The sequence below is a fragment of the Ranitomeya variabilis genome, chromosome 1, assembly GCF_051348905.1.
Source record: "Ranitomeya variabilis isolate aRanVar5 chromosome 1, aRanVar5.hap1, whole genome shotgun sequence".
NCBI classification, from domain to species: domain Eukaryota; kingdom Metazoa; phylum Chordata; class Amphibia; order Anura; family Dendrobatidae; genus Ranitomeya; species Ranitomeya variabilis.
In genome coordinates, this window is record NC_135232.1 from 576,804,983 (window position 1) to 576,877,071 (window position 72,089).

The 72,089-nt window shown below is 44.4% G+C and overlaps 1 protein-coding gene across 1 annotated transcript; it reads right to left on the minus strand.

Moving 5' to 3' along the window:
* Positions 1-22,479: 22,479 nt before the first annotated feature.
* LOC143797646 (olfactory receptor 1G1-like) lies at positions 22,480-56,726 on the minus strand. The gene is made up of 8 exons (XM_077281082.1): positions 55,794-56,726; positions 34,941-35,036; positions 34,384-34,476; positions 34,118-34,283; positions 33,940-34,010; positions 24,850-24,913; positions 22,645-22,796; positions 22,480-22,587 (listed from the first exon to the last, which is right to left on the minus strand). The coding sequence occupies exons 1-8, from the start codon at positions 56,724-56,726 to the stop codon at positions 22,480-22,482; spliced, it is 1,683 nt and encodes a 560-aa protein (XP_077137197.1).
* Positions 56,727-72,089: the final 15,363 nt, after the last annotated feature.

Here is a 72,089-nt window from a genome sequence, read left to right on the forward strand (position 1 = left end):
GTTATCAAGATGCAATGGCAATAGTAACAAAGTTTGGAAGACCTGACATTTTTGTGACAATGACCTGTAATCCTAAATGGCCAGAAATTACCGAAAATCTAGAACCCTGGCAAAAAGTTGAACACAGGCCGGACTTAGTCGCACGCGTATTTCGACTGAAACTCATCAGCCTTTTGAAAGACATCAAAAATGGGCTTTTTGTAACAGTCGTAGCAATGGTACACGTCATAGAGTTTCAGAAACGAGGTCTCCCACATGCGCATATACTAATTATCTTAGACACGGATTCCAAGATTCGTACGGAGGAAGAAATCGACAATATAGTGTGGGCTGAAATTCCTAACCAAGAAAAGTATCCTGAACTGTATAATATTGTAGTCTCTCATATGGTTCATGGCCCATGCGGTGTAGCAAATCCAAAAAGTCCATGCATGGAAAACGGAAAGTGTACAAAAGGGTTTCCAAAGGAGTTGAAACAGCACACTGTTAAAGACTTGGATGGCTACCCATCCTACCGGCAACAACACATTGATAACATTGTTTGCAACAAAAAAAGTATAAATAACTCATGGATAGTTCCATACAACCCGTACTTATCAAAATGCTACAACTGTCACATAAACATAGAAATCTGTGCTTCTATAAAAAGTGTAAAATATCTCTTCAAGTACATCAACAAGATGCATGACAAAGCTAACATTGAAATACAACAGAAAACAGTCAATCACGATGAATCATCAACTTTTGTTGACTCAAGATATGTCAGTGCTCCAGAAGCTGCTTGGAGGATATTTGCATTTCCAATGCATTCACAGTCCCATGCCATTATACGTTTAGCTATTCATTTACCAAATCAACAGCAGCTTTATTTCTTTGAAGATGCTGAAGTCAAAGATGTCTCAAATACTTTAAGCACGACATCAACATTAATGGAATCGTTTTTGCTGAACCAACGTGACGAAAACACAAGGCACTATTTGTACCGAGAGATTCCAGAGCATTACATTTGGAATAAAACTTGGAATCCAAGACAACGAGGAGTTAGCAGAATAATTGGACGCATGTATACTGTTAGTGTCAAGGATCAAGAAAGACATTGCCTTCGGCTGTTACTACTACATATCAAAGGAGCTAAAACTTATGACGATTTGAAAACAGTTAACGGAGTATTGCACAATACATTTAAAGCTGCAGCTTTGGCTTTAGGACTTCTATTGGATGATACTGTGTGGAAACTTACTTTAGAAGACGCAGTTACCCTACATATGCCTAAGCAACTTTGTGAATTGTTTGCCTACATCTGTGTATTTGGACCGCCTACAAATCCAGCTCAACTTTGGACAAATTTTAACCCCTTCATGACCCAGCCTATTTTGGCCTTAATGACCTTGCCGTTTTTTGCAATTCTGACCAGTGTCCCTTTATGAGGTAATAACTCAGGAACGCTTCAACGGATCCTAGCGATTCTGAGATTGTTTTTTCGTGACATATTGGGCTTCATGTTAGTGGTAAATTTAGGTCGATAATTTCTGAGTTTATTTGTGAAAAAAACGGAAATTTGGCGAAAATTTTGAAAATTTCGCAATTTTCACATTTTTAATTTTTATTCTGTTAAACCAGAGAGTTATGTGACACAAAATAGTTAATAAATAACATTTCCCACATGTCTACTTTACATCAGCACAATTTTGGAAACAAATTTTTTTTTTGCTAGGAAGTTATAAGGGTTAAAATTTGACCAGTGATTTCTCATTTTTACAACAAAATTTACAAAACCATTTTTTTAGGGAGCACCTCACATTTGAAGTCAGTTTGAGGGTTCTATATGGCTGAAAATACCCCAAAGTGACACCATTCTAAAAACTGCACCCCTCAAGGTGCTCAAAACCACATTCAAGAAGTTTATTAACCCTTCAGGTGTTTCACAGCAGCAGAAGCAACATGGAAGGAAAAAATGAACATTTAACTTTTTAGTCACAAAAATGATCTTTTAGCAACAATTTTTTTATTTTCCCAAGGGTAAAAGGAAAAACTGGACCACGAACGATGTTGTCCAATTTGTCCTGAGTACGCTGATACCTCATATGTGGGGGTAAACCACTGTTTGGGCATACGGCAGGGCTTGGAAGGAAAGGAGCGCCATTTGACTTTTTGAATGAAAAATTGGCTCCAATCTTTAGCGGACACCATGTCGCGTTTGGAGAGCCCCCGTGTGCCTAAACATTGGAGCTCCCCCACAAGTGACCCCATTTTGGAAACTAGACCCCCCAAGGAACTTATCTAGAAGCATAGTGAGCACTTTAAACCCCCAGGTGCTTCACAAATTGATCCGTAAAAATTAAACAGTACTTTTTTTTCACAAAAAAATTATTTTAGCCTCAATTTTTTCATTTTCACATGGGCAACAGGATAAAATGGATCCTAAAATTTGTTGGACAATTTCTCCTGAGTACACTGATACCTCACATGTGGGGGTAAACCACTGTTTGGGCACATGGTAAGGCTCGGAAGGGAAGGAGCGCCATTTGACTTTTTGAATGAAAAATGATCTCCATCGCTAGCAGAGACCATGTCACGTTTGGAGAGCCCCCGTGTGCCTAAACATTGGAGCGCTCCCACAAGTGACCTCATTTTGGAAAGTAGACCCCCCAAGGAACTTATCTAGAAGCACAGTGAGCACTTTAAACTCTCAGGTGCTTCACAAATTGATCCGTAAAAATTAAAAAGTACTTTTTTTTCACACAAAATTTCTTTTAGCCTCAATTTTTTCATTTTCACATGGGCAACAGGATAAAATGGATCCTAAAATTTGTTGGGCAATTTCTGCTGAGTATGTTGATACCTCATATGTGGGGGTAAACCACTGTTTGGGTGCACGGCAAGGCTCGGAAGGGGAGGCGTGCCATTTGACTTTTTGAATGGAAAATTAGCTCCAATCGTTAGCGAACACCATGTCGCGTTTGGAGAGCCCCTGTGTGCCTAAACATTGGAGCTCCCCTACACGTGACCCCATTTTGGAAACTAGACCCCCCAAGGAACTTATCTAGATGCATAGTGAGCACTTATAACCCCCAGGTGCTTCACAGAAGTTTATAACGCAGAGCCGTGAAAATAAAAAATAATTTTTCTTTCCTCAAAAATGAGTTTTAGCCCAGGATTTTTTAATTTTCCAAGGGTAATAGGAGAAATTGGACCCCAAATGTTGTTGTCCAGTTTGTCCTGAGTACGATGATACCCCATATGTGGGGGTAAACCACTGTTTGGGCACACGGCAGGGCTCGGAAGGGAAGGCACGCCATTTGGCTTTTTGAATGGAAAATTAGCTCCAATCATTAGCGGACACCATGTCACGTTTGGAGAGCCCCTGTGTGCCTAAACATTGGAGCTCCCTAACAAGTGACCCCATTTTGGAAACTAGACCTCCCAGGGAACTAATCTAGATGTGTGGTGAGCACTTTGAACCCCCAAGTGCTTCGCAGAAGTTTATAACGCAGAGCCGTGAAAATAATAAATGTGTTTCCTTTCCTCAAAAATATTTTTTTAGCCCAGAATTTTTTATTTTTGCAAGGGTAACAGGAGAAATTGGACCCCAAAAGTTGTTGTCCAGTTTCTCCTGAGTACGTTGATACCCCATATGTGGGGGTAAACCACTGTTTGGGCACATGCCGGGGCTCGGAAGGGAAGTAGTGACGTTTTGGAATGCAGACTTTGATGGAATGCTCTGCGGGCGTCACGTTGCATTTGCAGAGCCCCTGATGTGCCTAAACAGTAGGAACTCCCCACAAGTGACTCCATTTTGGAAACTAGACCCCCCAAGGAACTTATCTAGATGTGTGGTGAGCACTTTGAACCCCCAAGTGCTTCACAGAAGTTTATAACGCAGAGCCGTGAAAATAATAAATGTGTTTCCTTTCCTCAAAAATATTTTTTTAGCCCAGAATTTTTTATTTTTGCAAGGGTAACAGGAGAAATTGGACCCCAAAAGTTGTTGTCCAGTTTCTCCTGAGTACGCTGATACCCCATATGTGGGGGTAAACCACTGTTTGGGCACATGCCGGGGCTCGGAAGGGAAGTAGTGACGTTTTGGAATGCAGACTTTGATGGAATGGTCTGCTGGCGTCACGTTGCATTTGCAGAGCCCCTGATGTGCCTAAACAGTAGAAACACCCCACAAGTGACCCCATTTTGGAAACTAGACCCCCCAAGGAACTTATCTAGATGTGTGATGAGCACATTCAACCCCTAAGTGCTTCACAGAAGTTTACAACGCAGAGCCGTGAAAATAAAAAATCATTTTTCTTTCCTCAAAAAAGATGTTTTAGCAAGCAATTTTTTATTTTCACAAGGGTAACAGGAGAAATTGGGCCCCAATGTTTGTTGCCCAGTTTGTTGTGAGTACAGTGATACCCCATATGTGGGGGTAAACCACTGTTTGGGCGCACGTCAGGGCTCGGAAGGGAAGTAGTGACATTTGAAATGCAGACTTTGATGGAATGGTCTGCGGGCGTCACGTTGCATTTGCAGAGCCCCTGATGTGCCTAAACAGTAGAAACACCCCACAAGTGACCCCATTTTGGAAACTAGACCCCCCAAGGAACTTATCTAGATGTGTGATGAGCACGTTCAACCTCCAAGTGCTTCACAGAAGTTTACAACGCAGAGCCGTGAAAATAAAAAATAATTCTTCTTTCCTCAAAAATTATGTCTTAGCAAGTAATTTTTTATTTTTGCAAGGGTAACAGGAGAAATTGGACCCCAACAGTTGTTGCCCAGTTTGTCCTGAGTACGCTGGTACCCCAAATGTGGGGGTAAACCACTGTTTGGGCACACGTCGGGGCTTGGAAGGGAGGGAGCACCATTTGACTTTTTGAATGCAAGATTGGCTGGAATCAATGGTGGCGCCATGTTGCGTTTGGAGACCCCTGATGTGCCCTAACAGTGGAAACCCCTCATTTCTAACTTCAACACTAACCCCAACACACCCCTAATCCTAATCCCAACTGTAGCCATAACCCTAATCCCAACCCTAACCCCAACACACCCCTAACCACAACCCTAACCCCAACACACCCGTAACCCTAATTCCAACCCTAGCCCTAATTCCAACCCTAACCCTAAGGGTATGTGCCCACGTAGCGGATTCGTGTGAGATTTTTCCGCACGACTTTTGAAAAATCTGCAAGTAAAAGGCACTGCGTTTTACCTGCGGATTTACAGCAGATTTCCAGTGTTTTTTTGTGCGGATTTCACCTGCGGATTCCTATTGAGGAACAGGTGTAAAACGCTGCGGAATCCGCACAAAGAATTGACATGCTGTGGAAAATACAACGCAGCGTTTCTGCACGGAATTTTCCGCACCATGGGCACAGCGGATTTGGTTTTCCATAGGTGTACACGGTACTGTAAACCTGATGGAAAACTGCTACGAATTCGCAGCGGCCAATCCGCTGCGGATCCGCGGCCAATCCGCTGCGGATCCGCGGCCGATCCGCCGCGGATCCGCGGCCGATCCACCGCGGATCCGCGGCCGATCCGCCGCCGATCCGCGGCCGATCCGCCGCCGATCCGCTGCGGATCCGCGGCCGATCCGCTGCGGATCCGCCGCCGATCCGCTGCGGATCCGCGGCCGATCCGCTGCGGATCCGCTGCCAAATCCGCACATGCCATAACCCTAACCCTACCCGTAACCCTAACCCTAGTTCTAACCCTAACCCTAGTTCTAACCCTAACCCTAGTTCTAACCCTAACCACAGTGGGAAAAAAAAAAAATATTTTCTTTATTTTATTATTGTCCCTATCTATGGGGGTGATAAAGGGGGGGGTTTATTTATTTGTTTTTTATTTTGATCGCTGTGGTAGAACCTACCACAGCGATCAAAATGTACCTGTAAGGAATCTGCCGGCCGGCGGGCGTACTGAGCATGCGCCCGCCATTTTGGAAGATGGCGGCGCCCAGCGAGGAGACGGCCGGACACCGGGAGGATCGGTAAGTATGAAGGGGTGGTGGGGGGGTGGATCTGAGCACAGGGGGGGTGATCGGAGGACGGGGGGAGCGGACAGCTGGACGGGGGAGCGGGCAGGAGCACGGGGCAGCGGAGCACAGGACGGAGGGGACCGGACCCCATAACGGAGCGGTGGGGGGGCGATCGGTGGGGTGGGGGGTGGTCACTTCAGGTTTTCCAGCCATGGCCGATGATATTGCAGCATCGGCCATGGCTGGATTGTAATATTTCACCTGTTTTTTAGGTGAAATATTACAAATCGCTCTGATTGGCAGTTTCACTTTCAACAGCCAATCAGAGCGATCGTAGCCACGGGGGGGTGAAGCCACCCCCCCTGGGCTGAAGTACCACTCCCCCTGTCCCTGCAGATCGGGTGAAATTGGAGTTAACCCTTTCACCCGATCTGCAGGGACGCGATCATTCCATGACGCCACATAGGCGTCATGGGTCGGATTGGCACGGGTTTTCATGACGCCTATGTGGCGTCATGGGTCGGGAAGGGGTTAAAGAACATCTAATCGAGGACTACTGCTTACGTCTTCACAACAGAAGTGGAAGTTGTCAAAATTGCGAATCTTATGCCATGCAAGATGTCCAAAATATCTTACTACTACATGGAAAAACATTTTCAGACTTTAATTTGCCCCAGCCTGCCTTTCAAGTTCCATAAGTTCCAGAGTATGACGAAGCTTACGAATTATAGTTGGCAACAGAGAAGACAAACTCCTTAAATGAACAACAACGGATTGCATATGACACTATTGTGAGCGCTATAGAAAACCAAGCAGATGCAAGGCCAAAATGTTTCTTTATTGATGGTCCAGGAGGGAGCGGTAAAACATACCTCTATGAAGTTATAATGCATCACGTTAGAGGGTTGGGAAAAGTCGTATTGCCGTCGGCTACAACAGGGATTGCAGCAAACCTTTTACGAGGAGGTCGCACTATCCATTCACTCTTTGGGATACCAGTTCCAGTCAATGAAATCTCTATTTCCAGAATAAAACAAGACACATTTGCAGGAAGACTGTTAAAAAAATGCACATGTTTTCATACTTGACGAGTGCACCATGGCACCGAAATATGCTTTGAGCTTAATTGACAGACTTCTGCATGAAGTAATGACTACAAATGTTGCTGAAAAAAATAAAATTCCGTTTGGAGGTAAAGTTTTTGTCATTGGCGGAGATTTTAGGCAATGCCTTCCAGTCATACCAAATGGAACAAGAACAGATTTTATCGAGTCCAGCTTAAAAATGGCTGACCTTTGGAAACAGTTCAATAAACTCCAACTAATTAACAATATGCGATCTTCGGACCCAGAGTATAGCAACTGGCTTCTTAAACTTGGCAACGGTGAACTTAGCAATACAACCTTGGAGAAGATATTATTGAAATACCAGAAGACATGTTGTGCACTGACTGCATCATAACTGATGTTTTTGGACAATGCATTAAAATTGATGTGAAAGACCAAAGCAGTGTTGAGAGGGCCTCTTCTCATGCAATTCTCTGTCCCAAGAATGATGACGTGGCTCTGCTAAATTCCCAGGTGATGGATAGAATGCCTGGTGAGTATAAGTTGTATAAAAGTGATGATTCAGTGGATGTAGACAATGAAGATGAATGAGAGCATTATCCAGTTGAATTTTTAAATAGTCTTACGCCATCAGGAATGCCATCCCACAGACTTCAACTGAAAGTTGGAACAATCATAATGTTGCTGAGGAATCTAAATACGAAAAATGGTCTATGTAATGGAACTCGCCTTATTGTTACTGGACTCCATTCTCACGTCATTCAAGCAAGAGTGATCACTGAATCAGCAAAAGGAGACGAAGTGTTAATTCCACGCATTGATTTATGTCCTTCAGACACGGGTCTTCCATTTAGGCTTCGGCGTCGACAGTTTCCAATAAAACCAGCTTTTGCCATGACAATAAACAAGTCACAAGTTCAAACTCTACACCGTGTTGGCATATATCTACCGCAGCCCGTTTTTGGTCATGGACAACTCTACGTTGCATTTTCAAGAGTTTAAATGAGATCCAACGTCAAGGTGCAAGTTCTTCCTACCCCTTTACAAGGAAAGTTGCTTATAGGTAGTCAAAAGGTATTCACAAGAAATGTGGTGTACAAAAACATTTTGGCTTGATATTGTTAATAAATATATTATAGTGTCAATGTCCTTCTTTTGTCCGATGATTTATTTAAATACAGTTACAGTTCATGTAATGTGGTTTATATATTTTGATGATCTGTTTCATAATTTCATTCAATTGTATTAAGTTCTATGACTAATAAAATGTAATGATAATAAATATATTTTACCCATTATTGCATTATTCTTCAATCTTCATAAATAAACTACATACATATTCTAGAATACTACGCTATATACTACGTGGCCAGCCGCGAACAATCAGCAACAGGCGACAGGGATATGGTGCCCACACTGCTAAATACTGCGTGGGCTGTGTGAATGTACTGCAGGGGCTGCTATATACTACATGGGCAGTGTTATATACTACGTGTGCTGTGTGATATACTGCGGGGGCTGTGCTATATACTACATGGGCAGTGTTATATACTTAGTATATAGAAGGCATGTAGTATATAGCAGACAAATAGTACATGGCCTGTGCTATATACTATGTGGCTGCTATATACATACATACATATTCTAGAATACCAGATGCATTAATACAGGCAACGCACTATATATAACACAGCCCACTTACTATATAACACAGCCCATGCAGTATATAGCAGCCACGCAGTATATAACACAGGCCACGCAGTATATAACACAGGGCACATAGTATATAGCACAGCCCATGCAGTATATAACTGCGCCGCCCTCTGCCTGAACAGTCAGTGCGGAGAGACGGGACGCTGAGGAGCAGCGAAGAGAGGTGAGTATGTGATATTTTGTTTTTATTGCCTCAGCAACAGCATTACATGTGGCACAATGCTATATGGAGCGTCTATGGGGCCATAAAGAACTGCATGGAGCATTACATGGGGCATCTATGGGGCCATAACTGCATGGAGCATTATATGGGCCATCTATGGGGCCATAACTGCATGGAGCATTATATGGGCCATCTATGGGGCCATAACTGCATGGAGCATTATATAGAGCATCTATGGGGCCATAACTGCATGGAGCAATATATGGGGCATTATATGGGGCATCTATGGGGCCATAAAGAAGTGCATGGAGCATTATATGGGGCATCTATGGGGGAATAACTGCATGGAACATTATATGGGGCATCTATGGGGCCATAACTGCATGAAGCATTATACTACGTGACTGGGCAAAATACTACGTGACTGGGCAATATACTACGTGGACATGCAATGTACTGCGTGGGCTGCGCAATGTACTAAGTGGGCTGCGCAATGTACTGCGTGGCTGCGCAATGTACTGTGTGGGCTGCGCAATGTACTACGTGGGCTGCGCAATGTACTGCGTGGCTGTGCAATATACTGCGTGGGCAGTGCAATATACTACGTATACATATTCTAGAATACCCGATGCGTTAGAATCGGGCCACCATCTAGTCTACAATAAAGTACCACCACTTTTCCGGCAGCGGGTGGGGGTAGGGAGTTCCGTATTATGAGTTATATCTCCTGCAGCACCACGTTTGTGGTGTATTACGCCACCTGTACTTGCAATTTAATTTATGTAGGCCTCACCTCCCGTGAACTCCGTGTCAGGGTTCGGGAACACGTCAGGGACATCGTATCTGCAAAAGAAGCAATAGATGACTCAGAGCTCAAGACTATCCCAAGACACTTTAAGGCAAAACATAATTGTAATCCAGATGTCCTTAAAGTGCGTGGTATTGATAAGGTCCATGCTGGGATTCGGGGTGGTGACCTTAAAAAGTCACTAGCCAAGATAGAATGTCAGTGGATTGTCAGGCTAGGGACTATGACCCCGGGTGGCCTGAATGAAAAGTTGTCCTTTGTTCCATTTTTATGATCTGTCTCTCTATTTTACTTATATTAGGTTTTATTATTATGTTTTATTCACATTGGTTGTTTTTCCTTCTTGCCTTTAGAGTGGTCTCGTGCACATAGTGCTCTGTGTCTTTGCTCACAAGCAATATTCTACATTTGGCGCTGGGACATAGGTGACCGTACTGGCACCCTAAGAGTGCGTTATTTAACAAGTGGAGCAGAAGTGAAGACATTTCTGACAAGCAAATGGATGTGATGCCTGATCTTTATAATTGAAAAAAACTGAATCGGCTGCCTGGGTTGCCAGGACTCCTAAATGTGCTCCTCTTTTAATTTAGCTCGTACAATATGTATATGCACTCTTGTTGTCCTTGGTATTATGCGCGGTAGTCAGATGTTTTTCTTTTTCCCCCCCCTTTTCAGTTGCACGGGACTTACTTTTATCTTGCCATTAGCTGTTTCCCTTTTCCAAAATGGCTATTGCGGTGGTGCGCACGCGCAATGGGCCCCGTCACAAGCCGCGCCTCCCAAGGCATCTTCTCACAGCGACGTCCAGTCTTATTGACGTCACGGGGGATTTCCCCTTACTGGACGCTGCTGAGATGGCCGGAAGGAGGGCGGTGGTGGCGGGATACCATTCCCCGTGCGCCGAAAAGCGCCGCCAATAGGAAGTAATGTTGGTCACACTATTGTTCTATATAAACCTTGTGCACTTAGTACCCACACAGCCCCCCGAGGAAGCACATCACGCGAAACGCGCGTCGGGGCTTCTCACTGGAACCTGACTGCAGGCCTGCACACACATGGGTAAGCCCTAATCGCCACTTGCGGTATGCTCTCTTTGGCACTTTTTTGTACTAAGCACTTTATGGATGTTTGTGCAATATATCTCTTACTTATGTGGGGTTAGGAGTGGGCATATTCCAACAGGGCATTTGGTCACTGACCCTTTTTTGCCCCCTCCCCCCTCCTTTACTTATGTTCATATGTAGTGCCAGTTCTGTGGCTTTTTGATTGCTTATATAGTTATTTGGCTATGTACCCCCCATGATATACATATGGGTGTGCTTTCATGCAGTCACTTTCCAGTTTAGTCGTTCACCTCATCCCCATCCCGCTACATTTGGTGTTTTTATGCTGTATTTTCAAATAAAGTTTATATTTTGTGATAAAATTACTATCATGTAGTCTTTTTGCACATGTTCATGGTTTTTGTCAACAAGTATACACTTGGGAGTCTGGTGCCCCCGAGTCTCTCCCCCCATTGGGGTGTTATGGGCACCCCAGGTGTAAGGGAGCGTGGTATTCATAGTGGTATCCACAAGTTCGGTTTTTGTTATAAATAAAGTAGTATCATCATAACTACAAAAGGACCATTTTGCGGATTTGGACCAGAAAATATAAATGACTGCCCTTCGTGTTTCTCTAGTAAATTTTATGCTAGAGGTGTTGCTTATGAACTACATGTATTTCCCTACAGAAAACCTTGTGGTTATGTATGCTTTTACAAATTAATGGAAAATAACATCATACATTTAAATATATAGCAAAGATCTACTGTATTTTGAGCCCAAAATAGTTATAAATATTTGCACTGCAGCAAAAAAAAGTGGAAGAGGTACATAACAATGGAAAGAGTAATGAAGCAAAGAGGTTAGCCAAAATAATATGAGGAGGACTTTTAGATGAAGAGATTGATTGGGAGGTAGACTCAGGGCTAGTTTAAAAGTGAAAAGACGATAACTCCTCTTTTGAAAGTGAAGAGTCGATAACTCCTCTTTTAGGCTAAGTACACATTTGCGTATCTGTCCGCAGCGTATCATCTGCATGCACAAATGCATGCCAAAACCCATTCAAATGCATGGTTATGCTGCGTTTTTTATCCGCATCAGCTTACGCATGATGCCAAAAAAAGCTGCGTGTGCATGTGTTTGTGTGCGTTTGTATCATCGTTGCTACTGGCAACACCCCATCATTGAAGTTTCAAGAAAGCTGTGGAGCGTACCACTCATTGTACAGCGAGCTGCGTGAAAACCCAGAGAAGCTTTTCAACTACACGAGGATGTCGGAACAGAGCTTTGATGACTTACTGCAACATGTCCAAGGATTCATCACCAGGCAGGACACACAACTACGTCAAGCAATTCCTGCTGAGGAACGTCTGTTAGTGACCATGAGGTGCGTAATTTAGAAAAATAAACACGTCACTTGTATTATAGTTATAACAGCTATGTACTGATTTTTTTTCCATTTTCTGTTAGACAGATTCCTGGCTACCGGAGAGACCTTATCATCTCTACATTTTCAATTCCGGATTGAAGTCTCCACCCTTTCTGGGATTGTTGGAGACACCTGTCGTGCTTTATCTGATGCTCTGCGTGCTGAATTCCTCCCACAACTGAACTCTGTGAAAAATGCTGCAAAATTCCATGAAATTTGTAATTTTCCAAACTGTTTGGGTGCTGTGGATGGCAAACACATTCGGATTATGAAATCTGCTGGAAGTGGATCTGAGTATTTCAATTACAAAAAAATATTTTCGATTGTTCTCATGGTTATTGCAGATGCTGAGTGTCGATTTATCATCATTGACATTAGCTCATTTGGATAAGGAAATGACTCACAGACTTTCAAAAACTCTGACATGGGCGAACGTTTGTATGGTAATAATTTAAAATTTCCACTGCCATAACCTCTTCCAAACACTGAAGGATGCCATAACCTCTTCCAAACACTGAAGGACTGCCAATGCCGTTTGTTGTGGTTGAGGATGAGGCATTTCAAATGTGTGCCAACCTCATAAAACCATACTCAAGTCGAGACTTGAATCACACCAAAAGGATTTTTAACTACCGACTGACAAGGGCACGAAGAACTGTGGAGTGTACTTTTGGCTTGCTGGCATCTAAATGGCGCATTTTGGGAACACCAATCAATCTAAAAACTGAAAAAATTGATGATGTGGTCGAAATGTATGTTTTTATGCACAATTACATCCTGGCAAAAGAGCAACAACAATTAGAACTTGACAAACCTGTTGCTAACACTTTGCAGGATTACCGTGATCACTCTCTGAGGACTACAGTGGAAATTGCACAGATGAGGGATAAGTTTGATGCTTACTTTGTTCCTGATATTGGACATCTTGCATGGCAAGATGATATGGTTTAAAACACTTTAAGTAAATGTAACTGTAATGTTTGCTGACTTTACTACTAATAAAACATCTATAGTTAAACACTAGTGATGAGCGAGCACTAAAATGCTCAGGTGCTCGTTGCTCAGGTCGAGCAGATTTGAATACTCGGGTACTCGACCCGAGCAACGAGCCCAATGTAAGTCTATGGGAGACACGAGTATTTTTACCACGATCCCCCCTGGGGGTCCTTTTAACATCTAAAAAAGTATGAAAATGATGGAAACACTGCTCCAGTGACATGGGGACATCATGGGGATTGCCCCTGAAAGCAATCCTGACTCTTAGTTCACAGCTGTAAACAAATTTTTCCGAGATTCATGCCATTTTTCTCGGTGCCACAAAAAACACATAAAATGAAACTTTAACAGATTTTGCTGGGAAATATGTTAAGGTACATCCTTAACAAAAGGGAGGGGCGAACACAAGTTAATAGATTTGAAGCCAGAATGTGTCGAACGAGATATGTTTGTCCCTAGCAACAGCTCAGAGACGGGGCTATAAATAAAAATATAATATAAAAGTATTTGAATTATTGTCTATTGTAGAGGTATATGCGGCGCGCCCCCACACCGCCGCAGGGCCGAGGGGTACCCGGAGCCGGGCCTCTAGTTCTCAGTCTCGGGGTTGTCACGGTGGCTAGACCCGGTCCGTGGCCCTGTCCGTCAGTGGGGGACGTCCGGTGTAATAGGTGGTAGTAATGGTAGCGATGTAGCGGTGCGGTTGTGGGGTGTAAGTCGCGGTAAATAACGAGGACACCAGGTTGCAGTCTCTTTACCTCTTTACTGGAGATCTCTGAGTCCTCAGTCCAGAACACGGTTCACCAGGCTACGCAAGTCCGGCCGGTCCAATGGCACCTCCAGAGTTCTCCTCTCAGGTGGAAATCTGTGCCTTCCTTCTAGCGCTATGTGTTGTAGTCCTTCCCTGCTGTGCTCACGGAAAGTAACCCCACAACGGTTGTGTCTGTTTCTTAAGTTCCCTCACAACTCGATTTGATGTTCCTCTGTAATCCACCCCTTCCCTGTATTCAGGTTGGAATGGCACCCGTTTGTCAGGTAGGCCTGGAGTTCTTCCGGGACCCTAGAGTCGCCCCTCTCCCGCAATTGCCCCCCAAGACTTCATAGGTGATATGTGGTAGACAGCCCGCCTGAGACCGACTGTCCTGCCGCTGTTTGGAGTATGGCTTGAAGCTGTATTCTAATCCACTCCCTCGGCGTTCCGGCCACCGGTATTGCGCCTCAGCAGGGTGCTGCCTCTTTCAACAAAACCCCTGCTGGTATTCTCCTTCTGCTTGATCTCGTTTCTCACTCAGCACAATCTATCTCGCTTCTAGTCCTTTCTTGAGTCCCGCCGCTTCCAGGAGCCTGCGCGGACCCGTTACGTTCTTTCAATGCCAAGCCTCTGCCAGGATCCCACCCCTGGCAGAGACCCTACAGTCTCTCCCTTCACAACACCCCCTGCCACAGGGTGTTGCTCCGTTCAATCCCGTCAGCGTTCTCTCTAACTTCCTGCCTGACCCCCAGTTTACCCACTATGGTGGGGAGTGGCCTAATGAATAGCACCCTTAGCTCCCCCCGGAGGCCCAGCTGTGAAACATATTGGTGTCTGTGATACCTGATTGGAGGAACTCCTTCGGTGCCATCGAACGTACCATGGCTCCCCTTAGCGGCGAAGCCACAGCACTGCAACGACCAGGACTCTGGGGCGCTGCATATACACTACCTTGTTTGAGGACTGTCCAGAGATAGGGAAAATGGAAAATATAAGAATAAATGGGAATAATAGCCATACATCTCTTTTTTTATTACATTTCCCCCTGTGAAAGTGACATTTGTTTTGGTTTCCAATTAGTAAGGGGCATCATAAAAACACCCTTGCACAAAAAAAATTGTGACTTTCGCATCACGGAATCTGTTCACCCTGGTGTTCTACTTTTTGTGGATGATCAAGATGAGGATAAAGAGAAGGATAACAACAAACAGACCAAATCTGGAAGTGTATACCCATGCGTGGTTGTAAACACAAATCTCACGGCAAGGTATACATAAAGAATGAATCAATCCAAGAAATATATCACAAAAAACAAAATTTCACAGTCAAACCTGCTATGTATACCAATTGTTAGGGGTCGAGTTCCCTCCTCTGCACATGGGGAATCTCGGTCCATCTCCGCTGCGGTCTCCTATTCTTCTCCTGCCGCAGTGGAGCCTGCTCAGCAGAGACATCGGTCCCAGCGTCTCGCTCAGTCTGACTCTGTGCTAAGAGTTACTGCTGCCTTTCCTGCTTCTGCCATTGAAGTCGGTACTGGTCAGCGGCGAGCAGACGCTTCTGGGTCTTAGGGTACTGTCACACAGTCACACTTTGGACGCTACGACGGCACGATCCGTGATGTCGCAGCGTCGTATGAGTATCGCTCCAGCGTCGCAGACTGCGGTCACACGTTGCAATCACGGCGCTGGAGCGATGCCGAAGTCCCCGGGTAACCAGGGTAAACATCGGGTTACTAAGCGCAGGGCCGCGCTTAGTAACCCGATGTTTACCCTGGTTACCAGCGTAAACGTAAAAAAAAACAAACCGTACATACTCACATTCCGGTGTCTGTCCCCCGGCGTTCTGCTTCTCTCCACTGTGTAAGCAGCAGAGCCGGAAAGCACAGCGGTGACGTCAGACGTCACCGCTGTGCTCGCTTTCCGGCTGGCAGGCGCTCACAGTGCAGAGAAGCTGAGACGCCGGAGGACAGACACCGGAATGTGAGTATGTACTGTTTGTTTTTTTTTACTTTTACGCTGGTAACCACGGTAAACATCGGGTTACTAAGCGCGGCCCTGCGCTTAGTTACTCGATGTTTACCCTGGTTACAAGCGAACACATCGCTGGATCGCTGTCACACACAACGATCCAGCGATGTCAGCGGGTGATCAAGCAACGAAAGAAAGTTCCATACGATCTGCTACGACTTACGATTCTCAGCAGGATCCCTGATCGCTGCTGCGTGTCAGACACAGCGATATCGTATGGATATCGCTGGAACGTCACGGATCGTACGGTCGTAGCGATCAAAGTGTGACTGTGTGACAGTACCCTAAGTCCTGCTTTGCTCGTTCTGAGCATGCCCAGAGTAAGATCTCTCAGTGGAGATCGAGGGTCGCATGATCTGATACCGCAGCTAAGGTCAATGGCTCCTTCAGGAAGGTCCTGTAGGTGCTCACGCTCTGGTGTAGCTTCTCATTGGTGCTTCTAAGAAGGTCCTGTACGTGCTGCAGCTATTTAAGGTTTGCATGACCGCACGGCCATGCGCTAGTATTGTTCTTTGTTAAGTGCTTTGCGCCAGTGTGGTCACGAGAGTATGTGTTCAGGGACCCGGCTGAAATAAGCCCCTAGAATGCTGGCACCTCCGGCGAGGAGTTTGTGTTTGAATGTGTTCAGGGACCCGGCTGAAATAAGCACCTATAATGCTGACACCTCCGGCGAGGAGTTTTGTGTGCATGCGGGACCACTGACTGCTCTCTGTGTGGGCAGTTAGCCTGTGCCTCTGTGAAGCCTAACAGGGCACAGTGCTTTTCTTTCACGACTACTCGGTGAAGTAACTGAGTTAGTCCATACCGCTATATCGTGCCGCCATTGCTAGCAGCAGGTACTCCTGCGCGGTGGACCCCGGGCTGCGAACGCACCAATATCAATAAAAACATCTCTATTTATTCGGAGCGTTCCGCTAGCCGTAACACCTGGTCCCTTTTTATCTGCCAGATCCGTTTTTTTCTCATAGAGTTGTATTAGCGCCGGATTGCCCCTGATGGCCACACGTTTCATCCGTTTTTTGCAGGATCCGTCAAAAAAGCTGTTTCCGCCGGATGGAAAACACATACAGAGGAACGGTTTTTCTGTCCGGCGAAAAAACGCACAGCGACAGATCCAGCAAAAAACAGATGAAACAGATTTGAAATGATGAATCCGGCCTCCAAATCCGTTTTTTCATGCATGTTTCCATTCAAATCATGAACATTTTCCGTTTATTTATTTCCAAAAAATGCATCAAAACCGTTCAAAAAACGGAATGAAAACTGCATCAAAAACAGCATCAAAAACAGCATCTAAAACCGCATCAAAAACCGCACCAAAAACTGCATCAAAAACAGCACCAAAAACTGCACCAAAAACCAGCACCAAAAACTGCACCAAAAACTACATGTCGTGTTTTGGCGAACCGTCGGCACGAAAAAAACGTTCAAGTGAACATTTTTTTGTCCGTCTCGTCCGCCATTTTCTACCGCGTATGCGCAGCAGAAACTCCGCCCCCTCCTCCCGGACTTCAGAGTGGGCAGCAGATGCGTTGAAAAACTGGCAAAAATTTCACAACGTGCGTCGGTACGTCGGCCCGACGCATAGCGACGGACCCGTACCGACGCAAGTGTGAAAGAGGCCTTTATGAGCGTTGAATTAAAAAAAACAACAACAAAAATGAATAAAACGGCGTGGGCTCCCGCGCAATTTTCTACGCCAGAGGGGGAAAGCCGACGGCCGGGGGCCAATATTTGTAGCCTGCTATGAATATCAGCCCACAGCTGTCTGAGTAGCCTTTACTGGCTATTAAAATAGGGGGACCCCCCAAAAAAAATGACGTGGGGTCCCCCTATATTTTATAGCCAGAAAGGCTACGCAGACAGCTGCGGGCTGATATTCATAGCCTAGAGAGGGGCCATGAATATTGGCCCCCCGGCTACAAATACCAGTCCGCAGCCGCCCCGGAAATGGCGCCTCTGTAAGAGGCGCCAATTCCGGCACTTAGCCCCTCTCTTCCCACTTCCGTGTAGCGGTGAGATATGGGGTAATAAGGGGTTAATGTCACCTTGCTATTGTAAGGTGACATTAAGCCGGGTTAATAACGGAGAGGCGTCAATAAGACGCCTATCCGTTATTAATCCAATAGTAAGAAAGGGTTAATAAAACACGCACACATTAGGAAAAAGTATTTTAATATTCTTCATTTCACCATACTTACCATACTTAAGCGCCTGCAAAAAACGTAAAATAATAAACCGCATACTATCTGCCGCCGTAGTCCAATTAATAACGAGTGTCCCATGACGATCTCCCCTATAGAACAATGACATCGGGTGATGTCACTGCTCTATAGGACCCTCAGTGACACACTGACAGGAGACAATGGCTCCTGCAGTGCATCACTGAGGTTACCTGAGTTCAAAGTCTCACTTTTTGGCAATTGCTGCCTGGGAAAATTTCTCACACAGCAATGCTGTGGCGGAGGAATACCTACCTCCTGTCATTGTGTTCCTGGGGCCCCTGGAGAGCGGTTGCAACAGCTGTTGTTGCCGTTCTCCATGGGAGATCGTTGTGGGACACTCGTGGATTTCTGCGGACAGGGAGTATATTGGTTGTTTGGTTTTTTTCATATTTTTTACAGATGTATGCCTGTATGTATGTCATGTATGTAATGTATGAATGTACTATATGTAGTATGTATGTAGCATGTATGTAGTATGTATGTATGTAGTATGTATTTAGTATGTATGTAGTATGTATTTAGTATGTATATATGTAGTATGTATGTATGTAGTATGTATGCAGTATGTATGTATGTATTATGTATGTATGTAGTATGCAGTATGTATGTATGTAGTATGTATGTAGTATGTATGTATGTAGTATGTATGTAGTATGTATGTAGCATGTATGTAGCATGTATGTATGTAGCATGTATGTAGCATGTATGTAGCATGTTTGTAGTATGCATGTATGTATGTCGTATGTATGTATGTAGTATGTATGCAGTATGTATGCAGTATGTATGTAGTATGTATGTATGTAGCATGTATGTAGCATGTGTGTATGTAGCATGTATGTTGCATGTATGTAGCATGTATGCACTATGTATGTAGTATGTATGTAGTATGTATGTATGTAGCATGTATGTAGTATGTATGTAGCATGTATGTAGCATGTATGTAGTATGTATGTAGTATGTATGCAGCATGTATGTAGCATGTATGTAGCATTTATGTATGTGTGGAGTATTTTTTTTTTTCATTCAACACATTAGCCGGATGATGGGACTACTACTGTCCCATCATTGGCTATTGTGTCAATCACTGTCAGTGTAGCAGGCATCGTTCGATGGGACTTGTAGTCCCCCCACACCGCACAGAGACCCCCCATGCCGCATAGAGCCCGGGCAGCCCACATACAGCCCCGGCACGCCGCATACAGCCCCGGCACGCCGCATACAGCCCCGGAAAGCACGTACAGATCCCTGGCAGGCCCGCACAGACCCCGCCCGCACTCACAGACACTCATTGTCTGCCCACGCACCGCCCACGCACCGCCCACACTCTTCCCCCCTCCGGCACAGCATATAGAAGGACAGAAAGGGCTTATTTACATTCCGATATTTGTGTCCCATTGACTTGCATTGGTATCGGGTATCGGTATCGGCGATATCCGATATTTTTTTGGATATCAGCCGATCCAATCCGATACCAATACTTTTGAATATCGGAAGGTATCGCTCAACACTATTTATGAGTCATTCAGCAGGCATGTATAAAAGGGTACACCATGAAGGTAAAGTGCAAGTGCAGAATCACTGTAAGCCAGGATGGCAAAAACCGGTGAATGCTCAAAAAAATTGCTGCTGATACTAGATAATAAGGTGATGATGGCCACCAACACAATTACCTGTGGATGATGTGAGGACCGTCTCCTGGATGCGCCTGACCCCGATGCGCTTTTCGGCGTCAGCCTTCATCAGGGTCGAGGTCGGGCGCATTCAGGAGGCGGTCCTCACATCATCCACAGGTAATTGTGTTGGTGGCCATCATCACCTTATTATCTAGTATCAGCAGTGATTTTTTTGAGTGTTCACCAGTTTTTGCCATCCTGGCTTACAGTGATTCTGCACTTGCACTTTACCTTTATGGTGTACCCTTTTATACATGCCTGCTGAATGACTCATTAATAGCTATCACTATATGCACTTTATTTTCAGAGCATTTATCCATTTATGTTATTCCAACCTACAGCATTTCTGCACTTGCACCTTACCTTTAAGGCATACCCTTATACACACACTTGCTACAACATTCCTGTGGAATTTATTATTATTTATTTATTTCCTGGTGCCATGTATGTACTTGCTTATTTATTTATTTATTTATTTATTTATATTTGTGATCTATCTATTATCATGTAGTCACCTCAAAATATTGTATGAATCTGTTTCCGTCTCCTGGTGTAGTGCCCTTCTTTTTTGGTATCCTTCCCCCCCACTAGATGGTGTGTCCTATTCTTAATAAATATGATTATTAAATATGACACATTTGGGCATGAGTTCGGTCTGTTTTGTTCTTCTTTTTTCCATGTGTGGTTGTGAATAGGTGCATGAGAATACACATCTACACATCCCCCAAAAAAGAGAACATATTAGAGGTTATGTTTCGCTGTTTTCACTTGGTGGTATAAAGAAGTCTTTCCCAATCCAGCCCTTGTTCATTTTTATAAGAGTCAGCATTTTCAGTTGACAGGCGGATGCGCTTATTGGTTTTAATTCCACCAGGGGCACTAAAAACCTGCTCTGACAGAACACTAGCAGGGCAGTCCAGGACCTCAAAGGCGCAGAGAGCCAGTTCATGCCACGTGTCCAACTTGGAAATCAATAATTAAAAGGCACAGAGGAATCCCGGAGGACGTTTGTACGATCTGTAAGGTACTCCCTCAGGATTTTCCCAAACATTGCACTTCTTGTGACAGCCTCTGTGCCGGGACGATGGAAGGGTCTGAGAAAACTGTCCAAGAACTTTGCCATTGTTCCCCTGCCTGAGCTGGATTGTACTTCTGTCTCCCTTGCTTGGAGTCCCTGAATGTACAACAAACTCTGATGTCTGCTGCCAGTGTTCTCACATGGGAATTTTCTAAGTAATTCCGCTACAAGGGCCCTCTGGTACTGCAGCATTTTAGTACACCTCTCGGCCCCAGGCAGAAGAGATTGAAAGTTCTCCTTGTAGTGTGGGTCTAGAAGTGTCACCAACCAGTAATGAGTGTCACCAAAAATTTTTATAATGCGAGAGTCACGTGAAATGCAGCGCAACATAAAGTCAGCCATGCATGCCAGGCTGCTAACAGGTAAGTTTTCCATGTCCTCACTAACAGGGCTACTGACCATGCTGTCATCCTCATCCTCATTCTCCTCCTCCCTGTCCTCAGGCCATCCCTGCTGAACAGATGGTATGAAAGCTGTGCTTGTAGTACCGTCTATAGTGCATGAAAGTAGCTCCTGTTCTTCCTCCTCCTCCTCCTCATTGCCTACCAATCCACGATGAGAAGACATGAGACTGGGCTGAGTGTAATCCCCCTGTAGGGTTCCTTGCTCCATGTCATCGTGCTCTGCCTGCAATACTGTGAGGGTGATCCCTTAAAGTGACATCTATATGATTGCTTGTAACTGACCAAATATAAGCTGAGTGCTAGCTTAGAGGCAAAGAATGTATCAGATACACAGAGACAGATACACACTCCTCTCTCAGCAAAGGCTTACACACAAGTGCTTTATTCTCTGAACAAAGGAAGATACTAGGAGCATGAAATGGGGGGTTGCACAACTTCTGAATAGTTAGTGTCACTCTGATTGGTTCATTCCAACTTCATTTTCAACTTCACTTCCATATATGGTATTCAGTCCAATGTCCAGTGTCTAATGTCCAGTGATTTCTTCACATTCCATAAGTTACTTCCAGTGTGCTGCTTATCAGGAAATAGACTCCATCTTGCTATACCATATCTGAACTGACTTATTTAAGGTTTAATGATTGATTTCATTAGCCATTTTCTTCTTCACAGTCCCTCCTAAATTAATTATTAACCTGATATCATGATATAATATGACCCAACAGGTGGTCGGTCAATCAAAAGCGCAACACACACACAGGGATGGTAAATGGGGAAAGGAAGGCCTTATGGATAGGGAAATGGGGAATGGTTACCACCTGAATTTAACCTGAACCTGTCCCTGCACTGCCTTAACGCCCTAAGTGGGTCCTTCCCCCCACCGCCGCCAGGAACCTCATCCCTCACTGTCACCTAACATTGCCCTGACTAGTGCAATGGCTGGCAAGGGACGCTAGCCTCACCACTGCAGATAAAACACACAGGGAACAGTGACAAACAAAAAGGACAAAGGAAAAACAGAGTACATGAATTGTGACATCTGAGCTGTCCATTAAACAGGCAAAATTGAGCTTTTACCCCCCCAGTGCAATCTGTATTCATGTAGAAGTCAAATGTATTTGTTCCTGACTAATAAATCAAATTGGTCTTTAGGGGTTTTATAGTAGAATCATGGCCATCACCATCTTCTTGGAAAGCCAGCGTAGGGGTCAGGCTGTCCACGCTCTTATTGACCATCTGTTTAACACAAGGAAATATACAATAATAAACCACAGACATGAAAATAAGGATTACCATAATAATTTTACCAATCTGTGCTAACCATTTCTGCCATCCCGTCATCCACCCAAACCAAGTATCCCAAGGATCATGAACTGAATTTTTCTTAAGTTCCTCAGATAAGGATTCAAGCTTTTTTATGGCTAAGGTGACCTTTCCATTCGGACCTGTGTTATCGAGGATAAAGGTACAACAAGTTTCTCCAATCATTTTACATACCCCTCCTTTCTCTGCTAGTAACATATTCCTAATTCTAGGAATTTAGGACCTGAGAATTACGTCACGGCTTGTGATTGGTCGCATGAGCGGTCACATGGGCGGCCGCGACCAATCACAAGCCGCGACATCATCTAAGGCCCTGAACGCGCTCATTCTTAAGAAGGAAGGCTGCCGGAAAGAAGCAGGGCGCGTCCGAGGGTGAGTATATACCTAATAGGAATATACTCACCCTCGGCTTCTTTCCGGCAGCCTTCCTTCCTAAGAATGAGCGCGTTCAGGGCCTTAGATGACCTCACGGCTTGTGATTGGTCGCGGCTGCCCATGTGACCGCCACGCGACCAATCACAAGCCGTGACGTAATTCTCAGGTCCTAAATTCCTAGAATTAGGAATTTAGGACCTGAGAATTACGTCACGGCTTGTGATTGGTCGCGTGGCGGTCACATGGCCGGCTGCGACCAATCACAAGCCGTGACGTCATCTAAGGCCTTGAATGCGCTCATTTTAAGCAAAGAAGGTTGCCGGTTACCAGCGGTAAGGTCCAGGCTGCGTCGGAGAGGTGAGTATATCAATATTTTTTATTTTAATTCTTTATTTTACACATTAATATGGATCTCAGGGCCTGAAGGAGAGTTTCCTCTCCTTCAGACCCTGGGAACCATAGTATCCCATTGCACTGCATTGGGTTTCGTGTTTCGGCCGACCCCGACCCCGACTTTTTTATAGGATCGGCCGATTTCACTCGACCCGACTTTTGAGAAAGTCGGGTTTCGTGAAACCCGACCCGATCCTATAAAAATAAAAGTCGCTCAACCCTACTAAGGAGTAATTATGACAAAAACCCTTACTAAAATTCCCAAAAAACAGAAAAGGCAATCTCCTTGTACTTGCATACAGGTGTAATTCCCAGGATAGATAGTAATACATCGACCGAAGGATGAAGTTTTATCCAATGCAGGATATTTATCCCTCCATCTCCCACATTGTATATAATTAGTTATAATTAGTGGAGGTTTTGGTAAAGAGGGCAAGAACAGACTCCTCCAATTCAGGGATTAATAGGGGAACAGATCCCAAATGGGGCTTGGCTGCTGCACACACCTAACAGTTGGTCCTATTTTGTTGTTGTTGTTGTACAGTGTACCTCATCCACTCAACCCAGGCATTAACATCTGTATACCCAGTCTCTATAGCAAGTGTATCCTCATAAGTGGGGTTCTGAATTGCAGCCATGCCCCTAAAAACACAAACATGTTGAAGAAGTGGAATCCATGGTATTCCAGATTTGTCACTTTCAATCTGCACATGTGCCCATTCCTGAGACTCCAACATACAGTATCTTTAAATTGGAAATTGCCTGTTGGGGTCTTTCCCCCCTGACTATAATATGCCCCCAAAGTATACTCTCCTACATCATTGGGTGATGGATCCTCAATACTGAATATCAAAGGATGACATTTTGTCCTGCATTGGTCACTAGAGTCGGACTTGAGTAGCGTCATCCGCGTAAGCAAGGACTTCCCTTTATTACTCTTTTGTTTGAAGGCAGGGGTCGGTTTATATCCCCACTCTTTATCAGTTGTATCCCATCCTACAGATATCCAAGAACCACAGTTTTTATTTCTTCTTTCCCAATTACCACAAATAAAGAATACAAACTGTTGTCTTTCCCGAGAGTCGTGATGCTCCTGGCTCCCCACACCCACTTCCCTGTATTATGTCGCAGGCATCAAACCCATATGTAGCCACCACTGTACTCGAGGAATTGTTCCAGAAAGTAATAATTCCCTTTTCTTTAGTTATAGCTACCTGTTACCCATTTCCTATACATAACAGCATTAGGTAGATGATGGCAAGGTTATGTATTACTCGGGTGGTTAGTCCAATCTTTTCAATGTTAGGCATGAAACCATGGTGGTCTCCCTTAGAGTTTCACTGAGGTAGGCGTTGTCAGGAGAACTTGGTATGGCCCCTCAAAATGTGGATCTAGGCTTCTTCTCACGTGTCTTCATATGACCACCATTCACCTGAATACAGCTGATGCACGTATGCACTTTCATTAGGATCTGGAATGGATGAGAATACATGTTTATGCACCACATTAAGTCTTTTTCAGCAAGGCCAGGACATAGGCTGTAGTACTTATGGGAAGTATAGACCATTCTTTGGCGCACTACCGAACAGGACTTCAGAAGGAGATAAACCTGTCTTTCTATTTGGAGTAGGTCTAACTGAAGAGAGTGCAAAAGACAAGCACTCTGCCCAATTCTTTCATGTGTCTGTCATGGCCTTCTGAATTTTTAAGTTTAAGTGTCATTTTAGCATTAATTAGCACATTACACTACATTTACACATACTAGGACATTTTTCATACACTCCTACCTGGGTAGCTGTATGTAGTCAGTCTGCAGTCTCTGAAACGGGTAGAGAGGCCTGGGTGTCACTTTCTTAGGGACTTTTACTGTTTTACCTGGGTTGTGCTGTGCATAGATGAGGCATGACTGCATGAGTTTTGTGGTTGCATAACCGGAAGCAGGAGCGATCCAGAAGGCATTTACCATGATACACGTGACATTTTGAGATGTGACTGGGGCCATATGTTGCTTGCGCCATGATTGGGAGCAGGGACCTTGGTATACACAATTCATCCTTATTTTCCCATACTCCTTCTGAGTTCAGCTCACCTCCCATTCTTCCACAGTGTTCCTTTACTGTTTGGGCAGCTGAAGGGATTTCAGGACATCTAGGCTCAGTGTGGCTGGAATACGCTGACTCCTCGTCACCGTCCACTGCTGCCTAGGCCTCCTTGCTGCTACTTTGGCAGCCTCGTCCGCCCTTATGTTGCCCTCTATCTCCACGGAGTTACTGTTTGTGTGTGATTTTACCTTGACGAAGCCAACCTGGACTGGTAACATCAATGCCTCCATTAATTGTTTCACCAGCTCTGCATTGTTAATGGGCTTACCGACTGATGTAAGGAATGCTCTGCTTCTCCAGATAGGGCCATAATTATGGGATATTCAAATCTGTGTAACTGTTAGCGACTTTACCTGCAGCAGCTCTACACGCCTCAGTGAGTGCCTTCAACTCTGCCTCCTGCACCGACATGTGAGAAGCGAGTGGTTCAGCTCGGATTACCTTATGTGAGGATACTACTGCATATCCAGTGTAGAATCGCCCATCCTGGTGGTATCTGAGCCATCTACAAGAAAAACTCAAAATCTGAGTTAGGATCAGGTTTATCATGGACAAGTGTAAAACCCACGGTCTCCTGACTCATCTATGCAGTCGTGTTCGTGCACAACGTCAGAGTACTCTTCCTGGACCGACATGTGGGGGGGCAGCAGTTCCACATTTATGGTTTCATGGACCAACAGCATATTCGGTGTAGAGCTGGCCATCTATGCCATACTGCAATCCATCCACAAAGAGCTCATGGTTTGGGTTATCCAGTGGGACATCGGCACCATGACTGAAACCCCCATGTGGGACATTACCTGTACACAGTCATGGTCCTGTTGTAGTTCAACTAGCAGGTCAGGCAGGTTCCACTACCACCCACTTCCCTCCTTTTCCCACCCAGAGGCAGCAAGATGGCTGAAATCAGTAGTGCGCCATGAATGCTAATGTTATCAGACACAAGGAGGCACAGTAAAACCTGAGATGACAAGCAGTGCTGAGAGAGAAGGAGGGGGGCTCAGGCTACCATAGCAGCACAGATTTATGACCCTGACTCCCCCCTAAGAGACTGAAGAGGGGAGAAGGAGGGGGCTATCCCCCTGCGCAGCCTCTGTGTGCATACTTTACACACATAGGAAAGATATATATCAATCACTGAGGACTCTCAATTCTAAATATTTTTCTACTTTACACATTAAATTCTTTGCTCTTGCCTGGTCTACGTAAGAGGGGCTCTGGACCAGGTTATTTCGCTATCAGAGCTGGGAATATGACTTTAATACTCTGAGTGGGACATTATTAGTGGCTCTATAATCACAGACTTTAAACCTTTAACTTTGCCAGAGCCGGGTATAATATTTTCTCCTGATTCAGTAGAATCCAGTTGGATATCATGAAGAATGACTGTCATGGAGGCAAATCTGTTCTTCTAAATCTCACCAGCAACGGCAGAAAGCATTACTATTTTTTCATTATCCTCTGTAACAAATGACATGGGAAATATTCCAGGGTATTTCATTCTACTCATTATGGCCAGCATTTCACTAGGATCCCAGGGACGCCATACACCCTCCTGGGACTGTACCATAACTGGCCCCCTAGTCTGGGTTGTAAGGTCTGGTTGCTATAACCCAGATAAGCACTGCAAGAGAATAGCTGGGGTTGAGGTGGGCTGAGTATTTGTCCTAATGAGTCTCAGATGGCAGCAAAAGACAGACATATTAGTAACTGCTGCATCCATTTGGATTTTATCAGGAAAGGAACTAGAGGGAAGGGCCTGAAGGGGGCGCTAGTGCCATCCAGTGCAGGCATAATATTCATTGAGGGCAAGGACAAGACTTATGGGGGCGTAGCATTTGGAACACTGGCCAAGAGGCACACTATGCACATGAATTGTGAGGGGCATAACAAAGGATACAATCCCAGCTTAGAAATAGAAGGTTTAATAGTTCCTATGTGTCAACAGGGGGCACCACATACAGGACAAGACTCCACCTAAACTAAATTCTAGCTCCTACATACACAACATGTCCATCCTCTAGGGACAATGTAAGGGGTGGATACAAACTGGGAGCAGCATGGCCTTCAGCACCATCTTTGTTTCATACTTTCATATACTAAAACGTATCACTTTTTTTTTCTGCATATCACCTCTAATTACACAGGTTTTTCCATCATATCTCAGCCTGATCTAACAAGCCAGCATCATTTAAAGATTCTTTTTTACTTCAATACATTTCCAAAAAACTCTCATTAAGTCAGTCACCCAACTTCCCTTAGACAGATTTTCTGTTGTTCTGCACCATGCTAAAGTTACTTGCAGCAATTCCTCATCTTCTGACTTCTTTTCTTTAATAACTCCCTGCCATTCTAACGACTGTTATCTGCCTTTCTCGGGGAATCCGCATACTTTCATCAAAGTCTCATATTCTGTATATACTTCTTCCCCTCTCTGGCAAACACTATCATACAGCAGTCTTATCTGCCATCATCACATTTCCTCCCTCTCTTACAGAACTGCAAAACTTCGTCACTTTCTGCTGGCTTTAGACATACAAAAAGACTGAGTGTTATCCAGTCACCAGAAATCCCAGCCGAAATCTATGAACAGCGCAGAGCATGAGACATGTCTGCTGTCTTCTTACGTGGTTAAACCGCTGTGTGTCCCCTCGGAAAAGCATCGAGTTGTCTGGAACCACACAGAATTTGCGCTCACCAGCACCAACACTAATCTCTCCATTCCTCACGTACTGTCACAGACAGGATGGCTAATCCCAGAAGAGGGACAACACTCTCAGACACACATAACCAGACGGACGGACAAACACAAAAACTGACCGTCTTCTGTAACTGGGATTTCTATCTCAAACCCTGTGCACAATGCTACGGTTCAAAGAGGTTTCTACTGTTTTTTGCACTACGTGGTTCGACCACCCGTGATTCTATCACACCATGCCCTGCACCCGAGACTCTACAAGCAACTTTGTGCTCACCGTACCATAGACAACCTACTCTCCCCCAGCTTGCTACACACAGGCAGAGACTCAGATAACCCAGTACAGGTCTGGTATTCAAGGCAAGACATGCAGCAGGTTACAAGCAGTCAATCACGGTTTGTGTTCCTCACAGCCAGTAGCTGTGGGTTCTTTTAGGGCCACAAGGTGTACGTATCCCATACCCTACCATATCAGGGCAACACAAACACTCGGCAAACACGAGTACCGAACTACCCAGGATGGTTTAAGAAACACTGGCAAGTACTACAGATTCATAAAGGAATCAGCAGGCTTACTGTGTTTTTATGGAGGTGATCAGTCTCCTAGTCGGTAGACTCTGGACATTTTTCCTCGATCCATTCCGGGTGTCAATGTCTGGATAGCGTACATCCTCAGTAGCCCCCACGTTGCGGCACCAAAAATGTGAGGGTGATCCCTTAAACTGAGATCTATATGATTGCTTGTACCTGACCAAATATAGGCTAGTGCTAGCTTAGAGACAAAGAATGTATCAGATACATAGAGACAGATACACACTCCTCTCTCAGCAAAGGCTTACACACAACTGCTTTACTCTCTGAACAAAGGAAGATACTAGACGCATGATATGGGGGGTTGCACAACTTTTGAATAGTTAGTGTCACTCTGATTGGTTCATTCCAACTTCATTTCCAACTTCACTTCCATATATGCTATTCAGTCCAATGTCCAGTGTCCAATGTCCAGTGACTTCTTCACATTCCATAAGTTCCTTCCAGTGTGCTGCTGATCAGGAAATAGACTCCATCTTGCTACACCATATCTGAACTGACTTATATAAAGTTTAATAATTGATTTCATTAGCCATTTTCTCCTTCACAATGCATTCTCTTTAATTGTGAGCAGAGAGGTTTTCAGAATGCAGAGAAGTGTGATGGTGACGCTAATTTTGGCTTCATCACAGCACACCATGTTGTTGCAGTCCTCAAAGTTTTGGAGGATGGTACATATGTCTGACATCCATGTCTACTCGAGAGGTCTTATGTGTGGAGTCTGACCTGAATATCGATGGCCTTGTTGATGTTGGTAGTTATCAACTGCCCTCTTCTGCTCACAAATCCTTTCCAACATATGCAGTGTAGAGTTCCAATGCATGGGGACATCACACACCAGTCGGTGAGCCAGAAGCTGCAAATGCTGCTGATACACAGCAAGGGCGGCTGAAGTGGTAGGTGAATTTCTAAAATGGGCAAACAGACGGCGTACTTTCACTAGCAGATCCAGCAGCTCCGGTAGCTTTTCAGAAAATGTTGAACCACGAGGTTAAGCACATGGGCCAAGCGAGGTACGTTTGTGAGCTCACCTTGCCTCATAGTCACCACCAGGTTCTGGCCATTGTCACACACGGCCATGCCTGGCTGTAGGTTCAGCGGTGTCATCCAAATATCTGACTGCTCTTTAAGTGCTGTCCACAACTCTTCAGTATTGTGCGGTTTGTCACCTATGCAGATTAGCTTCAGCACAGCCTGTTGCCACTTCGCTGAGGCACTGCTGCACTGTGGGGGCAACCCTGATTGACGTAGGGCCCGCAATCCTCAGCGTGGGGAGGATGTGTTCCATCCCAAGGTTCAACTGGGTCCCGGCTTCCTTTATGTTAACCAAGTGTGCCATCAGTGAGATGAACCGTCCCTGCCCACAAGCACTTGTCAACTTATCCGTGGTTAGGTGGACTTTCCCTGTAACAGCATTGTTGAGGGCACTGGTAATGTTGTCGGACACATGCTGGTGTAATGCCCGTATGGCACACCAGGAGAAATAGTGGCAACTGGGGACCGAGTACCTTGGGACTTCCGCCGTCATCAGGTTGCGGAAAGCTTCCGTCTCAACTAGCCTTAAAAGAGAAATGTTAGAATTTAGGACTGTGGCATGTGGGGCATTGGCTGGATATTTCTGCTTGCATTCCAATGACTGGGGTATAGACAACTGAAGGCTGTGCTGGGACAAGGACATGGACGGGCTTGATGATTATGCTGCTTGACTGTGGGCAACAACAGGTGCAGGGCTAGAGGCATTTTCACATGCACGGTGGACTGGGGAAGCAGCAGCGGTGTCACCTGCAGTGTTCCTAGAGCCTGGGGTTCAGCCCACAAAGTCAGGTGCTTTGCTGCCATGTGCCTGATCATGCTGGTGGTGGTCAGGCTGGTAGTTTTTCTACTGCTGCTGATGCGGGCTTGGCAGATGCTGCCAATGGCCTGTTTGGGGTTATCGACAGAGTCTTTAAAAAATAACCAGACTCTGGGAGATTTAACAGTTGGAATGGCAACTTCCCTTATGTTGGTGTTATGGGAACGGATACACGTCTTCTGTCTGTGGCCACCACACTGCTTCTTCCTGCCTGTTGGGGTGATATGCCTCCTTCCCCATGTGTGCTGCTGTCCTCGCTCTGCATGTCCTCCTGCCAGGTTGGGTCAGTCACTATGTCATCCACCACCTCATCTTCCACATCAGCACCCTGCTCCTCCTCCTGACTTTCTGGCAATTGTGTCTCATCATCGTCCACCTCTTGTGACACTTTCCCACAATCGCCTTCGTGTGACTATGGCTGGTCAAAGCTTTGGGCATCGCTACATGCAATCTCATCTGTCCCACTTCAAGTTGACTGGCCGAGAGTCCGGAATCTTGAAAGGGAAAACTGATCAGCTCTTCGTAGTGTCCAAGTGTGGGATCAGTTGTCTCAGGGCACTAGGCATGGTGGTAGGAAGGAGGATTAGGGTGAGTAACATCCAGGCCGCACTCACGGTTACTCAGACTTGACCGTGTGGAAGACGTGGTGGTGGTGGTGGTGGTGGCTAAGTGTTTGGAAGCATTATCCGGTATCCAACCAAAAATCGTTTCACACTGCTCTGGCTTCAATAGTGGTGTGCTATGGTGCTATGGTCCCCTAGAAACTGGGACAGGAAGGTCGAGTGAGAAGATGTGGGTCTTTGTTGTGGCCCACTTTCAGTTGGCCCTGGCCTTGTCCTCTACATGCACCATCAGCATCACGTCCACTTCCATGTCCCTTGCCCCTTGCCTTGCCCATTTTAAATGGACTACTGCAGTATTTCAAAAGCTCAACACAAATGTATTTATTTGGAGCTAAATTATATCTGACCAGTATGCCCGCAAAGCTACGATTTTTCAAACACAGAAACACCAGGCCTCAGCCTGACATAACAGACTGTATTACATTTTTTTGGCCTTTTTGGTGAATTAAAACTAAAAGCAAAGAGTGGCATAAGGCTAGCACACAGAACTATGCTACGTATGCCTGCGGAAATATGATTTTCAAAAACAGATACACCAGGACTCAGCCTGACATAACAGATTGTATTAATGTGTTTTTTGGTGAATTTAACAAAAATAAAGAACAAGGCTAGCACACAGAACTATGCTACGTATACCTGTGGAAATACGATTTTTCAAACACAGAAACAACAGCCCTCAGCCTGACATAACAGACTTTTTTTTTTTTTTGCTTTTGGGTGAATTAAAAAAAAAAAAGAGTGGCACAAGGCTAGCACACAGAACTATACTACATATGCCAGCGGAAATACGAGTTTTCAAAGCCTGACATAACAGACTGTATTAAATTTTGTTTTTGCTTTTGGATGAATAAAAAAAAAAAAAAGAAAACTGCAGCTTGGAATATAGTAAATAAGCGGCAGTTATGGAGCTTTGGGAAGGATGTAGTGGGACCAATTGGCTCCTGGATGGGATTGGACATATTGGTAGTAGATGAGACATTAGGAGTTGATTCATGGGAATTGATTGACAAATTGGAATTGAGAGAACCAAGGGAAGATAGTGATAGATTTGACAACATAGACACTTTGGGAGGTGAGGGTGGATGTGGTGGGTCCACCTTTGGCCGACATTTTTGGCTATGTGTCGTCTTTTTCCTGTGCAGCGCAGAGGCACTAATCATAGTCTGTTTTTTGTAGGTACCTCTGCGTTTCTTGGTTGACTAAGTGGGAGTGGTGGCCTCTGTAGCAGTGTGCTGGCATGGTGTTGGACTGGGCAGCATGGTGGATTGTGCATGCTCCAGGGGTGCTGCACTCTGGAGCGTGGTAGATGCTGCATGCTGTAGGGTTGCTGCACTCTGGAGCGTGGTGGATGCTGCTTGCTGCAGGGGTGCTGCACTCTGGAGCGTGGTGGATGTTGCTTGCTGCAGGGGTGCTGCACTCTGGAGCATGGTTTTTGCTGCTTGCTGAAGGGGTGCTGCACTCTGGAGCGTGGTGGATGCTGCTTGCTGCAGGGTTGCTGCACTCTGGAGCGTGGTGGATGTTGCTTGCTGCAGGGGTGCTGCACTCTGGAGCATGGTGGCTGCTGCTTGCTGAAGGGGTGCTGCACTCTGGAGCATGGTGGATGCTGCTTGCTGCAGCGTTGCTGCACTCTGGAGCGTGGTGGATGTTGCTTGCTGCAGGGTTGCTGCACTCTGGAGCGTGGTGGATGTTGCTTGCTGCAGGGGTGCTGCACTCTGGAGCATGGTTGTTGCTGCTTGCTGAAGGGGTGCTGCACTCTGGAACATGGTGGCTGCTGCATGCTGCAGGGGTGCTGCACTATGGAGCATGGTGTAGCTGTGACCTGGGGGAACAGCCGTACAGTCCAGCAGTGGTGGTGGAGGATAGTTCGGTGCTCGTGTCTTCACCTACTGATGCTGTGTTTGGCCTTGTTGCTGTGTCTGAAAAGAAATGGATGCCTGCTGGTAAAATCCGGCCTGTGGATGGTAGCTTAGGGACTGCTGCAATGCCTGGTTGTAATCAGCCTGGCAGGCCTGCATGACGTTCAGCTGAAGTTTAGGCGTAAGGTTTTCCGACACGCCTCACTCTACTGCAGAAAACAAATGTTGCGTCGGTCTCTGAAGGTCAGCTTCCAGGCGGTCAAGGAGTCTGTGGACATCCTGGAAAAGTGTGTTCACCTGAATGAACCCACTGTCCAGTCTATATCCAATCACCTTCATCCCATCTTGGAAGATCGAGCTTAAGTGAATAAACTCAGGCATGACTGACCTCTCCCAGGCCCTCTGCCGCTGACGAGATGTCCCAACAAAACCAGTGGCAGAGGGCTGGGAGAGGGGAAAACTTGATGGACCAGCTGCCTGTTCCCCAGCCTGTGAAGCCTGCCTGGTTGCTCCATCACTGGTGGATGATTGGGACAGGTCGTTGGCTGGTCAATGAGGGGCCGCTCCAACAGAGAAAGATTCAGGTTGCATTGTGCTTCACCAGGTTCTGTGTGGAAAAGAAAAGGAAAACATTTTTTTTTTAAAGTTTATAGATTATGTAATAGTAAGACCACAGAAAAGATATATACATTCACTGAGCAACCGCAGGCCTCACAAAAGACAGCATACAATTGTATTTTTATTTGGAGAGCTTTGGAGCAGCACCACTTCTAACCCAAATCTCCTCTCTTATATCCTTTTTGAAGAGATCCTTCATCGAACGCCAACGGACTTTTACTCTATTCACTGTGAAAGGGGAAGAAAAAAAAATAATTGTAAAAAAAGACACCAACATTTAGAGCAAAACTGACATGTCTGACCACATTGCAATACTTATGAAAATCCTTTCTGACTTGTGGCCTTGCATTGTCCCAAACATCCATCAGTGATCTGGCCACTTCCTCGGAATGAGTCGGAATGATTACGATCATGGGGGTCCCACAACGCTACTCGCTCTTGCACCAGTGTAATGAGTATGTCATTATCATTGACAGGTTGGCCTTCTTCACCTTGTCGAACCTATAGATCAAATAAAATAATAAAACAAAAATAATAAATCATATAGTTTTAAATATGAAAAAAAAAAAATTTAAAGTCTGATACTGAAAAGAATACTTACACCCCGTCTTTCTTCCTTAGGAATTGGAACCCGACAACCCTGGGAAGATTCATTTCCACTTGGCTGCTCCTGCCCTTCCACACTGGAAGGTTCCTGTAAAGAAAATACATGATTTACTACATGTGTAGTATTGTCAGTCAATACATACCAATCAGTAAATCAAATGTGATTATATAATCAGTATCATATCCATTCTTGGAAGCAGAGACTTCACTGGAGGACATGTTGGAACCGCATGCAGCAGTCAAGTGAAACACCACAGAAAAGAACAGATAAGAAAAATTGACCTTGTTAAAAGAGCCAAAGCAAACAAAAAAATGTTGAATGCCAATTCGTACATTACAGGCAGCAGTCCAACAGCACAGCAGGCAGCACAGAACCGTGACAGCATCACAGCACCAGGACAGCAGCACAGCACCACAACACCAGGACAGCACCACAACACCAGAAAAGCAGAACAACTCAGGGACAGCAGCACCGCACATTCTACAAGGAAAAATAAAGAGTGTGAGACTGGGCAGAGCAACATAATAATTGAAAAGTACACACATTCATACTTGCACAGGGCCACAGGAGCAATGCATGACAGGTAATCTAGGACAGGCAGGAGCAATCCAGGCAAGGAAGAGTCCAGTACAGGAACACGTCACAATCTAGAAGGAATAGAAAGTAAAACATAAGCACAGAGTACAGACTGCAGTGAGAGAGACAGACATTTTAAAAACTTTTATACTTTCCTCCAGAGTCTTGAGAGTAATGGACTTCCAGTGTCCAGAACCCCTTTTATAGCTGGGATTTTGCAGGTGGTGAAATAATTTCTTGGACGTGATTAGTCTGAGGTGAGCATATTTTCCTGTGCTAGCATTACTGAAATTTTTTTCAGCAGGGAAATATTATGTTCCACCTATACTGTGTCAATTGTGCTTAAGAATAAAAAAAATCCAGAGTTGGTTGGTTAGACATAGTATTGCTATATTGCTCTTGCACTGTAACAAATCTATCTGAGGTAGGCAAATTTTCCTGTACTAGTATTCCAGCAAATGTATTTCAGCAGAAAAATATTATATGTCATTTATACTGTGCCAATTGTACTTAAAAATAAAAAAATAGAGTGGGTTTGTTAGAAATACCATCATTTTATATGTCTTGCACTGTAACAAGTCCATCTGAGGCAGGCAAATTTTCCTGCGCTAGTATTCCTGACAATTTTTTTTAAGGAGGGAAATATTATATGCCCTTTATACTGTGCCAATTGTGCATCAAAATAAAAAAGACAGACTTGGTTGATTGGAAATAGTATCGCTATATTTCTCGTGCATTATAAAAAGTTCATCTGAGGTGGGAAAATGTTTGTGTGCTAGTATTCCTGCACATTTATTTCAGCAGAGAAATATAATGCGGAGTTTACACTGCACCATGTTTGCATCAAAATTAAAAGGACAAACTTGGTTGGTTAGAAATAGCTTCTCTATATTGCCCCTGCACTATAACAAGTGCATCTGAGATGAGCAAATGAACAAATTTTCTTCTCCACTCTTTAAGCCAGACCAGTGGAAAAGTGTTGCTGGAAGGATATCAGATAAGGCTTGCAGTCACTTTGCCAGCATCACCCTGGCTTCCACACGGTCAAGTCTCAGTAGCAGTGCTTCTGAACCACAAAATCCTCACCACGATCCGTCTTCCTCCCACCATGCTGAGTGCCCAGAGTTAAGTGATCCCACACATGGACTGACACTCCTAAAAGCTGTTTGCATTTAAATTGATAGATTCTGGTCTCTTGACATTCCCGTTTCAAGTGGGACATAAGGAGGTCGCATGAAGTGATGCCCAAATATTTGAGAAGCCATGCTCACTAGAAGGTGGCAGTGGGAAAATGCAAATACTGTCTCAAGAGGTGGATGATGATGTGAAACACTTGCCAACAAGTGATGTTTTTACACCAGCAAGTCAGGAGGAGGACCAGGGTCCAGAAGTGGAAGACGAGGTGCAGACGATGAAGTCACTGAACCAACCTGGGAAGGTGACATGCAGAGTGAAAACAGCAGCACACAGGGGGACCGATCCACAGCATCTCAACAGTCAAGAAGAGGCAGTGGTCTGGCCAGAGACGCAAGGCAGGCAACTGTTTTCCAGAGCACCAACACAGGTGAAGTTGCCAAATCAAGTGTTAGGTGTTCCCGAGCCTAAAGCTTTTTTAAAATCAATCCAGTTAACCCAAAAAAGGCCATTTGCAACATGTCCCATGCCAGCATTAGCAGGGCTGCACAACTACCAGCCTTACCATCACCAGCATGCTCAAGCACATGACAGCATGGGCCAAATGTCAGGGTCCAGAAACAGATTTTGCAGGAGACACCACTGCCTCAATGTTACAAATGTTGGCAAGGCTTTGTGAACAGCAGAGGGCAGTAGCTGTGGAGTGCCCCCATGGGGCTGTGGGGTACTCGGTACCGGGTCCTTCAGTTCACAGGGGGATGTCACGGTGGCTGACCCGGTCCATGGCACTGGGACGTCCGTGTAAAAGGGAAAGGTCTTTAAAGGGATAAAGTTTGTGTTCGTGATGCCTCCTGTGGTATTCGGTCAGGGGGACCGACACTGCTTTAAGGGGTCCGCTGGGGTGATGTTATGGCAGCTAGATGGTATACCTTCCCACAGGTGAAGTATATCCCCAGGGCTTCCCGGTGTGTAGATGGTGGATGGTGAGAGGCGCAGAGAAGAACGAGGACACAAGGTTGAAGTCTCTTTACCTTTACTGAAGACTTCAGCATCCATAGTCCAGGGCACCAGATCAACGGGCAGGCAGAGTCCGGCCGGTTTGGAGGCAAGTCTGGAGTCCCCTTGTCCAAGTGAAAATCAGTAGCCTTCCCTTGCACTGCAGTGTTGTAGTTCCTTACTGCCTAATGCTTCACATAAAGTCCTCACAGATGTAATGTCTTTCTCTCTGTCCCCAATATAGGATAGGACAAACCCGTATGACTGGTGGCTTGAGGCTATTTATTGGGACTCTAGCATGCCCCAGCCTGCATGGGTTGCCACCCTGCCTCCTGGGTGTAGGGCAGACCGTTATCTTGCAATTAGCTGTCCTGCCGGTCTCTGGAGCAAAACATAAAGGTCCTTACTCCCTCGGTGTTCCAGCTACCGGGCTTCTGCACCTCAGAAGGAGGCAGCGTGTGTAGGGCTGGTCCCCTTCTGGTATCCTCTGCTTTGCTGCAACTCCCTTCACACTCGCTGCAAGATAGTATAGTATAGGAAAGCAATACTACTGCGACGACCAGGACCCTGGGGCGCCGCAGTTGAATACCAGCTGCAACAGTAGGGATAGTGTATTACAGGCATCTAGTCAGGGATTATTGCCTTATCTATATATATAATTGTCTAAGGGTTTTTCTGTCTGTCTGTCTGTCTGTCCTGGAAATCCCGCGTTTCTGATTGGTCGAGGCCGCCAGGCCTCGACCAATCAGCGACGGGCACAGCATGGCGACGATGATGTCATAAAGGTTGCCTCGACCAATCAGCGACGGGCACTGTTAGGATGACCTGGTGGTTAGGAGCACTAGGAATGACCTGATGAGCAAACTAGAATACAGGACAAGCTCTGGGAAGTGGGAGCTCTGCTGTCCGCAACCCCTAATCCTATCACAACAACTAGAAATAGCCGTGGAGCGTACCTGACTCTGCCTAGACGCCTCTTCACAGCCTAAGAGCTAACTACCCCTAAAGATAGAAAATAAGTCCTAACTTGCCTCAGAGAAATTCCCCAAAGAAATAGGCAGCCCCCCACACGTATTGACTGTGAGTTAAGATGGAAGTCACAAACACAGGAATGAAATAGGTTTCAGCAAAGGAGGCCAGACTTAACTAAACAGACTTGAGGATAGAAAAGGTATCTTTGCGGTCAGCATAAAAAACTACCAAAAAACCACGCAGAGTGTGCAAAAGAGACCCCACACCGACTCACGGCGTGGAGGTGCCACTCTGCATCCCAGAGCTTCCAGCTAGCCAGGCAGAATCATGATAGCAAGCTGGACAAAAAAACAGTGGTAAACAAATAAGCTAGCAGGGACTTAGCTTTTGCTGGAGTAGACAGGTCATCTGAAAGATCCAAGAGCAAACTGAACCAGTACTAGGACATTGACAGCTGGCATCCAGTAACGATCTAAATGGAGTTAAATAGAGCAGCCAGCCTAGGACTAAAGAAGGTCAGCTGAGGAAGGAACCTCAGAACCAGCAGCTCCACTCACAGCCACCAGAGGGAGTCCATGGACAGAACTCGCCGAAGTACCATTCATAACCACCGGAGGGAGTTCGAGAACAGAATTCACAACAGGGCACAGTCTGCCGCGAATTCGCCTTGACCAATCAGCGACGGGCACAGTATCGACGTAGATGTCATAATGGTTGCCATGGTGATGATGATGTCATAAAGGTATATATATAATTGTCTAAGGGTCCTTCTGTCTGTATGTCTGTCCTGGAAATCCCGCATCTCTGATGCCAATCTCTGTGCCAATCAGCGATGGGCACAGCATGGCGACGATGATGTCATAAAGGTTGCCTCGACTAATCAGCGATGGGCACAATCTGGCGCGAATTCGCCTCGACCAATCAGCGATGGGCACAGTATCGACGTAGATGTCATAATGGTTGCCATGGCGACGATGATGTCATAAAGGTTGCCTCGACCAATCAGCGACGGGCACAGTCTGCCGCGAATTCTGGAATCATCATTGTCCATATACTACGGGGACACGCATATTCTAGAATACCCGATGCATTAGAATTGGGCCACAATCTAGTAAATTATATAATCCTTGTTGCTGCTATTTTACATATACTCATTCACAGATTCATGTTTTTTACCATGATCTTTACTCAGAAAATCGTGAAAGCTGACAGTGTTGATTGTGTTCCTGCAGAGCATGAATAAAATGTTGCGATAGTATTCAGCTCCCTGGAACTTTTCAACCTTTTGCCACATATCATGCTTCAAACATAAAGATACCAAATGTAAATTTTTGGTAAAGAGTCAACAACAAGTGGAACACAATTGTGAAATTGAATGAAATGTATTGGTTATTTTAAATTTTTGTGGAAATTCAAAAACTGAAAAGTGGGGCGTGCAATATTATTCGGCCCCTTTAACTTAATACTTTGTTGCACCACCTTTTGCTGCGATTACAGCTGCAAGTTGCTTGGGGTATTACTCTACCAGTTTTGTACATCGAGAGACTGAAATTCTTGCCAATCCTCCTTGGTAAATAGCTCGAGCTCAGTGAGGTTTGATGGAGATCGTTTGTGAACAGCAGTTTCCAGCTCTTTCCACAGATTCTCGATTGGATTGAGGTCTAGACTTTGACTTGGCCATTCTAACACCTGGATACGCTTATTTGTGAACCATTCCATTGTTGATTTTGCTTTATGTTTGGGATCATTGTCTTGTTGGAAGACAAATCTCCGTCCCAGTCTCAGGTCTTTTGCAGACTCCAACAGGTTTTCTTCAATAATGGTCCTGTATTTGGCTCCATCCATCTTCCCATCAATTTTAACCATCTTCCCTGTCCCTGCTGAAGAAAAGCAGGCCCAAAACATTATGCTGCAACCACCATGTTTTACAGTGGGTATGGTGTGTTCAGGGTGATGAGCTGTGTTGCCTTTACGCCAAACATATCTTTTGGCATTGTTGCCAAAAAGATAGATTTTGGTTTCATCTGACCAGAGCATCTTCTCCCACATGTTTGGTGTGTCTCCCAGGTGGCTTGTTGCAAACTTTAAATTACACTTTTTATGGATATCTTTGAGAAATTGCTTTCTTCTTGCATAAAGGCCAGATTTGTGCAGTGTACAACTGATTGTTGTCCTATGGACAGACTGTCGCACCTCAGCTGTAGATCTCTGCATTTCATCCAGAGTGACCATGGACCTCTTGGCTGCATCTCTGATCAGTCTTCTCCTTGAGATGAAAGTTTAGAGAGACAGCCGGGTCTTGGTAGATTTGCAGTGGTATGATTCTCCATCCATTTCAATATGATCACTTGCACAGTGCTCCTTGGGTTGTTTAAAGTTTTGGAAATCATTTTGTATCCAAATCCAGCTTTAAACTTCTCCACAACAGTATCACGGACCTTCCTGTTGTGTTCCTTGGTCTTCATGATGCTCTCTGTGCTTCAAACGGAACCCTGAGACTATCACAGAGCAAGTGCATTTATACGGAGACCTGATTACACACAGGTGGATTATATTTATCATCATTAGGTATTTAGGACAACACTGGATCATTCAGAGATCCACAATGAACTTCTGGAGTGAGTGTGCTGCACTGAAAGTAAAGGGGCCGAATAATATTGCATGCCCCACTTTTTAGTTTCTGAATTTCCACAGACATTTAAAATAACCAATAAATTTCATTCAACCTCACAATTGTGGTCCACTTGTTGATTCTTCACCAAAAATTTACATTTGTTATCTTTATGTTTGAAGCATGATATGAGGGAAAAGGTTGAAAAGTTCCAGGGAGCCGAATGCTTTCCCAAGGCACTGTAGATGCCATTACTACCCCCTTTTGGAGAATAGGAACCAGTTTGCACTTATCTCCTCCCTCAGGGAAGCAATGGGACAAGGCATCTGCCTTAACATTTTTGCTCCCTGGCCTAAAAGTAACAAAAAAAGTTAAATCTGGTAAAAAATAATGCCCATCTTGCATGTCATTGTGTAAGACGTTTTGCCTATTCCAAGTACACCAGATTCTTATGATCTGTGATAACTATCACTGGGTGAACCGCTCCCTCCAAGAAATGATGTCCTCATCAAATGCCCATTTGATAGCTAAGAGTTCCCCATTACCAATACCATAATTTCTCTCAGCTGGTGAGGTGACAGTTTCTTGAAATATAAGCACACGGTTGCCATTTACCAGGAGACACACCTTGTGATAGTACTGCCCCCACTCCCACCTCAGACGCATCGAACTCCATATACTCATTCACAGATTCATGTTTTTTACCATGATCTTTACTCAGAAAATCGTGAAAGCTGACAGTGTTGATTGTGTTCCTGCAGAGCATGAATAAAATGTTGCGATAGTATTCAGCTCCCTGGAACTTTTCAACCTTTTGCCACATATCATGCTTCAAACATAAAGATACCAAATGTAAATTTTTGGTAAAGAGTCAACAACAAGTGGAACACAATTGTGAAATTGAATGAAATGTATTGGTTATTTTAAATTTTTGTGGAAATTCAAAAACTGAAAAGTGGGGCGTGCAATATTATTCGGCCCCTTTAACTTAATACTTTGTTGCACCACCTTTTGCTGCGATTACAGCTGCAAGTTGCTTGGGGTATTACTCTACCAGTTTTGTACATCGAGAGACTGAAATTCTTGCCAATCCTCCTTGGTAAATAGCTCGAGCTCAGTGAGGTTTGATGGAGATCGTTTGTGAACAGCAGTTTCCAGCTCTTTCCACAGATTCTCGATTGGATTGAGGTCTAGACTTTGACTTGGCCATTCTAACACCTGGATACGCTTATTTGTGAACCATTCCATTGTTGATTTTGCTTTATGTTTGGGATCATTGTCTTGTTGGAAGACAAATCTCCGTCCCAGTCTCAGGTCTTTTGCAGACTCCAACAGGTTTTCTTCAATAATGGTCCTGTATTTGGCTCCATCCATCTTCCCATCAATTTTAACCATCTTCCCTGTCCCTGCTGAAGAAAAGCAGGCCCAAAACATTATGCTGCAACCACCATGTTTTACAGTGGGTATGGTGTGTTCAGGGTGATGAGCTGTGTTGCCTTTACGCCAAACATATCTTTTGGCATTGTTGCCAAAAAGATAGATTTTGGTTTCATCTGACCAGAGCATCTTCTCCCACATGTTTGGTGTGTCTCCCAGGTGGCTTGTTGCAAACTTTAAATTACACTTTTTATGGATATCTTTGAGAAATTGCTTTCTTCTTGCATAAAGGCCAGATTTGTGCAGTGTACAACTGATTGTTGTCCTATGGACAGACTGTCGCACCTCAGCTGTAGATCTCTGCATTTCATCCAGAGTGACCATGGACCTCTTGGCTGCATCTCTGATCAGTCTTCTCCTTGAGATGAAAGTTTAGAGAGACAGCCGGGTCTTGGTAGATTTGCAGTGGTATGATTCTCCATCCATTTCAATATGATCACTTGCACAGTGCTCCTTGGGTTGTTTAAAGTTTTGGAAATCATTTTGTATCCAAATCCAGCTTTAAACTTCTCCACAACAGTATCACGGACCTTCCTGTTGTGTTCCTTGGTCTTCATGATGCTCTCTGTGCTTCAAACGGAACCCTGAGACTATCACAGAGCAAGTGCATTTATACGGAGACCTGATTACACACAGGTGGATTATATTTATCATCATTAGGTATTTAGGACAACACTGGATCATTCAGAGATCCACAATGAACTTCTGGAGTGAGTGTGCTGCACTGAAAGTAAAGGGGCCGAATAATATTGCATGCCCCACTTTTTAGTTTCTGAATTTCCACAGACATTTAAAATAACCAATAAATTTCATTCAACCTCACAATTGTGGTCCACTTGTTGATTCTTCACCAAAAATTTACATTTGTTATCTTTATGTTTGAAGCATGATATGAGGGAAAAGGTTGAAAAGTTCCAGGGAGCCGAATGCTTTCCCAAGGCACTGTAGATGCCATTACTACCCCCTTTTGGAGAATAGGAACCAGTTTGCACTTATCTCCTCCCTCAGGGAAGCAATGGGACAAGGCATCTGCCTTAACATTTTTGCTCCCTGGCCTAAAAGTAACAAAAAAAGTTAAATCTGGTAAAAAATAATGCCCATCTTGCATGTCATTGTGTAAGACGTTTTGCCTATTCCAAGTACACCAGATTCTTATGATCTGTGATAACTATCACTGGGTGAACCGCTCCCTCCAAGAAATGATGTCCTCATCAAATGCCCATTTGATAGCTAAGAGTTCCCCATTACCAATACCATAATTTCTCTCAGCTGGTGAGGTGACAGTTTCTTGAAATATAAGCACACGGTTGCCATTTACCAGGAGACACACCTTGTGATAGTACTGCCCCCACTCCCACCTCAGACGCATCGAACTCCACAATGAAAGGCTGAGAGACATCAGGCTGGACAAGAATCGGTGCAGAAGCAAAACACCTTTTCAGTGTGTCAAATGCCTCCATGGCAGGACTGGAATGCTTGGAAAAGCCCATCCCCTTTTTGGTCATATCTATGAGAGGTTTGGATACTACGAAAAAGTTCTTTATGAATTTACGGCAGCCTTCAAATGCCTTCTAATCCTCTGGAAGATCCCACTCTAATACCACCCGGACTTTCACTGGATCTATGCGAAAACCGGTGGCAGACAATACATATCCAAGGAAAGGATCTCCTCAACTGAGAACATACACTTCTTAGGTTTGACATATAATTTATAGTCACAAAGTATATGTAAAACCTGCCTAACATGTCCCAGGGGTGTCTCCATGTCAGGTAATAGATGAGAATATCGTCCAGAGAGATACCCACGAACCTGCTGACTGGGTAACTATACAGTTAGGTCCATATATATTTGGACAGAGACAACATTTTTCTTATTTTGGTTATAGACATTACCACAATGAATTTTAAACAAAACAATTCAGATGCAGATGAAGTTCAGACTTTCAGCTTTCATTTGAGGGTATCCACATTAAAATTGGATGAAGGGTTTAGGAGTTTCAGCTCCTTAACATGTGCCACCCTGTTTTTAAAGGGACCAAAAGTAATTGGACAATTGACTCCAAGGCTATTTCATGGACAGGTATGGGTAATCCCTTCGTTATGTCATTCTCAATTAAGCAGATAAAAGGTCTGGAGTTGATTTGAAGTGTGGTGCTTGCATTTGGAAGGTTTTGCTGTGAAGTAAACATGCGGTCAAAGGAGCTCTCCTTGCAGGTGAAACAAGCCATCCTTAAGCTGCGAAAACAGAAAAAACCCATCCGAGAAATTGCTACAATATTAGGAGTGGCAAAATATACAGTTTGGTACATCCTGAGAAAGAAAGAAAGCACTGGTGAACTCATCAATGCAAAAAGACCTGGGCGCCCACGGAAGACAACAGTGGTGGATGATCGCAGAATAATCTCCATGGTGAAGAGAAACCCCTTGACAACAGCCAACCAAGTGACCAACACTCTCCAGGAGGTAGGCGTATCAATATCCAAATCTACCATAAAGAGAAGACTGCATGACAGTAAATACAGAGGGTTCACTCCATGGTGCAAGCCACTCATAAGCATCAAGAATAAAAAGGCTAGACTGGAATTTGCTAAAAAACATCTAAAAAAGCCAGCACAGTTCTGGAAGAACATTTTTTGGACAGATGAAACCAAGATCAACCTCTACCAGAATGATGGAAAGAGAAAAGTATGGCGAAGGCGTGGTACAGCTCATGATCCAAAGCATATCACATCATCTGAAAAACACGGCGGAGGCAGTGTGATGGCGTGGGCATGCATGGCTGCCAGTGGCACTGGGTCACTAGTGTTTATTGATGATGTGACACAGGACAAAAGCAGCCGAATGAATTCTGAGGTATTCAGAGCCATACTGTGTGCTCAGATCCAGCCAAATGCAGCCAAACTGGTTGGTTGTCGTTTCATACTACAGATGGACAATGACCCAAAACATAAAGCCAAAGAAACCCAGGAGTTTATTAAAGCAAAGAAGTGGAATATTCCTGAATGGCCAAGTCAGTCACCTGATCTCAACCCAATTGAGCATGCATTTCACTTGTTAAAGACTAAACTTCAGACAGAAATGCCCACAAACAAACAGCAACTGAAAACCACTGCAGTGAAGGCCTGGCAGAGCATCAAAAAGGAGGAAACACAGAGTCTGGTGATGTCCATGAGTTCAAGACTTCAGGCAGTCATTGCCAACAAAGCTTGAAGCGGTGGATACCGCGTCCGAGAGGTGGATACACGCACTCTGGCGGCTCCTTTATCAGCCCCTATAAATATATACAGTGCCTACAAGTAGTATTCAACCCCCTGCAGATTTAGCAGGTTTAATAAGATGCAAATAAGTTAGAGCCTTCAAACTTCAAACAAGAGCAGGATTTATTAACAGATGCATAAATCTTAAAAACCAAAAAGTTTTGTTGCTCAGTTAAATTTTTATAAATCTTAAACATAAAAGTGTGGGTCAATTATTATTCAACCCCTAGGTTTAATATTTTGTGGAATAACCTTTGTTTGCAATTACAGCTAATAATCGTCTTTTATAAGACCTGATCAGGCCGGCACAGGTCTCTGGAGTTATCTTGGCCCACTCCTCCATGCAGATCTTCTCCAAGTTATCTAGGTTCTTTGGGTGTCTCATGTGGACTTTAATCTTGAGCTCCTTCCACAAGTTTTCAATTGGGTTAAGGTCAGGAGACTGACTAGGCCACTGCAACACCTTGATTTTTTGCCTCTTGAACCAGGCCTTGGTTTTCTTGGCTGTGTGCTTTGGGTCGTTGTCTTGTTGGAAGATGAAATGACGACCCATCTTAAGATCCTTGATGGAGGAGCGGAGGTTCTTGGCCAAAATCTCCAGGTAGGCCGTGCTATCCATCTTCCCATGGATGCGGACCAGATGGCCAGGCCCCTTGGCTGAGAAACAGCCCCACAGCATGATGCTGCCACCACCATGCTTGACTGTAGGGATGGTATTCTTGGGGTTGTATGCAGTGCCATCCAGTCTCCAAACGTCACGTGTGTGGTTGGCACCAAAGATCTCGATCTTGGTCTCATCAGACCAGAGAACCTTGAACCAGTCAGTCTCAGAGTCCTCCAAGTGATCATGAGCAAACTGTAGACGAGCCTTGACATGACGCTTTGAAAGTAAAGGTACCTTACGGGCTCATCTGGAACGGAGACCATTGCGGTGGAGTACGTTACTTATGGTATTGACTGAAACCAATGTCCCCACTGCCATGAGATCTTCCCGGAGCTCCTTCCTTGTTGTCCTTGGGTTAGCCTTGACTCTTCGGACAAGCCTGGCCTCGGCACGGGAGGAAACTTTCAAAGGCTGTCCAGGCCGTGGAAGGCTAACAGTAGTTCCATAAGCCTTCCACTTCTGGATGATGCTCCCAACAGTGGAGACAGGTAGGCCCAACTCCTTGGAAAGGGTTTTGTACCCCTTGCCAGCCTTGTGACCCTCCACGATCTTGTCTCTGATGGCCTTGGAATGCTCCTTTGTCTTTCCCATGTTGACCATGTTTGAGTGCTGTTCACAAGTTTGGGGAGGGTCTTAAATAGTCAGAAAAGGCTGGAAAAAGAGATAATTAATCCAAACATGTGAAGCTCATTGTTCTTTGTACCTGAACTACTTCTTAATACTTTAGGGGAACCAAACAGAATTCTGGGGGGTTGAGGGGTTGAATAATAAATGACCCTCTGAAAAGACTTTTCACAATTTAAAAAAAAAAATAAACAAATAAATAACATTCTTTTTTGCTGCAGTGCATTTCACACTTCCAGGCTGATCTACAGTCCAAATGTCACAATGCCAAGTTAATTCCAAATGTGTAAACCTGCTAAATCTGCAGGGGGTTGAATACTACTTGTAGGCACTGTATATCCAGGCGGCTTCCCTTCCCCAGGTATGACCTTTTAAGCTCTGACACAATATATGCAAATAGCACTATATGCACTCACAAGCAACTGGTGCATTCTCCTCTAGTGCCTATGTAAGAAACTGTCTAACACTGGGTCTACTATACCTATGACGCATATAAGCTCTGAAGCATCTTGCCTCATATATTGAATCACCTCTACAATCGTTAGTAGCAGTCATTGACTGCATCATGCATGATCTGCATTCTAAATAAGGACACGTCTGACACACTATAAGGCACAGCACGTGACTGATGAAAGCTCGATAAGAGCTGAAACGTTTCCAGTGCTACCTTAGTACCAATAAATCTATCAGATTTAAGTTGAGTGCGAGACTTTTTTAAATTTACTATATATTCCTTAATGGCCTGCCTCTCTGGACCTGAGATGTTATAGATTCTGCTCTTGGGAAGCTTGGCACCAGGAACCAGATTGATGGCACAATCATAAGGATGATGGGGAGGAAATTCTTGGCTCCCCTGCTCAGAAAACACATCCCCAAAGTCTGATAGGCAATTGGGCACGAACTGGGTATCCACTCCAGCCAACTGGGTACTCAGTGTCCTTGACAGTAAGTACTTCACTTAGCCATCTCTTGTGTCTGCCAACCGATCACTGGATTGTACAGAGCTAGCCAAGGAACTCACAGTAAAACAGGTGAGGACAAGCCCTCAGCGCGTAACAGTTTATCACCTCAGAGTTTATGGCCCCCATGTGCAAAGTGCCCCTGCTTTAGGGGAGCGGAGTCTATAGCAATATTTGGTATAAGTTTGGACAATGTATGTGGGACTAGGCCTTGGCCCGGGTGAACTTTGCGTCAACCAAATTAAACCCCACCCCACTGTCCAAGAAGGCAGAAATGTCCACCTTATTTCCACCCATGAGTAATGTAGCAGGTAAAAAAAAAGTGACTCTTACCCACAGAGGAAACAAGGACACCCAGGTTGCCAACCTTCCCGCAACCCAGGCCAACTAGTTTTCCGGCGGTAGTTTATATTGAAGTCGGGAAGGATATGTGCTCACAAAATGACCCTTTTTGCCACAACAGAAACACACACCTCCCCTACAGCGGACAACCATCAATTTGCCAGGTTAAGGTGATGCAACCACCTACATGGGTTCCACAGTTGTCTCAGTACAGATCACCCTCAACCCTGGACCTTCCCCCCCAGAGGTGACTCCCTATGTCTCTGGCGATCCGGGTTGATCACCATTTTCACCAGAGACATGGCTGCCTCAAGGGAGTCAGGAGTCTCATAGAGAGCTAAAACATCTCACAGTCACAGAACTGACTACGGAGGGCCGGGTCATTCCACCTAGTGTACGTGGCCCGCTTCCAAAATTTGGAGCAATATTCCTCTGCCAGGTGGTCTCCTTGCTGGAGTTGATGTAGAGGGGACGCAGCCAGGGTGAAGCGATCAGGGTCATCATACACCAGGCCCAGAACCTGAAAAAATCCCTCTACCACCAGAAGTGATTGTGAGTCAGAGGGTAGAGAAAAAGCCCATGCTTGAGGGTCCCCCTGGAGGAACGAGATTACTATCCCCACTCGTTGCTCCTCTGTACCAGAGGATACTGGACGCAACCTGAGATAAAGTTGGCAGGCCTCACGGAACACCACAAACTTGTCATATCCCCCAGAGAACCTGTCCAGCAACGTGACCCTGGGCTCCACAAATGTTTGCCTGGAGATTCCAACACCAGATGTATTAGGGTGCTGTGAAACCACCGTGTGCAAATCTGCCACTTCCGGGCCTCCTTCCTTGCCATATTTCCTAGAACATCCCTACATCTGTCCCCTTCCCCCACCTGGGGAAAAGATACGCTACCATGTACTGCAGTACATCAACCCAAAAGACAGGGTGACAAAGACAAGGAACAACTGAAAACTTCACATACACAAAATATTCACTTACATATAACAGGTATTCACCAGGGTGTGTAGGGAGGGGGGAGAAAGGAAAACATGGAAGGATAAGCGATTTCCAAGCATAGAAAACCAGCCAACAGTCGCTAATAAATTTATCCAGCACTTCTTCACAAAACCAACTCCCATTCCAAGATCAAGCAACAAATTGCTAACACTGACGATGACTAGGTAAACGAGCTCAGATTTTATAGGGAAAAGGAGTGGCTAACTGAGCACAGCTGAATGTAGGAGTTTTCCCATATGGTCGATTAACCCCTGTTCTACTGGAAAAAAATAAACATGTTTAACACAATGGAGAAGTGCTTCTTCTCAACGTAGTAGGAGTGACTAGATGCGGCTGTCTTCTGGCTCCACTCCGTTGCGGTAACCCCGTGACAGTAATTGCTCTCAGTGTCTAGCACTGGGTTCCCGTGAGGAAGTTCACAGGAGTTCGTAGCTGAACCTCAGTGATCTCACATACAGCACCGCTGCGTGAGAACTTTCTCACACAGTGAGCGGTGCCATAAGTGGAGCTCAACACTAGGCACAGCAGGAGGGATTACGTCCTTGCTAGTGTGTGCTGACTGGCAAGGATAGTGATAGCATCACTGATGTGACTGCTTTACAAATCATCCAGATCATTGTGGGACAGTATGGATTATTTTCACATCAGACCAGTGAGGGATATGGTTGTTTATTATTTTTCTTTTTTTACAGGGGACATAGGCATAGGTGGATGAGGCATAAGGCATGAGGCTTATTATTTTGTGTTTTTACAGGTATCAAGTGCTTCAATGGAATAGGCATATGGTGAGCATAACTTTGCTCTTTTATTTTTATTTCAAATAAAGGAGTCAGTGTCTTTCTTTGAAACAAAAATTTTAATCTGCCATTTTTTCTACAATCTAACTATGGAGTTAGTAATGGGGGTGTCTTATAAACACCTCTCTTTCCTACCCTGTGGGCTTGATGTCAGCGGCGATGAAACAGCTAACATCAACCCCACAACCATTTCCCCACTTGCCACTGCACCAGGGCGAGTGGGAAGAGCCAAACAAAGAAACAAAATTAGCGCATCAAATAGACGTGCCTTTTCTTTGGTGATTGCGGGCGGCTATTTTTTTCCATGGCTACTTACCAGCCTGAGAATTTGAGCCCCAGCACCATAGCTGCCTGCCTTAGCTTGTCTGTTTGTCAAAAATGGGGGAAACTCACGCTGTTTTTCTAATTATTTATTTAAATAATTGAAATAAACGGCATGGGGACCCCTCAGCTGTTGATAACCAGCCATGTTAAAGCTGACAGCTGAGTGCTGCAGCCCGTAGCTGTCAGTTTTGTCTGTCCTGGTTATCAAAAATAGAAGAGACCCCAAGTCTTTTTTTTATTTATTTATTAATTTATAGCACAGGCTCGGCCTGATGAATACTCTAATCAGGACGGCGTGGGGACCCCTCAGCTCTTGATAACCAGCCATGTTAAAGCTGACAGCTGAGTGCTGCAGCCCATAGCTGTCAGTTTTGTCTGTCCTGGTTATCAAAAATAGAAGAGACCCCAAGTCTTTTTTTTAATTTATTTATTAATATATAGCACAGGCTCAGCCTGATGAATACTCTCATGAGCATTGCCTCCTCTCGAGGTTTTCAATGACAGCAGACGTAGGCTAATGGGAGTAATAATCTGTCATCACCTGATGCCTGTGACTGCTGACTCACACTGGAAATCTCTGACTAGCAGTAATGATCTTACCGCCAATCAGAGATTGTGTTTGTGTGTCTTGCATATGACAGCGTGGCAAATAACAGATGTTCGGGGCCCCCATTCATGAATGGGGTTCATGTACCATTCTGATACCAAACCAAACTTTTTTACATGTTCGACCGAACACGCCGGACCTGAACATTCACGGGTTCGCCCATCACTAGTGCCTGAAATTCTGAATTATATTGCTGATTCACACTGTTGATTTCATTTCTACATATTCCATATGTTAGTTATTGGGAGGTGGAATAAATAGGAGCATAATGTTTACAGCATGCAGTTGTGATGTGGTGGGCTTTGACCATGTAAGGTTTCCCATGTCTGTGGCTGGTGGTCAGATCTAGGCTGAGCGCTTGATAATTATTTTGTTTAAAGGATGGTATGCTACACCAGGACATCTCTGTATGAAATTAGGTTTAACAAGGACATGAGTAATGGAATAGCATCAAAATCTAATATTCTCTGAGTTAGTGTTGGATGTCTGAGTGAAAGTCAGAGGTTAAGTTGCGTGTCATTTAGACCTATATTGTACTACAACTTTTAAACACTTTTCTTGGCTCCAGGCCGGGTTTTTGTTCCTTTTCCCTGTGGGCAACACACTTTGCAGTGCTTCTTTTTGGGTTTTACAAATTGCTCAGTGAACTCCAGTGAAATCATCACAAAAGCTTTTTTCATATCAACTCAGACTTGTATGTCTGACTTTTAAGTAGTTTTTTGTTCAAAGATCTTTATCCTGCTTACCAGCCCTAAGGGTACCGTCACACAGTACCATTTTAATCGCTACGACGGCACGATCTGTGACGTCGCAGCGTCGTATGATTATCGCTCCAGCGTCGTAGACTGCGGTCACACTTTGCAATCACGGCGCTGGAGCGATGCCGAAGTCCCCGGGTAACCAGGGTAAACATCGGGTTACTAAGCGCAGGGCCGCGCTTAGTAACCCGATGTTTACCCTGGTTACCAGCGTAAACGTAAAAAAAACAAACAGTACATACTTACATTCCGGTGTCTGTCCCCCAGCGTTCTGCTTCTCTGAACTGTTTAAGCGCCATAGCCGGAAAGCAGAGCGGTGATGTCAGACGTCACCGCTGTGCTCGCTTTCCGGCCGGCAGGCGCTCACAGTGCAGAGAAGCTGAGACGCCGGAGGACAGACACCGGAATGTGAGTATGTACTGTTTGTTTTTTTTACGTTTACGCTGATAACCAGGGTAAACATCGGGTTACTAAGTGCGGCCCTGCACTTAGTTACCCGATGTTTACCCTGGTTACAAGCGAACACATCGCTGGATCGGTGTCACACACAACGATCCAGCGATGTCAGCGGGTGATCAAGCGACGAAAGAAAGTTCCAAACGATCTGCTACGACGTACGATTCTCAGCAGGATCCCTGATCGCTGCTGCGTGTCAGACACTGCGATATCGTAACGATATCGCTAGAACGTCACGAATCGTACCGTCGTAGCGATGAAAATGGTACTGTGTGATGGTACCCTAACTCCTAGTTCCATCAACTAGTAATCATCTCAGCAAACTCTTGTTTGTTTTTACAATCTCTATTTTCTTCCTGGTTCACACCTGTAACTAACCCTTTGTCAGCTGTTAGTGCAGCGCCCCAGAGTCCTGGTCGTTGCAGTACTGTGGCTCCGCCACTATGGGGAGCTGCGGTGCGTCTGATGGCACTGAAGGAGTTCATCTGATCAGGTATCACAGACACCAATACATTTCACAGCTGGGCCTCCGGGGGGAGCTAAGGGTGCTATTCATTAGGCCACTCCCCACCATAGTGGGTAAACTGGGGGTCAGGCAGGAAGTTAGATCAGAAAGCTGACTGGATTGGACGAAGCAACACCTGGTGGCAGAGGGTGTTGTGGAGGAAGAGACAGTAGGGTCTCTGTCAGGGGTGGGATCCTGACAGAGGCTTGGCATTGAAAAGAACGTAACGGGTCCGCGCCAGCTCCGGGAAGCGGCGGGACCCAAGAAAGGATTAGAAGCGAGATAGATTGTGCTGAGTGAGAAACGGGATCACGCAAAGGAGAAATACCAGTAGGAGTCGTGCTGTAAGACCGAAGCAACATCCTACTGAGGCGCACTACCGGTGGCCGGAACGCCGAGGGAGTAGAATAACATTCAGCTTCAAGCAATACTCCAAACAGCGGCAGGGCAGTCAGTCTCAGGCGGGCTGTCTAACTCAAATCACCTATGAAGTCTTGGGAGGCAATTGCGGGAGAGGGGCGTCTCTAGGGTCCCGGAAGAACTCCAGGCCTACCCGACACACGGGTGCTGTTCCTACCCGAACCTCAGGGAGGGACGGAGGATTAGCAGAACATCATCTAGTCGAGTTGTGAGGGAACATCAGAAACAGACACAACAGTTGTGGGGTACTTTCCGTAAGCACAGCAGGGAAGGACTACAACACATAGCGCTAGGGGGAAGGCACAGATTTCCTCCTGTGAAGAGAACTCTGGAAGTGTCATTGGACCAGCCGGACTTGCGTAGCCTGGTGAGCCGTATTCTGGATTGAGGACTCAGAGATCTTCAGTAAAGAGGTAAAGAGACTGCAACCTGGTGTCCTCGTTATTTACCGCGACCTGCACCTCACAACTGCACCGTTACAACACCACTATCCACACCGATCATTCACTGTGCGCCCCACGGCAGGGTCACGGACCGGGGCCTAGCCGCCGTGACAACCCCAGAAGCAGAGACTCAGAGGCCCGGTACCGGGTACCCCTCGGCCCTGCGGCAGTGGGGGCGCTATATTATCTTCTCCACAAACAATTATGAACATTCTCAACCCTTGTCTGTGGCTTTAAATATCAAAGACAACACTTATACATTAAGTAAAGAACGATCTGAGATCTGTTTTTTTCCCATGCAATGTTTTTTTCTTTTAGGTCACCTAGTTGGTGACTTTTTTGAAAATGGTAGTGTATGATACATATTTATATATTGGCTTGATCAATCAAACCCCAAAAAGAGGAAGCAATTAACAATCTCATAGCATCAATGTGGCAATAAGACTACATTTAGTTAAAGTCCCGTATGCCTTATTGCTTGAGACATCTAAATAAGCTGTGTCCAGCTGCATGAAAAATACTAGACATGTAAATGATGACCAAATGACTTTTACAATTGCAAATAGGACTGATTAAAATAAATAATTTGTATATACAGCTTCATTGCAGACCTCTGGTGGTGAACAGTTATAGACTACAAACAAACCTTGTCCAGTGTCATACTTTCTTCATCTATCCCCTACTATTATAATTATCCATAGGGTAGAAAGCAGCACACACAATCGATAATTATAATTTATTCAAGACTATAACTAAACATACTTTTTTTACCCAAAGTTTACAGCAATGCATATATACTCCTAATTTACCAGTAATAGAACACAAATCCATCAAGAAAGAAGATCTTAATAGTTATCAAGAGAAGGTACAGAAAAAAGGACTCCATGCCCTTTTCTTTTAAAATAACGTACTGCGAATGTGACCCTCATGGAATCTTTTGGCCAGGTACAGTGGTAAGTGAAAGTTTGGGCAACCCTGGTCAAAATTACTGTTATTGTGAACAATTAAGTTAAATATTTAAATGATCTCTAAAAGGGCTAAATTTAAACATGACACATTTCCTTTGTATTTTAGGCTACATATATGTACATAGTTTCAACCTTTACATTTTAAAAATTGCAAAATGTAAATGCTTGTAACTGCTTTTTATAGCCAGACAAGAGTCTTTCAATTCTTGTTTGAGGGATTTTCATCCAATCATCTTTGGAGAATTCCTCCAGTTCTGTGAGATTCCTCGGTCGTCTTCCATCCTCTGCTTTTTTTTAATTCTAGCCAAAGATTTTCAATGATGCTTAGATCAGGAGACTGAGTGTCATTGCAAAACCTTCATCTTGCGCTTTTTGAGGTCGTCTATTGTGGATTTTGACGTGTGTTTAAGATCATTATTCATTTGTAGAAGCCATCCTTTTTTCAACTTCAGCTTTTTTACAGATGGTGTTATGTTTGGATCAAGAATCTGTTGAACTTTTGTTGAATCCATTTTTCCCTCTAGCTGTGAAATGTTTCCCGTGCCATTGGCTGCAGCACAACCCCAAAACATGATTGATACAGGCCCATGCTTACTGGTTGGCGAGATGTTCTTTTCCTGAAATGCAATGCCCTTTTTTCTCTACACATACTTTTCATCATTGTGGCTAAAGAGTTCCTTTTTTAACCTTATTGGTCCACAGGACTTGCTTCCAAAATGCATCAGGCTTGTTTAGGTGTTCTTTTGCATACTTCTTTCTCTGAATTTTATGATGAGGATGCAGGAGAGGTTTTATTTTCATGACTTTTCCATATTTGTGCAGGTGCTTCTGAAGAGTAGAACAATGTACCACAACTCCAGAGTCTGCTAAATCTTTCTGAGGGTCTTTCGCAGTCAAAAGGCTTTCTGATTTACCTTTCTTGCAATCCTGCGAGCAGCTCTCACTGAAATTTTGCTTGTTCTTCAGACCTTATCTTGACTTCCACTGTTACTGTTAACTGCCATTTCTTAATTACTTTAGGAACATTCCTTTTTGTAGTTTTTAAAATGTAAATAATGACAATATTTTTCATTTATTTATTTTTTTACTTTTGCCTAAAAAAGAAAGTAAATGTGTCATCTTTAACATTAGCCCTTTTAGAGATCATTTCATCTTCATCTACTTGCTTATCTGTTCAATAACAGTAATGTTGACCAAGGGTACATAAAGTTTACATTCTACTGTAGGCTTTGAACGATTAGACTTCCAGCATAGAGAGGTGTCAAAAGCTTCAAAATTTCAAAAATTGCTGAGACTGGCCTGATTGTTTGAATACAATCCCTTCAAACAGGGTGCGGCTTTAGTTTGTTTCAACTCAATTATCTCACACAGTTATACCTTCCTACATTTCCTTTTTTTCCAGTCTTTCTATAAATTTAGCAAAAGGAGTTATGATAATCATAGAAAACAGGTTTCAATCTCTTTTCAAAGGTTTTCTCAAGCTGATCAGGGGTGGTGCTTAAAATAACAATTTGTAAGGTTTGGTTATACCACTATTGTTTTCTCACTCTACAAATATTTGACCTTACAACAAGTTTTCTTATAGATCTTCTTATATCTTTGTTTCTCAAGGTATATATAATAGGGTTCAATGCTGGAGTTATGACTGTAAAAATCATAGCTGCCACCCTGTCTTTTTCTATTGTATTTTCAGATGCAGGTCCAAGGTAGATACATATGGCTGTCCCATAGTACAAGATGACAATAAGAAAGTGTGAGGAACACGTTGAAAAGGCTTTGGATCTTCCATCAGAAGAACGTATCTTCATAAGATGTTTCATTATAAAACAATAGGACAGCATGAGCATGGCAAAAGCAAAAGTGCTAAAGATACCAGTGACGGCAGCTAAAATTACCTCATTGATATAAGTGTCAGTACATGCCAACTTTATCACTGGTTTAATATCACAGAAGAAGTGTTTAACTATATAGCCACTGCAAAAAGGAAGTATTGATGACATGACCACATGCATTGACGTAATAATTAGGCAGACACTCCATGAGCCGAATACAAGTTGGATGCAAGTGATTTTCCTCACAATGGTGACATATCGTAAAGGGTAACAAATTGCAATGTAGCGGTCAAATCCCATGACAGCTATGATAACCCCTTCTGTACATCCAAAAACGTGGAAAAAGAACATTTGAGTGAAACATCCATTCAAAGAAATATTGTTCTGTACCCAAAATCCAACCATCATCTTGGGGACTGTGGCAGAGGAGATACACATGTCCACAAAAGACAGGCTAGCAAGCAAGAAATACATAGGAGAATGAAGGTTTAGATCCTTAATTACTAAAGAAAAAATGGTGAGATTGCCCAAGATGTTTAGAAGGTAGAAGAAGACCACCAGGAAAAAAAGTAACTTCTGAAGCCATATTAAGTCAGTGATCGGCAAAAGTATGAAAAATGTTGGAGATGAACAATTAAGCCTTTGCATTGCTAAGTGTCAACCAAGAGTAGATGAAGAAAAACAGAATTCATTATCACATGGTGGCAAGTGTCTACAATGGACTCATCAGAGGTTTGAATTTCTATAGTTTATTTACTTTTAAAATTTGATACCTTATCCTATATAAAGTAAATGCAAACAAAACACATACATATTAACCTACCACATACTGTTAAGTGGTGAGAGCTGGCTTCCAAACACGATCATTTCTGTTCATGTCTAAGTAAGTACGCTTCTGGATAATAGGGCTTACTATTGCAAACTCCATAGTAGGGTTACACTAAGTTGGAGATAATGGTTAAGCAGGTCCATAAGAGTAATGGTGTCCCAAGTAAAAGACTTAGCATGCCCTATGACCCATGGAAGCTCTTTGCCATATACAGAATTGGTTGACATGCACCAATTTTAAATGATAACTGTACTTTCAACTATTTTCAAATAAATCAATAGTTAAACCATTTATAAAACAGTTTGTGACATATTTTATCACATAATTCTTATTTCTCCACTTGTGAGCCAATTTTTCTCCTACCCACCATCCATTCTGAAAAAAGCAGCTTAAATCTATCTTGCTCAAGAAAAGAGAGTGAGGTGTCAGGTTACACCTCCAATTATGCTCTATAGGAAGGTGAGTAGAGAGAAGTAAGGAGTAGAGTGAGAACACAGGCAAGTGGAGAAACAGAATGATTGTGCTGGATTTTTCCAATATCAGCATCAGCCACAGCTCCTCACTGTCAGAGCTGTAAGGCTAAGTTCACATGTTGCAGAATTGCCGTGGAAATTTCCGCGGCAATTCTGCGCCTCCTGCCGCGGGTATATCGCATGCAGAATTAGCATGCATATACCAGCAGAAAACTAGCGTTTTGCAAGCATAATTAGCTTGCAGAATGCTAGAGTTTTCCAAGCGATCTGTAGCATCGCTTGGAAAACTGACTGACAGGTTGGTCACACTTGTCAAACATAGTGTTTGACAAGTGTGACCAACTTTTTACTATAGATGCAGCCTATGCAGCATCTATAGTAAAAGATAGAATGTTTAAAAATAATAAAAAAAATAAAAAACATGGTTATACTCACCTGCAGACCTCAGCGGCGTCCGTTCCTATAGCTGGAGTGCAGTGAAGGGCCTGCGATGACGTCACTGTCTTGTGATTGGTCGCGTGAGTCACATGAGCGGTCACGCGACCAATCACAAGACAGTGACGTCATCACAGGTCCTGAAGCACATCATCTATAGGAACGGAAGAGAAAGCATGCACCGGAGAGGCGGGAACACTTCGGGGGCCATCAGAGGGTGAGTATATCGCTATTTTTTATTTTAATTCTTTATTTTTTACCAATTATATGGTGCCCAGTCCGTGGAGGAGAGTCTCCTCTCCTCCACCCTGGGTACCAACCGCACATGATCTGCTTGCTTCCCGCATGGTGTGCACAGCCCCGTGCGGGAAGTAAGCAGATCAATGCACTCCTATGGGTGCAGAATCGCCGCGATTCCGCAATTTTAATGAACATGCTGCGTTTTTTTCTGGAATGCGATTCCGCTCAGGAAAAAAATGCAGCATGTGCACAAAAAATGCGGAATGCATTCTATTACATAGGATGCTTAATGTAAGCGTTTTTTTTTCGCGGTTTTATAGCGTTTTTATGGCGAAAAACCGCGAAAAAAACACGAAAAATATGCTACGTGTGCACACAGCCTAAAGTACAGTTTCTATTACCACTGACACCAAGAAAAGCTGATCAGATTGTGCCAGGTATCACACCTCACCAATCAGACATTGATGACCTATCCTAAGGATAGGCCATCAATGTTAAACATCCAGGAAAACCCCTTTTAGAAAATTGCACTAAGTCTTGGTCTGCAATCTTCATTCCCTCATTAATTTTCAGACCTCCTGATATGCAGTTTGTAGTTATTCGTATTACAGATATTTCTATTGTGGGCGTCCCTTCCAATAGGATAGGTTGGATGTGAGGTACGAGTGTTTCCAGAATACTGCTGTCTTCCTTAGCTCATATACTGTTGTGCTGAAAAGTTTACATAAGCCGACATTTGTTTTCCTCTCATGGTTAGTGGTTGGGTGAAACCAATTCTTGTCAAACTACAATGTTTTCACTTTTTAAATCATAATGAATCCAAATGACCCTGACTAAAAGTCCACATACCCTGGTGATTTTGGCCTGATAACATGCACAGAAGTTGACACAAATGGGTTTGAATAGCTACTAAAGATAACATCCTCATCTGTGACCTGTTTGCTTGTAATCAATGTGTGCATAAAAGCTGAGTAAGTTTCTGGGATCCAGACAGACTCTTTCATCTTTCATCCAGCCACTGACATTGCTGGATTGTTAGTCATGGGGAAAGCAAAATAATTGTCAACGTATCTATGGGAAAAGATAGTTGAACTGTATAAAACAGGAAAGGGATGCAGAAAGATATCCAAGGAATTGATCATGCCAGTCAGCAGCATTCAAACTGTGATTAACAAATGGAAAATCAGGGGCTCTGCAAAAACAAAACCACGGTCAGGTAGACCAACAAAAAGTCATCCCAATTGCCAGAAAAATTGTTCAGGAATCAAAGAAAAACCCACAAATAATCTTAGCTGAAATACCGGACTCTCTGAAAACTAGTGGTGTGGCTGTTTCAAGATGCACATCACTTGAAAAAAAATTAGCTGCATGGTCGAGTCACCGAAAGAAAGCCATTACTGCGCAAATGCCACAACGTGTCTCGCATACAAAACACAAAACAGCACAGAGACAAGCCTCAAAACTTTTGGAACAGGGTAATTTGGAGTGATGAGACCAAAATTTAACTTTTTGACCACAACCATAAACATTACCTTTGGAGAGAGGTCGCCCAAAAGCTGCTCAAGGAACATACTTGGATGTTCTAAAGTGACAATGACCCAAAACAAAAGGCCAAGTCGACCTGTCATTGGCTACAGCAGAAAAAAGTGAAGATTCTGGAGTGGCGATCTCAGTCTCCTGACCTCAATATCATTGAGCCACTCTGGGGAAATCTCAAGCGCGCAGTTCATGCTAGACAACCCAGGGATTTACAGGAACTGGAGGCTTTTTACCAAGTAGAGTGGGCAGCTTTACCATCTGAGAAAATAAAGAAATTCATCCACAACTACCACAAAAGACTTCAAGCTGTCATTGATGTTAGAGGGGACAATACACAGTATTAAGAAATGGGGTATGTAAACTTTTGATCAGGGTGATTTGGATGTTTTGGGCTGTCATTATGATTTAAAAAGAGAAAACACAGTAGTTTGACAATAAATGGCTTCACCCAACCACTAACCATGAGTGGAAAAAACATGTTGGTGTTATCATTCATATTCTCTGAAAAAAGGCCAAGAAAGCAAAAATTCTGCTGGGTTATGTAAACGTTTGAACACAACTGTATCAGTACAGCTTCAATCCTGCACTTATACTTTTTGTGTTTTCCTGTATTTTCTGTACTCCCAGAGATATATTATTTTCTCCCCACTGCAGATATGTGCAAAACCCATTTCCTCTAGCTATGTCTAACATCAAGAGAAGAGAAGGAAAAAGCAGAAACAGCCTTTAGAATCAGGAGCAATATCTCTGATGGATTTATAACATCTCTGCAAAGGCAATGAGAAAGAAACAATAATAGACAATTTGCAGCAACAAAATGGTAGGAAAATGTTAATGATTGCTACTTGCCTTCTTCTCTACGTCAGTTTTATACTTTCAAGGGTAATCATAGATCAAGTTCCTTCATCTCAAATTAATCTTGAGAGGTAAAACTCAGTTAAAGGCTCTTTTTGTTTTCCAAAATTAGATATTACTAAAACAGTAAATGTGAAAATTTCTGTACTATGCAAGGATTGCTGACTCGTATTTTCAACTTAACTCATCTTGAGATTTCGGTAGTGAAAGATAGATTGTCTGTTGGGTCTGTAAATCTTGGTTGCTTTGCAGATTATCCTTACTAATCAGTGGATCTTAGTTTGATGTATCAATTTGTGGAGAAATAGAATGAGCACTGTCAGAAGTTAAAGAAAGCGTGGAAACTGTAGGACACCTTTTAAAGCAATTTCTATAAAAAAAATTAAGTAAAATGATAAAAGTCCAATTTTATAAAAAAAAAAAACATACCAGATGATAAGGACCACAATTGAAATTAAATTTACTTATATGATGTTTAGCCATTTACTAAAATTCCTTGAAATTTTGCTGGAAATTGAACTGTAATAGAGATTTGCTTTTGAAAAATAATGGTGGTCAGAGTTAGCATTGGTAGTTATCCGAATGATAGATTTCCATACTACTAGAACTGTAATAATTTTACGGATGTCAGAGGGCTGAAGACCAAGGCTCAGTGTATGCAGTTGGCCTCCAGCCCAGGGTATACATGTGTTTCCACTGTCCCCTATGTGGATGAAACATACAGTAATGAGATGGAAAAAGCCTCTGAGATTAATTGAGCATTATGAGAATTGGTGCAATGGGACCTTCATAGAAAAATATTGTTGAATTAAAATTAGGTAATCTTTGAAATATAGAAATAATTGCATAATAAGAATTAGAAATGTGTGAGATTATTGGGAACTGTTAGGTTGAAGAGCATTGTATGTAAGAGATAATTGTCATCTGACTGCTAGGATTTTGTACCTCTTCATGGAGCATTGCCATGTCACCCATTCAACTTACAGCCATGCAAAAAGTAAGGACACCATGTGACAAGTTTAATTTTTTAACATAGTACCATAATATTTGACTTCTACTTTTAAATGGCTCTTAAAGAAAAAGATGAGGTAATAAAAAGTAAAGTAATCAACAGTTGACCTTATCAAATATTTCACATAAAAATGAACACAGAAATACTGGAAAGTAATAACCTCTTTGGGCGAAACTGTCCAGTCTGTCCAGAGACATGGAGACTTAGCCTTTCAGAGAAGATGCAATCCAAGCACTGCTGGTAACCGTGACCTAATAGTCTATTGATAGATCGCTCAAATTTGTTCATTTCTAATTTGCTTAAAATTTTGCATAAAATTTTTTCTACTGCATATCATTTTTTTCAATTCACATGTTGTTAGGGCTGGCGGAACGCACCGAGTAAATTGAGAGATGTTATTTGGTGCGTTCGCAGCCTGTGGTCCACCGTGCAGGAGAGGACCTGCTGCTGGCAAATGACAGCCCTTTGTGGCCGTAGAAGCGAACTCTGTTACTTCACAAAGACGCTGTGCCAGGTCTCACTCTGACCCTCGGTGGCTTTTGAGCCCACGCCTGAGGACGCCCCGAGTCAGCAGCTGAGACTTAGGCAACTAAGAAACGCGGAACCCTGTTGACTTCACAGGAGTATCCAGCAACTGCCGAGCTGATGGCAGAGTGTGGCAACACAAACATACAATCTCCTCACCGGAGGAGCCGGTATTCTAGGGGCTTATTTCAGCTGGGGCCCTGAATCCACGCAAACAATCTCCTCGCCGGAGGTGGCGGCATTCTACTGGGTTATTTCAGCCGAGTCCCTAAACACACATAAATGTGACCACACTGGCGCATGCACATAACTGATTCAATACTAGCGCATTGGCGTGCGGTCATGAGAGCCTTAAATAGCTGCAGCAAGTACAAGACCTTCCTAGAAGGACCAAATGAGAGGCTGCTACAGAGCCTGAGCACCTTCAGGACCTTCCTGGAGGACCAATGGATTTAGCTGCAGTATCTGAACATGTGACCCTCGATCTCCACTGAGAGATCTTATTCTGGGCATGCTCAGAACGAGAAAAGCAGGACTTAGTCCCAGAAGCATCTGCTCGCCGCTGCCCAGCACTGGCTTCAATAGCAGAAGCTGGAAAAGCAGCAGTAACCATTTGTACAGAGTCAGACTGAGCGAGACATTGGGACTGATGTCTCTGCTGAGCAGGCTCCACTGCAGCAGGAGATGAATGGGAGACCTGTTGTGAATTAGACTTTTTTGGCTCCCTCTTGTGGTCACTAGTGATATGACTCTGGGATTGTCTTTCCTCAGTTTGGCACCCACCTGGGTCGTTAGTCCAGGGCTGTTGCTATATAAACTTCCTGGTTTCTTAGTCCAGTGCCTGGCATCGTTGTAATCAGTTCCTTTCTGTTTGCTCCTGTCTGCTGGTCTTGGATCTTGCAAAATTAAGCTAAGTCCTGCTTCCTTGTTTTTTGGTTATTTGCTTTGCTCTTATTTTTTGTCCAGCTTGTACTAAATGTGATTCCTGATTTTGCTGGAAGCTCTAGGGGGCTGGTGTTCTCCCCCGGGCCGTTAGACGGTTCGGGGGTTCTTGAATATCCAGCGTGGAAATTTTGATGGGGTTTTTGCTGACCATATAAGTCATCTTACTATATTCTGCTATTAGTCAGTGGGCCTCTCTTTGATAAATATCTAGTTCATTCTTACGTTTGTCTTTTCTCCTTACCTCACCGTTATTATTTGTTGGGGGCTTGTATCCAACTTTTGGGGTCTTTTCTCTGGAGGCAAGAAAGGTCTATCTTTTCCCTTCTAGGGTTAGTTAGTTCTCTGGCTGGCGCGAGACGTCTAGAACCAACGTAGGCACGTTCCCCGGCTGCTGCTATTTGTGGTGCTAGGATTAGATATATGGTCAGCCCAGTTACCACTGCCCTATGAGCTGGTTTTTTGTGTTTGCAGACTTGGTATGTACTTTTGAGACCCTCTGCCATTGGGGTCATAACAGAGACCACAGCGGAGATGGCCCGAGATTCCCCCTGTGCAGAGGCGGGAACTCGACCCCTAACATTACCCCCCCTCCCAGGGCCCCCCCTGGGCTTCTCTACGCTCGAAGGCAGCAATGAGCTGCGGAGCCTGAATGTGCTCAGCAGGCTCCCAGGACCTGTCCTCAGGACCATAACCCTTCCAGTCCACCAAATAAAAATTTTTGCCACGTACCACCTTGCACCCCAATATAGCGTTCACCTCGTAATCATCCGTAGTTGAACCTGATGTCCCAGCAGATGGCTCAGAAAACCGGGACATGTATACGGGCTTAAGGAGGGACACATGAAAGGTGTCTGTGATACCTAGGCGTGGAGAAAGGGCCAGATGGTAGACCACAGAGTTAACCTGTTCAAGGACCTTGAAGGGACCCAAGTAGCAAGGTGCAAACTTAGTGGACTCAACACGTAGCCTGATGTTACGGGTGGAGAGCCACACTAAGTCGCCAGGAGCAAAGGTCGGAGCAGGGCGCCGATGTGCATTGGTGCAGGACCTCATTCTCTGCTTGGAGGCCCGGATGGCATCCTGAGTGCGGTCCCAAATGTCCCGTGCCTCCACTGCCCAGTCTGCCACCCTGGAGTCAGCAGAAGACACGGGCATAGGCACAGGAACCCACAGATGCTGGCCGTAATTAAGGAGGAAAGGAGTTTGACCGGTGGAGTCGGCTACAGCATTGTTAAGCACAAACTCCACCCATGGTAGCAAGGATGCCCAGTCATCCTGCCTGGCAGAGACAAAATGTTGCAGATATGTGACCAGGGTCTGGTTGGCCCTCTCTACCAACCCATTCGTCTTGGGATGATATGCTGAGGAGAGATTCAGCTCAATGCTGAGTAGACGACAAAGCTCTCTCCAGAATTGAGACGCAAACTGGGGACCCCGGTCACTGACAATTTTGTCAGGCATACCGTGTAGGCGATATATGTGTTTGATAAACAACGCCGCCAGAGCCCGTGCAGAAGGTAGCCGTGGAAGAGGCACCAAGTGCACCATTTTGGAAAAATGGTCGGGGATCACCCAAATAATGGTGCAGCTACGAGACTTGGGTAAACCCACCACAAAATCCATCCCGACCATCTCCCAGGGCCTATCTGCCACCGGTAGAGGGTGAAGCAACACAGCTGGCCATTGACGAGGAGACTTGTTCTTGGCGCAGGAGACACATGTCCGAACATAGTATGCAACGTCACAGACCATATGAGGCCACCAATATGTCCTTGTCTGTAACTCAGATGTCCTTTTGGTCCCGAAATGTTCACCCACCCTAGATGAGTGAGCCCAAGAGAGAACCTCCGGACACAAACTGGATGGTACAAAAGTCTTGCCCGGAGGCACAGACTCTAGCGAAACCGGTGCCACAGTTCTCTCGGTGGGGACAATAAGCCAAGGCTCCTCTTCCTCCTCCTCAGATGATACTATGGAGCGAAAGAGAGTGTCGGCATGAATGTTCTTCTCCCCGGAAAGAAAATAGAGGGTGAAATGAAACCTAGAGAAGAATAAGGACCATCTGGCCTGGCGAGAATTTAGCCATTGGGTGGTCTGTAAATACAAGTTTTGCTATCTCCAGAAAATTTTTCTGGCAGCAGGAGGTGAGATAATGCCATAACAGGGGTGGCAATGGACAAGGTTGCTGCAGCCATGCTAGCAGCCTTTACAGCAACTGCGGTAACATCCACAACTGAGGTTGTGCTCTCAAGAGCCGCCAACCTACCTTCCAGCTGCTGGATGTACCGCAAGGACTGCTGTATGTCCGCCATTTACTAGCCAGACCCTGGTGCTAGTATTCTGTTAGGGCTGGCGGAACACACCGAGTAAATTGAGAGATGTTATTTGGTGCACCATGCAGGAGAGGACCTGCTGCTGGCAAATGGCGGCCCTATATCCTTTATTACGGTAGAAGTGAACTCAGTTACTTCACAGAGACGCTGTGCCAGGTTTCACTCTGACCCTCGGTGGCTTTTGAGCCCGCACCTGAGGACGCCCCGAGTCAGCAGCTGAGACTTAGGCAACTAAGAAACGCGGAACCCTGTTGACTTCACAGGAGTATCCAGCAACTGCCGAGCTGATGGCAGAGTGTGGCAACACAAACATACAATCTCCTCACCTGAGGAGCCGGTATTCTAGGGGCTTATTTCAGCCGGGGCCCTAAATCCATGCACACAATCTCCTCGCCAGAGGTGCCGGCATTCTATTGGCTTATTTCAGCCAAGTCCCTGAACACACATAAATGTGACCACACTGGCGCATGCACATAACGGATTCAATACTAGCGCATGGACGTGCGGTCAAGAGAGACTTAAATAGCTGCAGCAAGTACAGGACCTTCCTAGAAGGACCAATGAGAGGCTGCTACAGAGTCTGAGCACCTTCAGGACCTTCCTGGAGGACCAATGGATTTAGCTGCAGTATCTGAACATGTGATCCTCGATCTCCACTGAGAGATCTTACTCTGGGCATGCTCAGAATGAGAAAAGCAGGACTTAGTCCCAGAAGCGTCTGCTCGCCGCTGCCCAGCACTGGCTTCAATGGCAGAAGCTGGAAAAGCAGCAATAACCCTTTGTACAGAGTCAGACTGAGCGAGACGCTGGGACTGATGTCTCTGCTGAGCAGGCTCCACTGCGGCAGGAGAAGAATGGGAGACAGCAGCAGAGATGGCCCGAGATTCCCCCTGTGCAGAGGCAGGAACTCGACCCCTAACACATGTGGATTCATCAAATTCGCAGCTACTGTGTTAAATGTAAAGGGTTAATAAAGGGGTTTAAACTAAGTTAAAATTTTTCTGGCAGCTTACCTTTCCATTCATAGTCACAGGCTACTGCCCAGTCTTCCACTTCTTGTAGCCTCTTCTTTTCTCCTGTCTTTGATGCAGAGTGGGGATGGCTGGAGAGATTATTGTGCACCAAAGGATAAAGGAATTAAGAGGCCAGACCAAGAGGAAGACTGTACAGTAGACTGCAGTGGAGCAGTCAAGCGGCCAGGTGAGTATTAATTATTCTTTTCACATCATACACTTATTATGCACTGGGATCTGGAGAGACTATTTAAAACATTCAATGCAAATCACATTTCCATGCCAAATTTGATCTTTGGGCTGAATTTTAATCTCTGCAGACACGCCCAACTCTACCTATTACCTTTAGATTTCTGCTTTCAGTCATCTATATATGGTATTTGATCCTTGCATGTGCTATTGTACAGTCATTGTGCTGGTAATAAGGGGTTTGGACATGGTGTGGTGGTATTTGTTCCTTGTATGTAGTATTATTCAGTCACTGTGTGGTGGCAATACATAGTCTGGTCATGGTGTAGCGGTTTTTGTTCATTGTATTTGGTATTATTTGAACACTATATGGTAATATGTGGTCTGGTTATGGTGTGGCGGTATTTGTTCCTTGTTTGTGGCATTATTGGTCATTTTAAAAAATTGAAAATAAATAAAAATATACGTAAAGTGTATTGGATATTTAATATTTGTTTAGTAAGTTACAGTAGAGTGGAGCTCAGCCAATAGAGTCTACCTTGATATGGTGGCAGATTAAAACATATTTTGGCCAAAACAAAAGCTACTGGCTATGTATGTGGTGATGTGAACTGTAAATGTGCGATTTGCGATGATGTGGTGCAGAAGTGGAGTTTTTAAAAATAGAGGGTAGTGGGTCTGTGGATGGTTCGAGGGGTGGATGTGGGGTTGGGGTGGAGCCTGCGTGGACTCTCAAGGGGGCTCAAAAATTTTGCCGGTATGGGACTCTGCAATTTTTAGTAGCAGTCCTGCTGCCTTCTGCTGTTCACTAAGCCTTGCCAACATATGAAGGTTCGAATTCCAGTGTGTGGGCAGGTCACAAATCAGTTGGTGATGAGGCAAATTAAAGTGCTGCTGCAGCAAAGCTAGACCAGCAAAAACCTGAGATGATGTATGCTGTACAACCAAGTTCAGCTTGTTGGTGCCACGCATGGAACGTGTACCAGCTTGCTGAGTTTTAAAGCCGCCACCAAGTTACGCCTATTATCGCACACAACTAGACCTGCTTGGAGGTTCAGTGGGAAGAGCGACTGATCCGTCTGTTCTTTTATCCCTTTCAACAGCTCAGCTGCTTTGTGAGCTTTATTACCTAAACAGATGAGCTTCAGAAGAGCATGCTGCCGCTTCGCCAAGGCCATGCTGCAGACTACCTAGCCGGGGAGTGATGAATAGGCTAGTTTCACTGAGAATGATGATGATGAGGAGAGACAGGAAATGGAAACGAGGTGACTGAAACCCTGATGGAAGTTGGGACCGCTATTCTTGCTGTGGGTAATATGTGTGATTTCCCAGTGTCTGACTATGTCCCAGACTCCACCAATTTCACCCAGTGTAGCATTCCTGTCCATAAGAACTTGTCTACGGCTGATATTGTGTAACACATGTCTATGTAACACGGAGACAGCACACCGGAAAAATTTGTGGCGACTGGGAATCAAGTAACGTGGGGCTGCCAACACCAAGAGGTCATGGAAAGACTCAGTTCCCACAAGCCGAAATGGCAAGATTTCCAGGGCTAGCAATCTAGCAATGTGGGTGTTTAGCGTTTGGACCTGTGGGTGGGTGGATATTTCAGCTTTCTGTTAAACGTCTGGGGCAGGGACAACTGAACTCTGTGCTGGAACAATGCACTGAACGTGGTTACTGACTGTTGTGTCTGTACAACTGCAGGTTGTGGGCAGGAGGCATCAGCGCCTGCTCCATGGACAGCAGATTGAGAACGCCCTAACACAGGGGAAGGGACATTGGTTTCACTCTCATAAACAGATTTTGTACCCATGCGTTCCGCCCACCTACTGGGGTACTTGGCTACCATGTGCTTTTGCATGCTGGTGGTGCTCAGGTTGGCGGTGTTCTTGCTTCTTAGTTTGGTTTGGCAGATGCTGCAAATTACAGTTGTTTTGTCTGAAGGAATTTTAGAAAAAAACTGCCATACAGGGAGCAACGCATCCTTTGCCTGTTATCTAGCCAAGTGGGGGTGCACTGTGGAACAGTTAACTGAGTTCTCCCTCTGGTCAAACCACTACCTCTTATTGCCTGTTTCCGTGCTACTGATCCATCCCTCTCTGCACTGCTGTGCTCGCTAGGCGTGCCACCGTGCCAGGTTAGATCAGTGACATCATCATCGACCACATTGCCTTCCAATTCATCAATTTGATCCTCCTTCTGAATTGCGATATTAGGCTAACCTGATGGCAACTGTGCAACATGATTATCCTCCACCTCTTCAGACATGAATTCCCCAATGTGGCTTTCTCCTGGCCGTGAGTGCTCAAATGTTTAGGCATCACTGCTTTCCACCTCCTCATGACCATTTTTAATGGTGCATGTTGAGATGCCTGAAAAATTACAAGGGAACATAAACAGCTCCTCACAGTAGCCAGCATTGGGGTCATATGTCTCCTGGAACTCTTGATGGTGGGAAGAAGGAGGACCAGGTTGAGGATTCAGAGGCTCAGCCTCTTGGCTACTGAAACTGGACCAAGTGAAAGACATTGTGGTGCTGCTTGTCAACACACTGGAGTGTTTGTCTGCCATCCAAACCACAATATCCTCGCACTTGTCTGGGTTTGTTACTGCTGTAGTGCGCTGACGAAATTTTGACAGGAACCTGGAACGAGATACAAACATCTTTAGATTTCTCACACGGCCTTGGCGGGCACCTCCACATCCACGTTCTTTAAAGTCCCCCTTTCTCATCTTGAATGTGTTATGCTTATAAAACCAAAAAATGCTGGCTTTATTTTTCACAAGTACTCTTACAAAGGTCTTATGTACAAATTCACTGTATCTAGCAATGTGTGCCTATTTTTTAGGAGATTGTCTTGCTGACACTCCAAATGCGGAGAAATTAATATTATTGCCCCTGCTAAATTGTCACATAAGATTATCTGTACCTGGATTGTGCCAGATGCACAACTGCTAGAAAAAGGTACACTATTTTTTAAACCAATAGAAGATTATGATTTTTTTTTCAGTCATCTTGCTGACACACTCAAAATGTGGAGTAATGCAGATTATTGCCCTTGTTAAATTGTCACATAGGATTATCTGTACCCAGATTGCCCCAGTTGCACAACTGCTAGAAAAAAATATGCTACTTTTTTAAACCAATATAAAATTATGGTTTGTTCAATCGTCTTGCTGACACACTCCAAATACGGCGTAATGAAGATTATTGCCCCTGCTAAAAAGTCACATATGATTATCTCTACCCGGTTGGCACCAGTAGCACAACTGTTAGATACAGAAACGCTATTTTTTAAAGCAATAGAAAATTATGTTTTTTTTTCCAAACGGCTTGTTGACACATTCCAAATGAGAAGTGATGAAGATTATTGCCACTGCCAAATTTACACATACGATTATCTGTCCTGGGATTGCGCCAGTCGCCTAAATGCTAGACAAATATTAGGTATTTTAAGTGGAAAATAGTAAAGATCTGCAGCATGTACTTGCAATGATGAGAACACCCAGGTGCTTGCTTTTTACCCTTCCTCCTATTAATTCTCTCCCTACTAAATACCAAAGTAACAAACAACTAATCTTAACAATTTTCAGCTCTTAAAAGAGCTTTTTGGAATAAATAATGCTCACTGTAACCTCCGATCACTTTCCCTACTCTCTTTTCACTGTCCCTGTGCTGAAACTACACTCACCCTATGCTGTTTCCGGCTGCAATGTGTGCAAGATGGTGCCGGCAGCCTTTAAATAGTCCCTAGAAGGCCTGATAATCACAGTAATGCCATACCAAAGATGGCGCCAGCATTACTGTGATTGGCCAGCCAGCCCAGCATGATTGGGGGTCTGCAATGCGTCGGCTTAACAACCAGAGGTCTCCTTGAGACCTCTATGGTTGTTGATGCCGGCTTGCTGTGAGCGCCACCCTGTGGTCGGCGCTCATAGCAAGCCTGCAATTCAGCTACATAGGAGCGATCTGATGAAATTTGGCACATTCAGATTCATGATCGGAAACACAAGCAAAATTTTGTAAAATTTGGAAAAATCACAAACATTCAGTAAAAAGTGCGGGAAAATATTTGCGTGGCCCCAAAAGTATTTTCAGCACTTTCACTATGATAGTGGTGGTGTATCATGAGCGTGAGGCATGTGTTTGATGAGGGTAGAGGGTTTGCCTAGCTCAGAGGCAAAGTGTGCTTGTAAACAGTAATTTTATTTCTTCCTAACTTTATGTGTGCACATTGCGGTTAGCCAATCAGGGCGCAGGAAACATCCACAATGTCCTGACTGTTATGATCCGGTGACCTTGGAGCCGCATGAGAGACTTTCGCAGGAGAAGGTGGTACCTGTACTGACCGCAAACCCTAAACTAACACCGCAACTAGAAGTAGCCGTGGGATGTACCTAACATGTCCTAGACACCTCGACACAGCCGGAGGACTAAATACCCCTATAGATGGAAATGGGAATTATATCTTGCCTCAGAGCAGAACCCCAGAGGATAGGCAGCCCCCCACAAATATTGACCGTGAGTATAAGAGGAAAAACACACGCAGGCAGAAAAACAGGATTTAGCAAAAGAGGCACTTCTAGCTAAACAGAAAAGGATAGGACAGAATTCTAAGCGGTCAGTATTAAAATCCTAAAAATATCCACAGCAGATAATACTAATATACTACATCTAACTAAAGACATAGAAAGTACAGTTAGGTCCATATATATTTGGACAGAGACAACATTTTTCTCATTTTGGTTATAGACATTACCACAATGAATTTTAAACAAAACAATTCAGATGCAGTTGAAGTTCAGACTTTCAGCTTTCATTTGAGGGTATCCACATTAAAATTGGATGAAGGGTTTAGGAGTTTCAACTCCTTAACATGTGCCACCCTGTTTTTAAAGGGACCAAAAGTAATTGGACAGATTCAATAATTTTAAATAAAATGTTCATTTCTAGTACTTGGTTGAAAACCAGACGCTGTGTTTCCTCCTTTTTAATGCTCTGCCAGGCCTTCACTGCGGTGGTTTTCAGTTGCTGTTTGTTTGTGGGCCTTTCTGTCTGAAGTTTAGTCTTTAACAAGTGAAATGCATGCTGAATTGGGTTGAGATCAGGTGACTGACTTGGCCATTCAAGAATATTCCACTTCTTTGCTTTAATAGACTCCTGGGTTGCTTTGGCTTCATGTTTTGGGTCATTGTCCATCTGTAGTATGAAACGACGACCAATCAGTTTTGCTGCATTTGGCTGGATCTGAGCACACAGTATGGCTCTGAATACCTCAGAATTAGTGTTGAGCGATACCGTCCGATACTTGAAAGTATCGGTATCGGAAAGTATCGGCCGATACCGGCAAAGTATCGGATCTAATCCGATACCGATACCCGATACCAATACAAGTCAATAGGACTCATGTATCGGACGGTATTCCTGATGGTTCCCAGGGTCTGAAGGAGAGGAAACTCTCCTTCAGGCCCTGGGAACCATATTAATGTGTAAAATAAAGAATTAAAATAAAAAATATTGCTATACTCACCTCTTCGACGCAGCCTGGACTTCAGCGAGGGAACCGGCAGCGTTGTTTGCTTAAAATTCGCGCTTTAACTTCCTTACTTGAAGTCC

Bases quoted from the DNA above. Each gene is read 5' to 3' on its own strand.
- LOC143797646 (XM_077281082.1), bottom strand. From the start codon at position 56,726: ATGCAAAGGCTTAATTGTTCATCTCCAACATTTTTCATACTTTTGCCG. The intron at 34,284-34,383 runs GTAAGTATTCTT...TTTGATCTATAG, and splicing joins CTAAGGAAGAAAGACGGGGT to GTTCGACAAGGTGAAGAAGG. The intron at 34,011-34,117 runs GTCAGAAAGGAT...CCCCTTTCACAG, and splicing joins GGGACAATGCAAGGCCACAA to TGAATAGAGTAAAAGTCCGT.